This window comes from Phaethon aethereus (assembly GCF_964289735.1).
Source record: "Phaethon aethereus genome assembly, chromosome: 1".
Lineage (NCBI taxonomy): Eukaryota > Metazoa > Chordata > Aves > Phaethontiformes > Phaethontidae > Phaethon > Phaethon aethereus.
The window spans coordinates 98876484-98948572 of record NC_138575.1 but is presented as its reverse complement, the minus strand read 5'-3'; the positions used below and the strand labels follow the sequence as shown (position 1 = coordinate 98948572).

Below are 72089 nucleotides of genomic sequence, written 5' to 3'. Positions count from 1 at the left end.
TGATTTCAGGTTTTAGTGTGACGCTTACTGTGGTAGCTTTAACATGTTAACTGTTAAGAAGGCGACAGGGAGGGTACCTCTGACTTAAATTTATTCTGTTCTCTGCTTATTTACCGCATTGAAGAAGTCTGCACCATTAGATGGGAAGCTGATGAAGTGACAGCACTTGTGGGATCTTCCCTGGTCGTGTGGAGGGGGATACTGGAAATGCTAACCTCTCATTTAAGGTAAGTTTTTCTATGACAAACACCTGAGCAATCCCACCATGTTCATTTTGCACGCAGGCAGGTTTGAATCCAATTTCAGTCTGTGCTCCAGAGCCTTATGCAGAAATATAAACAAAGTTCGAGCACTGTACAAAATACCCAGAACATAATAAACATCTGATCAAGTTTTCACCAGTCTAAGGCATGTACCCTGCTGTTCTACTCAAAGCAGAAATTTTCAGGTGCACATAGGTCACCTAGAGCGGGCTCTTGTAACACTACGCTAGGTGATAGTTACAGTTTTGAGGTCTTGGCTCCTCTGTGTTGCTTGCTCGTGTCGGGGCAATGCTATTCAGCTGCATGAGCAATGATTTTAATAACGAAGGGAACCAAGAGATTCCTTCTTTTGCAAGCTGAATTCCCATTTTGCAGCGCTACGTAACTCTAATCCTGGCTTCAGCACTTCAGCAGGGTGAAAATGGCAGGTATTTGGCTCTTCTCCTGTCACATCATCATAGTGTAATGGTGGATTTAGCAGACTGAAACGAGGATTTTCATCTCTTACTACCCCTTATGTCTGTTTCTGAAGCCAGTAATTGCCATGCCCCCTGCGGGTGTTCAGGACTGTTTTTCATGGAGTGAAAGACCGTTCCTTCTTCTTGACAGTGAACGGAATTAAGAGTGAAGCTGCAAATAGTTTGTCCTTGGATGAGGGAGGAAACCTTCAGTTTAGTGCTGAATTTGGTGGTCAGAAAATTACATAAATTGAATACATCAGTTTTGGGGAGATGCTGTGTTTCTACCAGATTTGGAGGAGGAACAAACAGGGGTTTGAGAGCATAACTTTGAAACATGACGCTTAAAATTTAAACGAGATGCATTGTGGCAGCAGTGCTATCTAAACTCTCTTTGCAACTCTCTCTCACTTTTTACTGCATTTTTAATTTGTCTCCTCATGCACTATGTGTTTCATGTAGAGAGTAAAATACTAAACTGATTCACTTGCAGATTTGGCTTCTGAGACTGTCTGCTCTGTAGTAAAAATCTAAGTGTTATGTCAGGTTCTGAAGACAGAAGTACAAAGAGTTTTAGACACTTATCTAAATATAGACCATTTATCTCCTGAAAAAACAAGGAGTAACTAACTAAGCAAATGACAGAATTAGAGGCGTATTCCATACTCCAGCCATAAAGAGCACCTGGTCCCATAGTAGGCTTCTGCTCTCCAGCAGTCTCTTACATCAACCAACCACTGGATAAAGCCACAGCTTAGCAGATTCTTCTTAAACTAAAGAAAACAATATAGGCAGGAACTAAGATTAAATAGACAGACAAAATTTAACCAGACCTCTTATTTAAGGATTATCACTTGTGAAGTGAACAAGTAGAGATATGAAGAAGCTTTAGATATTTGTTAGCAAAATGATGACATTTCTGTTTGAGTGAATATAGTTGCCAGCTACATCATTAAGACTGTTAATATAATTGCTCTAAGTCATTTTCTGAAGGAGAAAAACAATTCCTAAATTAGAAGAAATGTTGCAATCACTGGAAAACCTTTTAATAATTTGACATAGGAAAAACTGCTGTGTTCTGTTTTGTTGTTCTTTGATTCAGTAGATGCAGATTGTAAAAGACCATGAGCATGCCGCAGTTCAACTGTCAGATTTTAGTTTATGCATTAAACAGACTCGTCAGATGTGTGTTATTAGAATGTTATAGCAGCCTTATCATTATTATGTGCCTGAAACTGAGCAGATGTCCAATAAAATTGCCAGAAGTATCAGTGGTTCCCTCAGGTGGCTTTTCTGCCAATAGGGAAAAATGCATTAAACCCAGCCTTTCAACACTGTTCTGTGGGAAAGCACAACTCCCTTCATGCCAGAAGTACAGGCATCTGAAATGCCACTAGTGTCGGCCTTTAGAGTCAGACTTTTTGCAGTAAAATTAAGCTTGTAAGAAGCTGGCTTCCCTTACTCCATAAATGTAGTGGCACAACAATTGAATGTGTGAGGTGGGGTCTCACACGCGCTTGCAGTACAGTTTCCAGGTGTGTTAAGCCTCTATCTGTGATTTCGGTTGCACTTCATTTATTGAAATAGTATACACAATTGATTTGCATCTCTCTTAAGGCATTCAATAATTCAAGCAGGGTTATTAGGCAACATGAATATGCCTGAAAGAAGATCCTCCTTCATCTTTCTCTGTTGCTACTATTACCTTCCTTACCGAACTCACAACCACTTGCACACGCAGCTAGTGATGTTAAGTAAACACATCACTGTACGTTGTTCAGTGGAAGCTGTCGCACCACCGCAGCAGAAGACAGCTCTTCTGCGCCCCTTCCAAGGATGGAGCAAGTGGCGTGGGAGGGAACCTCATCCCTGAGATGCCAAGTGACTAAGCCAGGTGTCAGATCTGCACATGCTATTTCTGACCCCAGCATGGTTTCCCTGCAGCTCCGAGACAAATCTCTTTCTGTGCTGTGGCTTCTCACCTGAAATACAAGGAAGTATTTTGTAAAACATGGACTTCTTCCACCACTGATATAAAATTAAAATAAAACACGCTTTCTGTTCTTCTGCTGGCACTGTGTGGAGGACACATTGATGGCATCGGATAGCACAGACACATAGCGAAGACACATTGGGTAGCACAAACAGTTGGCCTGCAGTCCAGCTCTTTAATTTTAAACACAGCAAATTACACATGATGGCTGCCAGATGGCTTAGTATCATCTTATACAGCTGGTTGAAAAAACAGAATAAATATTCATAAAATTGAGACCATTCCTGCTACTTAAAAGTGTACTAAATTGGAAACTGCCCACTAAGTAAATTTTCTGCTAGCTTTTCCAATGGGATGGTCTGCACTGAAGTCTTGTAAGTGCACTTTGTACGATTTTAACCTTTCTCTGTAAGTCATTTTCCTGATGTTTCCTTACTCTAAATAGGGGGAATATCCTGCTCTCTTAAGTACTTCTGACATACAGATGCAGGCAGAGCTCCTGTTTCACTGGAAACTGCAGCGACACCGACTGACGCACAGACATGTGAAGATGTTACAGAATTGGTATCATGGCGTTCATTGACCCGATTTTTCCAATGAGTTTTGTCCCCAGCCTTAGCTGCGCTGACTCGCTGGTTGAAGCGGTGTTCCCGGCGCGGGTGCCCAGGCGCTGGCAGGGGGGCTGCGGCAGGGCAGCCTCTGTGAGGAGCGGCCGGGGCTGCCCCATGCCAGACACAGCCGGTTCCAGCCGGCTCCAACCGCCCGGCCGCAGGGCCCAGCTGGGCCCCGCAGACACAGTGGTGGCACCTTGGGGAAAGCCTGTGTAAGGAAGGGCAAAATGCTGCACGGTCAGTGAGAGGAAGAGCGTGAGAAACAGCCCTGCAGACACCAAAGTCAGAAAAGGAGGAGGGGAGGAGGTTCTCCAGGCACCCGAGTAGAGATTCCCCTGCAGCCCCTGGAGGAGACCACACTGGAGCAGGTGGCCATGCCCTGAAGGAGCTGCAGCCCTTGGAGACCCCATGCTGGAGCAGGTTTATCCTGAAGGACTTCAGCCCATGGGAAGGAGCCATCTTGGAGAAGAGGAAAAGAGTGCAGAGGAAGGAGAGGCAGAGAGGAGCTGTTATGGACTGACCATGTCCCCCTCTCCCCATCCCCTGTGCTGCTTGGGGGAAAGAGGTAGAAGAGCTGGGAACGAGGGTGTGAAGTTGAGTGTGGAAAAAAAGGGGAGCTGTGGGGAAGGTGGTTTTATTTATCTGTCTTTCTCAGTATGCGACTCTAGTTTAATTGGCAATAAATTAATTTTTTTTTTCCAAATCCAGTCTGTTTTGCTCATGACAGTAAGTAGTAAGTGATCTCCCTGTCTTTATCTTGACTCGTGAGCTTTTTCATTTGTTTTCTCCCCATCCTGCTGAGGAGGTGTATTGAGAGAGCGACTGGGTGGGCATCTGGCAGCCAGCCACAGTCAACCCACCTCAATCAACAACAGAAATTGGTACACTTTAGGAGTCACTCTTGGTAAGTACAGCTCCTCAGGTTGATTATGACCAGTCCATGTTATATGTGCTTAGTTGCTATGTTTTGTCTCTGTGGACAAATTGTTACCCACTTGTTTCTAACACTTTGCAGATATACGATGAACTCAGAAGACAGGACTACAATAACATTCAGGGAAGCTGCAGCTCACTCGGCCCTGTTAATAAGCTGTTTTCCTCCAGCTTTTGCATATTGCTAATGCAATTTAGAAAGGGAACAGCTTCCAGACACCTTCAAGGTGAAGGACAAAGATCTGATATTTTCATGCAAAGTTTTAATTGCTTCCCCATCAAGGATCCAAGAAACATATAGATTTGTTTTCAGGGATCTTCTTATATTTTGTCCCATGCCATCTTGCAGGATCAGGAAAGTTTACTATCTATGCATGTTTACTGAGGGCTTGTGTTACTGGAAGATGCCAGTTGGTTGTCCAAAGTAAACATTCACATTCTCTGAGGTTTGTCACAGCCACAAATTTCAGTTTCTCAAACTTTTCCAGGAATTGATCTACAGAATTCAACAGCCTGCTATCGTTCTTCTGGTGAGCATCATTTTAGATCAAAGGATTTTGAAACTTATGTTGGTATCAGAGGGTAGGTTTATCGGTTGTCCTGGCATTATTTTTCTCCAATACTGCAGACTTACAATTTTTAAACACTGCAATGTCACCTATAAAGCATAGGAGGATATCATTATTCACCAGCTGACCGTAAGAGTTAGTTTGCTCTTCTAGGGCTTCTACACCCTCCTGGACTTAATTGGTGTTCCCTCCTTTCTCTATTTGCTTTTGTTCAGCTGTTGGTTCCTTAACAATTTTCTCTTGACTCCTTTAATACACACACATAATATTCACCTCCTGAATGTAAATACTTATTCTTTTTCCTTCTAAATAAGAACAACCAGAGACTCCTCCTGAGGAATTAAAGTCAGAATCATGCTACATCCAGGTAAAAACCATTACATAAGATTCACTTCTATTCCAAGATGATGTGCTACCAGAGATGTGTAATTATTCTTTGTGGATGCTACTTTCCAAGGAAAAGAGCATTCTTTGTTTTATGTTCTTGAATTTATTAACAGAATTATGTTTAATACTGGAGAGAGCCTTCTTTTAAATTATGTGGAGTAGACAAAAATGTTAAGCCCAATTCAGAAAACCTGAGGTCAGCTTTAGCTTTCAGTTATTGTTGCAAAAGAGAGTGGCAGTCAAGACTCAAAAGATCAATACAGAAAGAATTTAGTTTACTTAAATGTGGTTTTGTGAAATTTTGGAAGGGTTTTGAATACATTAATTTATTTGATAACAGGCTGGAAAATTTGGTCTCAAGCTTATTAGTGCAAAACTATGGTGTCTATCTTTGAGTAACTCTTAAGCTTTAGAGGAACTGCTCTAGAAGGTGTATCTTGTATCTTAGACAAATCAGATCAGTGCAGTGATTTTTAAGAACTGTGAGAGAAGTAGGATTATTCCAGCAAAGCACAGTCTTCCAGGCTCCTGCAAGCAGCACTTCCTGTCAAAAGTAGTTCACCTATTTTGCTGTGATGTGCTTTTCAAGGATGAGGCCTGCTTTAGTAAGTAAATGAACTTGGAGTACGTAGAATGCTTTTCCCCTTTTGTATCTGTTATGGAAAAGAATCTGGTAAAATCTTCATGCTCACTGTTGCATGTTGAACATGTGACTTTTAAGGCATGAGACATTTTTTCCTGTCATCCCGTATCTTCCTGGGACTTTCTACCACTTCAGTGGATGTTGGTACTCTCTAAGGAAACAGAAGTTTGGAATAGATTAGAGGCTCCTGAAATTGGAAGATCAGCTGAGGTCTCTATTTCCACCTAAGTAATGGCTGAGAGGAACCTGCTTGGCTTCATGAACTAAATACTTTCCACTTCTTAAGCTAGAAAGCACTTTTCAGGAAATTAAACCTTTAAACAGCTTCGGAACCCAAATCACTTTTTGTCCCCTTTGTTTCTTTTCAATTTTTTTTTTGCAAGCGTGAATCCGATTTTTCAGAGTTTAGAGTTCAAGTGGTTTACTCTTAGCAGTGAATACTGATATGCTGACCTATTACATGATGATGAAAATACTTTAAAAATGCAAAAAAGAAATCTGCAATACATCAGAAAAATTGTCTGGAAACAGTGATCTTTACTTTCTAAACTCTACCAGATTTCCTGTGCCTTTATTTTAATTGCATGTGCTGATTAAGCACATGTATTCCTCTTCTAAAAGCACCAAAGTTGTGCCTTCCTACTCATAGAGTGCAACTTCTTAGTGAAGTGTATGTATTTTCATCCATTTTTCAGACTGAAACATAGAGGAGTACTCTTTGTCAATACTCAGTGAAAAAAGACTTGAATAAATGTTGTACCTACTGATATTCTTCCGTATCTTTAAAATTTTTTAATAATTACGGCAGTCAGGAATTATCTTTGAGTTGCTGTGGTGGTGTGGGACAACTTTGCAGCACAGTCAGTGCTGCATAGCACAGTGGTGATGAAATTGCTCTTGAGGAACATAAAGTATAAAAGGTCAAAAGATTTTCCCACATCTTTCTTTTTTAAATTAAATTCCATGCTGGTTTTATTTTAGTGTATTGCCTCTCAGGATGTAATACCAAATGCTGATAGTAAGATAAAAAGATATCAGTTTCCTTTTTGGTTTTGTTGTCCTACCCTATTAACAGATCTTGCTCTCATCTATTTGGGGTCCTTCTGACAGAAAAACAGGAGGAAGAAAACAAAACTTCCAAGTTTTTTCAATCTAACCTCAATAATGTAAAAAACTGGCATTGTGGCTGGCAAAGGTTCAGATTGAACTTTTTGGATATGCTATAAAGTAGATTACTGTAATCACCTGAGTCCATTCTGCATCGGTTGCTGTTGACCGGACAGGAACCATGGATGTACTTTACAGGCCACCGTTTGCATGCCCTCTGTTATGGGTTATTAAACATGATGGGTTATTAGCTAGTAATTCTTTACATGCAGATGAATATTTACAGTAGTTCTCAGTAGAGATATATTTCAAAGGGAGTGAAGGGTTGCCTTTATCCATAGTATAAACCAAAACAGTCTCTTTAGATTTGAAAGACTATTCCATTTCATTTAAAAAACAAAACAGAAAAAAAAGAAAAATTCTGTCCCTCACCTGCCGCTTCTACAAAGCAGACTATTCTAGCAAACAGCAGCAAAGCTGTGAGTTGCAAACACAACTGTTCAAGGAAAAATTAGTAGCCTAAGTAGGTGAAAGATGGCAGAATTACTAAAGTGCCTTCACAGGGTAAATTACATTTAATTTCAAGTATTTCTGGTTATTGAACAAAAGAAGAAAAATGTGGCCTGTCCTGGGCTTCCAGAGTTAGTTGCATGTCCATCTATAAGCACAGATGCATATAGATAGCACAGATGTCCATCTATGGGTTATTTGTAGCCTAGGAGACATGCCCTAGTGCACCAGAGCTGAATCTGCTCCCATTTCCCACCAAGTCACTCTGCACCCAGGTGCTCAGAGGGAACGTGATGCTTTGTGTGCTGTGAATTCCAGCACTCAATCACATAGCACTAATCTTGCTCCTTAGATAATCCCAGACTCCACCCCAGCAAGGATTGAGAGTTTAGATGCAATTACTGCTGTCAAATCAAATTATGACTTATTTATTAAATGTAAGATTTCTTTTCAAGTCTAGTAGTGCTAACTATGTTATGTATGTTCTTCAACTTAAGATTGTATAATCACTTTACAATTATTAATTGATAAATTGTTTCATTAATACCTTTTGGTGAATTTTATAATATTTAGTATCCTTATGAAGGAGGATTAACTGTTATTTATCCTATCACTTTTTTCCACTTAGGGTGGGGAGAAGGGGATGGTTGCCTTTTGGGTTTTGGGTTTTTTTTTTAAGATAAAGTAGTGTCTGTGCTATATTAGAGTCCCAGAAAGACAATTAATGTCACCTGAATACTTTATAAAGGACTTCAGTAGCATTAGAATATTACCTAAGTAACCTTACCAACAATTCAGAAACAACCTATAAAATTAATTTTAAGAGACATCTAATAAAGCCTATGAGAACCACTGCTAACTAATTAATAATATTTTTTTTTTTTAAATAGAAGAGGAAGAATTACAGGTTAATAGCCTACACTGAGAAGATAACTAGATGGCAGTCACAACTTTTTCTGATTTTTGTTCTCTAATTAGCTGATATCAGTAGAACCCTGTTTTGTTCCTGTATGCATCACGACTTTGGTAGCAAACAGACTTCTCCATACGTATTGTCTTCTCACTTAAGAAAACAGATACAGGACATAACACAATAATGAGACACTAATTTGCAGGTTTATTACTGTGTATTCAGAGTTGCATATTTTCACATACAAGCACACTCAAAAGCTTACAGGAAAATTAAAACAGAAAGGGTCTTGATAAGAAAGCACTAAGCCTGTGTGGAAAAAATTATGGGAAGATGCAAACAGAAACTGTACAGAAAAAGTAATTTACATCAATGCTTTTAAGATAAACATGCAAGTTGCAAATAAACGGGGTTTGCCTGCATTGTACCCAGACATCCATCTAAGACAGGACCTTCAAAACAGCATCATTTTTTCCAAAATGTTTGCTTTTCATTCATTCACTCTGATCACCAGCTGGATAAAGATAAGACAATTAAACACTCTTTGGATAATGCCTGGTATATAAAAATAGCCATACTTCACTAGTCAGATCAAAAGTACTTCTGGTCCACATTCCGGTCTCTGGCAACAGCCAGGAACATGTGCCTAGGGAACGGGTACCCCTCAGTCGCCCTCTCTGCTTCCAGCAGCCTGTGGCCACTCAATCAAATAACAAGTTCAATAAACAGGTTTAATGGGCTTTTCCTCCATGAAATTGTCTAATTGCTTTCTGAGCTCATAGTTACTTTCAGCCTCCATACCACCTTGTGGTAATCAGTTCCACATCATAATTATACAAACATTCTTTTTTCTTTTTAAAGAAATCTGAGTGATCCTTTCTCAAATTATTTTGCAGGAATATTTGAAAGAATTCCAGAAAGGCTGTCCTGAGGTTAAAGGAAAATAAGACTTTTCAGTTTGGTGACCTGCAATTTTTTTTTAATTTTTTTTTTAATAATCACTGTTAAGATCGTTGCCTGTCACTGTAGCAAAGGGATCAGGTAAAAATTCTAAATGGTGCTGTCTTCCTCCATCCTTAAAGTCCAAGCCTCTTATTCCTGTGGATTGCAGGGACTGATGGTGCTAATATATGACACTGAGAGACTTAGTGAGAATTTTGCTGTGGGGAAAAAGCTGCTGGGGTCAGAGTTTAGTCCCTTGAAACTTCTCCTTAAAATAGGTGTTGATTTCTGTGTCCTGGTATTGTTGTCCTCATTGTCTGCGATTTTTATGTTTCAAATGCTTCATTACATCTTCTATATTTTATAGCAACATGCACAGAAAACTTGAAACTTCCTAGATACAGTTTATCAGAGCCTCAGGGCCTTTATTTTATAACCTGCGTTAGTAGCCTTGAGTGACTTCCATTGCACACGGAGGTGTCAGTGCAGGTGCCATCTGGTACAGTGCTGAGAGGCCCCGGGTGACCTGGCAGTTTTTTCCAATCATGTTCAGAGGAAATTAAGCACATGATATATATTTGATACAGGCACTACTTGGGCAATAGGTTTCTGTGTATGACTGTTGATAGTGGATTTAAGTCTTTGGAATTAAATTCTGGCTTTCACTCTGGTGCATAAGTTCAGCTGCTTCTTTCCAGCTTCTTCTTTCTCACATTCCTTTTATGGCAGAATTTAGTATTTTTTTCAGCCTTTCTTGAAGTGCCTTACATTATCAAAGTCCTGTCAGTCTCTCTTTTCCTCTTCTAGCTGCTTTCCCTCCGTTTTATATCACCTTACTTGCAGACCTACAATGCCAGTTCTTCACTACTTCTGTATTCTCCCTCATTCTACTTCTGGACCTTGCTTATAGGGTCATACACATGAAGAAATATAATCCTCAACTAACCTGCATGTGCAGATACGATGTCTGTGAAAATTATGCTTTAACTAGAGAAGCATCTTTTCCTCAGAGAGAAAGCAAGGGTAGTATTACATTGCTAAAAAGAACAGTGTTGCCAGCATAGCCCTTCTAATCTGCGTGTACTTCATCACTATAATCCCCCAGTAAAGCTATCCTAACTCCTTTAAAAGCAGTTTCTTCTCCTACTTGCACTTAATTCTAGCTTCCATGTTTCCATTTTATTCTGGGCTATTGCACTGCTTCTTCAAGTCATCTGGGTGTTCTTCCTTATTTCTTTTTTAATTATGACCTTTGCTGATAAGCATGTCGTGTTTGTTCATATGCTTATTTTGTCAAATGATGCAGTGTACAATTTAAGGTTTTTTTCAGATTCCTCAAATAGATAATTTAGAACAGCTTGATGATTATCTTGAAGAGTTACTTAAATAAAATGTGGATTTCTCTAGTGTTTTAACCTTGTCTTTTGTAAGGATCAACGGAGTTAGGAGATTCTTCCATGACTTGTGAAAGAAATATGCATGTTTGCAAGGACTGAAATGGCTTGGTCTTTGGCACTCACATTTATGTCATCACATTTTTCAGAAGCACATTTGAAAATGAAAATGTACAAAAAAAAGATTGTAGACTCCTGTATTTACCAAAAAAAAATTGTTTATGGCTTCTGAAACCTATGGTTGAAATCTTTGATTCCCCCCCCCCCTTGAATACTGCTGTTATTTTTGAAAAAAAAAATTGGAAGTCTGAGTAACATTTGTGTTTTAAAACACTTCCTCTTTTTGTTGAACAAGAAATTTGGTAGGTATACACTTGGAAAATTCTGTGTCAGGCTTTCCAATTACTAGCTATTGAAAATTTAGATTTGATGAACAAAGATAAAAGACTGAAGATTGCTACTTCAAGCTACCTTTCTTTTGGATGTTGTTCTTGGTTATTACAAATACAGCATTCTTTGCCTGCTATTGATATTTTGAAGCAAGGTGTTTCCAAATGCCACTTCACATGTTTCAGATTTATTCTGGTTTTGTTGGGTATTTTACATAGGTAATCCCTGCTGTTTCTCAGTATTAAAGACCTTGATCTTACAACTGACAGCATGTTAGCAGACAGCTAAAGAAGTGCAAGGAAAGACTCGAGATTAGAACAATCACCTTTTAAAGATAGCTACGGTATGTGTCGCTATTGAAGTCCTCCGGGCATTCAGGTGCACCTTTTTTTCCTTCCCTCCCTCCTCAGCAGCATTGCCCTCACTGGCTGCAGACTCTGGTTTATGCAACGAAATTATAAATGTATGCTGAAAGCCTGTAGTCCCAGCCCAGCTTCTTCCAGCCACCACCTTTTGCAGTGAAGGCTTGTACATAGTGGGCAAGGTGGTGTTGGGTTGATGGTTGGACTTGATCTTAAAGGTCTTTTCCAACCTCCTGTGATTCTGTGATATTTCTGAGAAATATTTTGCAATTCTGATCTTGCATGAGTAGTGTCTCCCAACTCTTTATTTGCCTAAAAAACTAAAGAGTTCAAGATGGATGACTACGTGAACCTGTTTGCTGTGACACAGAGCCTGCCCTAAACTTTCTGCGTTTATGGTTCGGTTATGCCATCCTCACTGTGCACAGCCGACAGACGCACCACTGCTCATTCCTCATGTCACCTGAAAACCAGGTTTCGTGACATGTGCAACAGTAGCATTCAGTTTCTTTGCAGTTTTGAGATCAAATTTGTCTCTTGTGGCTGTTGATACCACTTTTGCAACTGAACCAGCCTGAACCTTGCCTCAGAGGAAAATTCGGCTCATGCAGCTGTACAGCGCTCCAGGGGCAGCCAGACTGTGCTTTGCTCCGCAGAGTGAAGCAGAAATGCTGCTCAGGTAGTGCTCAACTTTCCTCTTGTGAGACACCACCAGAGTGCCATTGGTGAGACAACACCTTTATGGTAGGCTTAAGTGTAACAATTATATTTTTACATTCCAATAATTTAGTCTTTAGCTACTGTGTGCCATAGTATATACTGTAAGGCTTAAATACTGTAAACTCCTATGTACCACTATACAGCACAGACATTATGATATTACACTACAAGTTTCCACAAACAATTTAAATCAGCAAAAGAAGCAGTCCTGTACCTCCTCTACTGCTGACAACTCTTTTCCATACCCACTTAATCTGTTCTCTTCTACAACCCAATGTTTTATGAGACCAGGCAATGCAAAATTTAAATAATGTCATCTAAAGCTAACTATATTTATTAGTATTCAATTTTACTGCATGCCTGGATCTGTTCTTACAGTTGTTCTCAAGTGCAACCACACTCATGCTGGCCTAAGGCAAGGGAAAGCATGGGATTGAATGAGGGGGAGCAATTTTTAGGACATCATTGACTTATGCAAGACTCAGATACTTGTAGAACCACTGTATAAAGACAATGGCAAATTTTTTTACGCCGAGTGTACAGCTTCTTTCAGGTTTTTTTCAGGTTATCCAAGTCAAATTGTGTTGCGGTTTTGGTCTATAAGGTAAGATTTGGACCGTGGTACAGAAGTAATAAAAATGAAAAGTCAGTTGCTAAAAGGCAGCTTCACAAAAGGTATCCAAATATTAAAATGGGACTGAAGGTTTAGTTAAAACCTTGTGAATTATTAAAAGGAAAGTTTAGAAACTACCCTCAAAGTCCCTGCTTGTTGCTTATTCAATATTCATCCAGTGTACATTACTTTAGCACCACAGATGCCACTGCAAGATGAGAATCAGCATAACCAGTCCTCATGCCCTGCTGAGGCTCTACAAACTAACTGTGCACAAAGACTGTAATCAGCTGATAAAACCATGGTGCACTAAAACTGGGTGCCAGTAATCTTGCTAGGGTGCTATATTTACTTAGTCTGTACTGGCAGTGATCTGTAAGAGGTTTAAAGTAGCTTTCAGAGGCAGAGTTGGTGTTTGAATGATTATTGTTGGGAAGCAAGAATGAACATTTGCATGAATAAATACTGAAAAAGGTTACCTGGTATGTTTGATGCTATGGGTGCTTCTGAATCAGCAGATGACATTAATGCTATGGAAATTCACCACTGGTACACAAAATTTATGAAGGAGTGTCCATCTGGGCAACTTTGTCTGCATGAATTTAAACACGTCCTGGATCTACACGGACTTACTCCAGAAGCTAACAGCTATGTTGATAAAGTATTTCACACATTTGACATGAATAAGGTAAGAATTAATTCTTAACTTGCTGGCTTTCTTATGGCTGTATCATTTCATGCGTTCAGCAACATGTCTCAGAGGGCTGGCAATGCCGACTATTCAGAGGTAATGGAAGTGATTCGGAGGTGATTCAATAGAAAATTACAGGCAAATAAACATGAGTGGCAGGCACAAAATTTTGAATGCTCTGTTCCCAGTATATTTTGTCACTTTGAAAATTACGTACGGTCATACTAATACATGTTGAATAGCTTCTCACCCTTGAAACACGGATTTTTATTACTGTTTTCAGTGTGTGTTAATAATTGGAAGTTTTATTTATATGACTCTGCTTGAAAAATCTTTTTAAAGCATTAAGTGTTTGTCTGGATCCATAAGTATTAATGCTTTAAGAATATGCAACACAGACACAGTATGAGTCTTTCTGTCCCCAGATAAAATATGGCCAGATTCATGCTGAGCACTTTCTATGGCTTAGTTTGGTATCAGTCAATCCCCGTTTTCCAAAGAGACACATCTGTCTGGCTTTGAGCCATCATCCCAGTTTTACTGCTTAATATCCTAGGTCGTCCCAGGTTGTCCTAAAGGCATCCAGCGGCTGTTAGTTGCATTGCTGTCTTATGTTCTTCCAACTTGGTGTTCATATAGGTTCCTTATAGTCATAAGACCCATCGAGAAGACTGTGCCGCCTTATTTTCCCCTTAAGGCACAAAATAACACTTTCTATCAAATGCTACAAAAGGAGAGTCATCTGTAATTCCTACAAAAGTGTTTGTCCTTGGCTGAAATAAGGTTTAGGCTGAATTGTCAATACTACATAATCAAAGTCTGCTTCCAGCTAATAGAATAGATGGGCCCATCATGGTATAAAAACTTATTTAAAAAAAAAAAAAAAGCCTTAGTGTTCTCTACCCACACCACTAATCTCAATGAATTCAGAGATGCAATGAAAAATGTGTTACTGCATTGTATGAATGACTTCAGTGGCAGGTTAAAGCTGGTCCAAATTGTAGCCAGAAGTACTCCAGACAGTTTCAATTTCCAGAAATGGCCTTTCTGTTCTTTATTATAAAATGAATTATATTTGTTTCAGAAAATGCTGAGAGTATGAGGTGCCTTGTATGTTTTGTACATCCAACCTTTAATTTCTTGTATGGTGCCCAGTAGACTAAAAATTTCTAGAGTCAGTACCTTTGTCACACCAAGCTTTCTTGTTATGCTTATTTCCACACATACCTCCACCCTCAATTCAGCCTGCTTTTTTTGGTATTATGTAATTCTTTCTTAAATAATCTACAAGTACTGTTCCTATAAAATCAGGCTCATCACATGCTCTTTTCTTCCCTCCTGCCAATTACCAGATGGTATATATACTGGAATTTCATTAAGTAGAATCACCTAACTCAATAAATATGCTAGTTACAGTTGGTGAGCAAACTTCAAGTCTATCAATATGAAATCTAACTGGCAGAAATTGTCAGTATACTGTGTTCTTTTCAATTAATAAATTGATGCATTATGTTCCCCAGTAAAGCTTTATCAATCCTAACTTTCTTGAGTAACGTGCATGGACAATGTTTGAGCTCATCCAAGAGCTTTTTCAGTTCAGCTTTAACATGTACTGAAAAAAAACCTTGACATCTCAGTGCTGTTGAGAAATATTTGGAAAATTTTCCAAAATTTATCTTAGACAAATACTTTTAAAGCAACTAATGACTTGAGGATGTTTCAGAAAATTCGGGACACAGCTTGTTTTAGTTACTTTTCAGAAAACTGGAATGTGAAATGAACACTTCTTGAAAATCAGGCTTCTGTCAGGATGATAGCATGCCAGCGCAGGACCAACCATGGGCATAGGGAAGCTGAGTATTTGCCATGGTATGACTGAGGGTGCGGAGAAGGAAGAAGAAAGTACCCTTCAAAGAGTTTTGCACCAACAGAAATACCTAGAACTTGCCGCTACTATTGGTATTGATCTATATATTTGAAAATATCTATTGTACTCAGCAAATGATGCATCCAATACAGGCAAGAAGTGTAGAATAAATTAGATACAAACTTTCAGGGTGCAGTTGCTCTTTACCACTTTACTCCATTCAGCTGTCTCTACTATTTTCAGTCCTTGTAATACTGAGTGTAATTAAAACTAACAATTTTCCTCACTTGTTTATATTACTTATAGTATTAACAATGTGCATATGGATGCTGGCGTTTGCTTTTTATACGCTTGTGAAGAATAGTTTTCCATATCTAGTTTATTTAGAGTACGTTGCTGTAAGGAAAAAATATTTTTGCAAAAGTAGCTAGTCATTCTGTATTAAGACAAGTCTTATGTGAACCTGAGATCGGTATAAATAGGGAAAGAGCTCCAAACCAAAAAGGTGGGGAGCTTTGGGGGGTTTTAGGTTGTTGGGTTTTTTGTTGGTTTTGGTTTTCGGTTGGGTTTGGGGGTTTTTTTGGAGGGGGGGTGGTGTTGTCTTTTGCTTGCTTGGTTTTTTACAAGTTACTAATCACAAGGCTTCTCTCCCGCTACGAATGGCTTAGCACCCAGGAAATAGCTTGCTCAAATTATCCGATGAATTTAAGACATATGCCTTAAACTTGTCAGATTATACATGTATCAGAGTTTAACTGTTACACAGTCCTGTCCATCAATCTCTGATCCCCTTCTCCTGTTTCCCCATAACTTTTTAATCAATTGGCATATTTGAATGAAATTTCAAAGAGTAAGCATTTCAGCTAATTAGTTCCTAAAGTTTTCCTAAAAATTGGCAGCTGGGTAGCAGGGACACATCCAGAATGAATACCCACTCATGCAGAATTCAGCTTTTATTCATTGTTTAAGGCAACAGCTGTCTGGCAAAATAATCAGGCACTTGTTTCCATTTGCCTGGTGAGGATATAGGGTGGAGCTGGGGTACCAGGGTGTGGAGATTTAGGGGACAAAAGATAGAGTCTGTACAAATCTAGGCTTTTGTTTTGGTGTTCCCAGAAGAGCTTGTTTAATTAATGTTCCATGTTAGACAGAAAACGATGTTTCAATGTTTTATGCGGTTGGAAGCCTTCCCCCCCGATTGTAATGAAATTAAACAATGACTTGGCCTTTAGGGCTTCATAAAATCCATAAAAATTGCTTATGCTAGGCTTAAACTTCATTATTTAATAATGAACTCCCTCTAAAGATCTGATATTCATTTCCAGTTCTGCAAGACGTTGTAACAATCCTCCATTTGCTACTGTAATCTGAGGCATGGGTTTTATTGTATATTTTCTTAATTGATCTGTTGCAGAAATAGGCCCAGGAAAAGTGATTTAGAAGACAGGACTAGAATGGCACATTTAGAATAGTCATATACCTGGGATTGTATAGTCTGTATGCTTTTGCAGCTGGAAAAAATATGAAGAATGTGGCATCTGCTCCCAGATAAAAGCCTGGGAAGTTTTTCTCCTTGTCCAATCTATTTGTATCATTTCATGGGTGGAAAGGCTTAAATACTAAGATAAATTAATCAAATGAACCCGAATTTTACCTGAATATTTTAATTTTTCCTTTTTAATAATAGGGGGGAAAAAAAATCCATTTTTTATGAAATAACAACAGTATAATTTTTAATGGAATGGCAACAGTATAACTGCAAGATTCAGATACAACACATAGCACCTAGATAAGCTGTAGCTCAGTTTGATTTTTTTTCTTGCCTTGAATAAAGTCTTGTGAGAGCCTCACTGAAAAGTCTGTGGCAAATGAGGGCCAGGACCTCTCAAGCCACATGCCAGGATTTCATAAGCTTCCCCTTTGGGATTCACACCATGTCTGTTTAGTTTGATATGATGTGTATATCTATCTGTTGTAAAGTACGTTTCCTGTGAAGGCGTTCTATGGGGCTTCAGTCTGGCTTAGGGAACCAATTTATGTAAGAAGAAGAATGAGCTGTTGGCATACCAGCTTGCCAAGAGTAATGCATGTGGGATTTTTATGGCTTGGCACAGGCTTTCTCAGTAACAGTACCCTCATACTATTCTTGATCATTCTTACTATATCGATGCTTCTCTAAACAAGAGCATGACTTCTGTGTAGTAGAATCAAAATGCATTTGTCTTCTGGATTCTGGTCTTAATACAGAAATCCATCTCAAAACTCCTTTCCATGCTTAGCAGAGCTGAAGGATCTTATTTCAAGATGACTCTTCACAAGTTAGATGAACCAAGACTCTCTGCCCTCCCTTATAGTTCGGTGGAGTAACAACCTACAACTACTCTTTCTTAACAGAATAAGCAGATAAAATTTTTTTGGTGGAAGAAATTACACATAAGTGGACATTCTGAAATGTCATAACATCTTGCCCACTGTAATGCAATTATATTTTGAAGTTGAAAATTGGAGGGTTAGGGTTTTTTTCTGAAGTTTATATGTTATTTTTCTTCTGTTAGTGGATCAGATTTTGTCTACTGCCACGATGGTAAAAATCACTGCCAGATCTTTGACATTACTGGATGAGGAAAAGCATTTGGGTTCTAATCTCTTGCAGCATGTATTTGGCATTTAGGAAGTGAGATTTCAAGCATATAGCAGACTTTGGTGTGCTGCACGTTTCTCCCTGAACCTGAAATTGATGAAGGTGCCTCTATCAGCTTCCAGTTTCTATGACACTAAAAGTGCCATGCTTTAAATATTTAAATTTCTATTGCTGTTTTATCTGAAAACCCATCACTGAGACTGTATGAACAGAACATGTGTGTTAAGTGGATTATGCAAATGAAGAAACATGATTACTTTTTAGTGCCTCCCCACACTCTTACTGTTTCAGAATTATATAAATAAGGACACGTTCCTAGTTCTTTTTACCTTAAGATTATATGAAAAGTATCATGTGCTTGGTTTAGATGGAATGTTAAGTCACATTCGAAGTATGTACTTTTAATTTGGAGAGTCATGAAGAGTCTGCCTTCAGTTAAAAAGTCCCCTTCCTGAATTTCACTAGTTCTGATTTATATCCTTTCCTCAGGTCCTGGTGTGTGAATTTCACCAGTTTTTGTATTTAAATAACCTGATATTTCCTGTGAGAGATTATCAGAACATTTGTTTTCAATGCTAATGTTATGATACTGTATGGTCTGTTTATGTATTATCTTCTTTCAGCTGGATGAACACTTACTGGCACACACCAGAGTCACACATCATTAGTATTTTGCAGGATTTATGATTCTCCCTGCCTTCCAAGGGGCTGAATGCAAAGCCCTCCAAACAAAGCACACAGACACCATTTCACAGTTTGGGAAGCATTCAAAGTCATCTTAGCCAGAGCATTTTTAGTGCAAAGCATTTTAAGTTTAGCAAGTGTACCAAGGCTGCAAACCTGACGTAAGATCTTGCACAACGTGAGTGCACAAACTTCATGTTTTGTCTTCAAGAGAGCCCCTGCAGAAGCAGGTTGAGCCCTGGGAGCACGTCGATGTGTTGAGGTAGCTCTGGCCGGAGAGAAGCACCCGCCTGTTGATAAGCCTGCTTGTGTTCACACAGGTCATGAAAGATGATCTCATGTGTTTCTATTTTTGCCTAATCTAGATCTGCAAGGATCTTTAAGAGGTTTATGGTCGTTTTACAGCTCCTGGTTTGTTGGTGAATTCTCGCTGGAGGTGAGCCAGGTAATACAGGAGCACCGCGCAAAGGCAAACAGTGCAGTGTGGATGGAGAGGAAAGGCAGACAGTACGATGGGTGCTGGGGAATCTGCTGAGGCAAACAGTGCAGCGCGGAGAGGAAAGGCAGACAGTACGATGGGTGCCGGGGAATCCTCTGGGGCAAACAATGCAGCGCGGAGAGGAAAGGCGGACAGTACGATGGGTGCCGGGGTATCCGCTGATGATTTTGCTGCAATAGAAAACATTCAGTTGTACAAGAAATTTATGAAACAGTGCCCCTCTGGGCAACTTACTCTCCATGAGTTTAAGAAAATACTGGGTTTACGTGATATCAGCCCTGAGGCAAACAAGTATGTTGAACAGGTGTTCCACATCTTTGACATGAATCAGGTAAGAAATTTTCTTGGACTAATTTCATCATGAAATGTTGTGTGCTAGCATGAACAGTAGAGGACTTTGGCCTAGTGATATCAAATAAGAAGTGTTAGGTAACTAGGAACTGGGGGGTTTCTCATTAATTTCCAGCACCTCTGCAGCGTTACTTAAACTGAGAAAACTGGATTTGCTGGACTTTTTTCAACGTCATTTAGGTTGCTTAAGAGAAGAGCTCTTCAAAAATCTATTAAACAAGATTGATTCCTTGTAGGTAGGACTGGCAAGAGTCCAAAAACCCTCATGTTTCCTTCCTTCACTACTGGAAGTTTGTGTGAATGTTTCTGTCTTCACTCTGCTATTTAAAAATTATTTTCTCCACTATCTCCAAAGCCAAGTTTCTTCAGATCTATTAAGCTGTATTTTTGGACGGGTACAATGAATCTATTCCTTTATGTTATTATCACCGTTTTTATTCTTACTTGGAAAGTTTGTAAAAGAGTAATACAGCTGGTTTACTTCCCCATGTACCCCTTAAAAAAAAAAAAAAGCAACTTTTAAAGCTGAGCCATGGAAGGAAGGTAGACTTAAATTACTACATAGATCAGAAATCAGAAGACCGTATTACTTCTTCTAAAAGATAAATGGAAATAATCAAGAAATGCGGTGGGAAAAGTATAGTCAAAAACAGGAATAGGTAGAAATAAGATAAGTACATACCAGCCTTCCAGGAGGGGGAATAAATAAGTGAAATGTATAACAAACAAAAAATCAAATTAACAAAAATAAGGCACAGGTATAAAGAGATGGAAATAAATCTTCAAAGAACATAAAGAGGAAATAGTGTCTCACTCCTTCTTTGTACATTAATTGAAACCCTTGTGAAACTGAAATGCAAGCTGTGGAGAAAGTGTTGAAAAGATAGTTAAAATCTTAGTGAGATATTCATTTTCCATCAGAAGTACAGCTGATAGTTGGACAAAAATAACATAAGGGAATAAATGTGGTCATTTGCTCAGCTGCAGTAAGAAGGGAGAAGAGGAGGCTGGGAATGGCAGCCACAAGATCCGGCCCCTCGGGGTGTCTCCCCGCAGGGCTTGCCTCTCCACTGGCCCAGAAAAGCACTTGGATGGAGATTACTAGACAGAAATATTGCTGTGCTCTTTAACAACCACAACAAACCCTCGCCTTGCTAACCGGAGCCACTAGAAGATCCAAGCTGCTCTGTGTCTGCTCAGTTTGGGAAAGACTTCAGACACCAAGAAAGAGAACATCTCCAATCAAAACAATGGTACCTAATTAGGGAAGACAGCCTCTCCTTTTAATTAAATGTTTACTGATGTGTATCCCTATTGGCTCGGGTTTCCCTCTTCCAAAATGCTTAACTCAGTGGATTTTATTGCTGGTGGGAAAAAAAGAAAAAAGAGGGGGGAAAAAAAAGATGCTTTAATATCCAAAGTTTTTCCAAATAGTTGTGCTGCGTAGGCAGACAAAACCAAGAAGCTAGGATTTAGAGTTGATTAAGGATCTATACATAACTTTATTAACTGGAAAAATCCAATTTGGCTAAGCTGAAATCCTTCATGAAAATGGCCTGTGGCATTAAAATATCATTGAGGTGGGGTATTGTATATATATAAAAGTAAAATTCAGAGGTATTACCCTTAACATAAAGATTTTGGGGACTTGTGAAACAAGGGTTTATTAACGTAAATTACTTTTTATAAGTTTGAACTAATGGTTAGCTACCAAACGTTGAAAACCAAGTATTTAAAAAATTTTCAAAATTTAGTATTTCAGAGGGGTTTTTTTCTCCCCCCTTCCTCCCCAGATTAGCAGCATGCAAAAGTTCAGGGGCTTCTTTTCTTTTTATTTCTCCCAGTTGGAGTCAGGACATTTCATCGGCCTCTCAGATTTTCCCTGGATGCGAGAACTATTTCCCTTCATATCTAATAAGCCCCTTAAAAGTAACAGTTTAACAGTCATTACACTGCTTCTCTGTCCTTAATCAGAAGTTGTTGACCGCACTTCCAGTTCCCTGATGCCCACAAGGCAAGGCACAGCCCAACCTCTTGCCAACCCCGAGTTCAGGAAAAGCAGTGAATTTGCAATAGCTACAGAAAGAAAGTATTCCTGACTTATCCTCCTGGCAAAGGAGGATGCATCTCTTCGACAGCTAAAAACCCTGATGAAAATAGTAGCTTCAGGAGTGGATGTTCAATGTGTTAAGTCTTTAAATCTAAATGGAAAACATAAAGTTGGTATCTCGGAGCACTTCCCATAATCATTAAAATGAAAACAACTGCACTACAAATGGTTCTGTGAGAAGTATAAGCCTTGTTATTTCATTATGTGCAGTGTGCTGGTTATTTATAGATACCGGTGTGCTGTAGTGTGTGTGGCTAACACCACCCACAAAATCACATCTGTAAGTGGTTAGTTTAATGGCAAAAAAAGCGTAGACTAGACTCTGCCCAACTAAGATAAGCACAATTGCTTATCTCATCACCAGGACATGTATCATTGTGCTACGCTCATAGTCTCCATGTCAGGAATAATGAAGCAGCAGTACAAAAAGGAACTGGACCTAATAGGCTTATACAGATGTATTTTTAAATGGTCACTGCCTTCTGCTTTAAACACATACACAGGACTTCATTGCTTATAGAAACATAATAGCAGGCATACAAGGAATGTAATTGTGAACAAGGAAAGTTGTGCCAGTGCTTGATCTGTGTTTTCAGTGAGAGAATAATTAAGCAATTGTACTTATATTCCCACACACTTTGCTGTGTATGCCATGGTTAAAATGCCATAGAAAGCAGCAATGGCATCTCTTTTCCTCATCCCCACGCTTGAGTTAGCAGGAATTTGATGAGTCCTCTCCTCTCACGCAGAGAGATTGTAGGTAGTGTCCTACTAGAAAATGGCCTCATCGGGTCAGAAGCTTTCTGGTTTATGAAGGAGATAGATATACAGAAAAAATCCTTAAAAGCAAGCTAACATCCTGATGAAGATACAGGAGAAAAAAGGCAGTTTTTAGAAGTTAAACGCTCATTCAAATACTTAGAAAAGTGTAGGGTGTGCTATAGGGGGAAGATGGGACTTTTAAACCTCCATGGGGTAAATTTTCTGACCAAGATAAGCCATTCCAGCTCTTCCTGGAGGATAACCTCCTTTTTCACAATGAGGGTGGTGAGACACTGGCACAGGTTGCCCAGAGGGATGGGGAGATGCCCCATCCCCGGAAACATTCAAGGTCAGGTTGGACGGGGCTCTGAGCAACCTGATCTAGTTGAAGATGTCCCTGCTCACTGCAGGGGGGTTGGACTAGATGGCCTTTAAATGTCCCTTCCAACCCAAAGACTCTGTGATTCCACAACTTTTTATCTTGTGCACATGACTCTCATTTGGGCAGCCTATGTGGTCCCTCTGAAAACACTTTGCCCAGGTCTGCTTGAGCTGGAAGGTAGGCTGCATTTGCCTTAAAAGACATGGATGGACTCTGAAGCTGGCTGGAGATGAGGAGTAGCCATGCGCATGTGGGGACCTGGCAGTGATGTTAATAGAGGGAGATGGCAGGACAGAGGGAATGACGCTATGCTTTTAACTCAGCTGGCTGGGCAGGGGCATGGAAATGCCCCCAGTGGTGCTTTCTGTGGTCCTGCCCAGGTAGCTCCCCTCTGCAACTGAAATGAGCAGTGGCAGATGTCTCCATGCCTTTAGCACCAGTAGGACCCAGCATCTGATAGCAGTGGAGTGCAGGGAAGAAAAGGCATAGAAGAAGAGAGAGATGGGGCAAAGTCCAGAAGCATGAGCTGAGTCACATAGGAGGGAGAAATGGCATTTTTCAGAGCAAAGAGCAGGTAGAAATTGCTGAGGAAGGAAAAAGGGAATGGGGCTGGAGTGAGCCAGAGTGGGTTAAAAAATCAAAAAGAAAAGACAAAGAGTTAATTGGCAAAGATGACACAACTGTTAGACAAAAAAATCTGTATATAAGCTTTTTATTCAAATGCATTTAAAACTTGACATTTGACACTCCAAGCACTAGCAGTTGTCTTTTTTGTCTTACACTTCAAACAGGTAGCATTCAGTTGAATCTATCAGAGTGGAAAGATGTGTGGCCTCCTTGTTTCACAATACAGAGATTTAGTATCTGCTGTCTACAGCCAAGTTACCGCTGCTTTCATAATACCCGAGAGAAAGAGAATGTCATCTTTATTATTTTACTTTTCTGCCAGCTTTTATATCAAGGCAGTTCCTGATCACCCTGCTGTGAAGTGGTTTGTTGGGTTTTTTTTAATAAAAGAGCAACTCCTATTTTCAAATTCTGTCAAAAGACTACCTCTTTTTCACTTTTAAAGAAATCTAGATGACATAATCCCTTACAAAACTGATGAGATTTTGTACCATTTTCAGAGCAGGATTAAGGAACCTGACTTTTTTCTCATGTTTCCGTACAGAGACAGTTTTGCTTTACCTGCAGTGTGCATTTTCAGTGTGCCCCGTGTTCTTGCAGTTTAGCAACAGTCTGTCCTTGAACCCGTATTCTTCTTTACTACAGGACTGTCATTTTCAGTGCAAGTATGTAGTCCCACTGTTGCCTGTGGATATCTTTTTCTTAATTCCCAGAATATTGTACAGACTCCAGAAAGCTTCTTGGCATCTCTAATGTAGATCTCAAAAAAATAAATACTGTAATTTTATCTTCATCTTTTAGACTCAGATCAGTTTGCTACAGATAGCTCATTTGGAATTGCTTCACTGGGCTTCCTATATACAAACTAGTCGCTATACCTATTGTTTCGGTGTTCTTTGAAATGGTTTGCTATATTAATTTCATCAGTTCAGCTCCACATTATTATGAATTTTTCTATTTTTATTTATGAAATTAGAAATGTTCCATTGTCATTGGCTTCAGGAACAGATGACTTCTGTGGAATTTCATGCTTTGTCTGTGAGTTTATTAAGCGCTGTCAAACTATACAGTGGGTTATAAATTTTAGCCTTTTTGTTCACCATAAAGCTCACCTTCCTTTTTTTGTCAGGTGTAATATCAACTATTATATACTATTCCAGTCTTCTAGTGAGGGGTGCTGTGAGACTGACGTATAAATCAGAACACTTTTTTCCCAGGCATTTTTGCTGTCTTTTACAGATATTTTAGTTATTGTTATTAAACTAAAGGGATCCTGAAAACAGGTATTAAATTAAAGTTGGAATGATTTTAAAGTAACATTTTCTTGTAAGTATTTTACCAGAATGTATTAAATCTGGCAAAAGTTTGACTTCTAAGGCCCCATCTTTAAGTCAGTGCAGCAATCTCTCTCGTGTGCCTCAGTCACCATGGGTATGCTTCCCCAAGCCTTCCTACTTGGAAGCAAGTAGCAGTAGTGTGTTTTTCTGGGGGAGAAAATAAGAGGGAGGGGAGAGGGAACAGTAGATGTGAGCAACGCCCAAGTTCCCTATGCCTAAGAAGGACTCTGTGAAGAGCGTTTGCACAAGGTCATGTGAAGAGATGCAAGACAGCTGTCATTTCTAAGTGAAAGAGATAAAAGAGGAAGGATGACTAGCACTGGGTGAGCTACTGATGGACAGTTTTTAGCTGATCGTATCATGTACAGTTTGCAGCCTGCGTAAGTCATGTTCCCGGTGCCCTCTGGTGTTTGACACAATGACTGGTATTGCTTTAAGAGCAGGGCATGATGGCTGAAGAAGAAAATTCAGGATTTTTGTCAGACTATACATACCCAAGAGGTTTGTCTGCTTATTTGCTTTCATCTTTCTTCCTTTTCACTCATCCCCACTGCTCCAGCTGGCCCTCACCTGCAGATGAGATGCCCGCACGAGGTGTGTCCCCACTCTCCCTCAGTCACTGGGATCACACAGCAGCTCTAGGGCTCAGAGATGGTCTCTGGAGGAAAGGCAACACACCAACCTGTGTGTTGCCTGTGTATGTCCCTACTGTATGTGCTTTGCCTACTGAACCAGTTTTGGATAAAGTGATGGCAATGTCTGTATCTTCCTGTTTAAGCTTCAAAAGTTCATGGGCACTTGAGGAGTGTTCAAGCCTTCTCACTCGTTTGTCACTTATGGAAGAATATGATATTAAACTTAATGGTGTTCCTGTGGAGAGAGCTGTACCATAGCCCGTTAAGAGTACGGGAGTCCTTCTCAAAAATTGACCTGGTCCTGTAAGATACTGACTGCTTTCTGGCTTAAGTTAGGCTGGAAGGAAGTTGCCATTTTTCATGAGGCACTCAGCACCTCACAGGACTGTGCTCTTTAACTCCACCATGATTATAAATGAAAAGGGTAAGTGAGTGGGAGTGTCTTGTTCCTGCATCTCTAACATCCTACAGTTTTACACCGGTATTTATAGCTCCCAACTTGTCTCTGCTATAGTAATGCCCCTGAGCCGCTCATCTCCTTGTATAGAAGCTAATCAGTACAGAAGTATTGTTGATACCAAGCCCCTTCCCTCACCTTACAAAGGCAGAAGGAATTTAGCTCCTGAAAGCTGTAAAATAAAAAGCAGGACTACAGCACTGACCAACAGCAAGGAAACTTGTATTTCATTCACTTACCAGACCAAGCTGATTCTTGTTAAAGAAGTTACTGTAAAAGATTCCTCTTCCACTCAGGTTCTGTCACAAGGCTGGTGACCAAAATTGTGTGTTATATCTGAGGACCTGTGCTGACAGGGGGGAAATAGGGTGCAATTGCACATAAATTCAAGATGCCACACAGCATATTCATGATAAGAAGTGCCTCGGGGAGGAGTCCTAAGGGCTCTGTCTTTAGAAAAGCTTAATCCACCTACAATGTAAAGAATGTAATAATGGGCCTGTCTGTCTGTACTCTCAACCTTTTCCATCCTTATTTACAGCAGAAATTGTAGCTATTCCTTACTGTCAATCCAGGATTAGGTTTTTATGCATTGATAATGGTTTGCATACAATTCAAAGTGAATCACTTTGAGGATCTCCTCATTTTTCTTTTTCTAATATTTATGTTTGTAGCCAGTGGAAGAGCTTGGATTTTCATGAACTACCATTTGAGCATGGCTCTCTTCACTTCTACTTTAGCCACGTTCCGAAATCCCATCTGGTTTAGAACTGGGCATTAAACGTAATCTCACATGATTACAGATAGTCACTAAATAAAAATAGAAACCTACTCTGTAAGAGCTTTACCGTGAAAATTTAAGTGCAGTGTTTGTGTGAGTTCTGGTCATGAGCAAGATTCTGAACCTGAGAGATATAAACACGAATAGAAAAAAGAGATACTTTCAGCATAGTAACATGGGTGCCAAAGAATCATTACCGGGTCATGGCCCAGCCCCACAGATGCACCATTATTGCAGTAAATTTATGACAGAATGCCCATCTGGGCAACTTACTGCACAAATTCAAGCATTTTGTAATGCTGCGGGTCACAGACACCAGACCAGCGAGGGGTGGCCTGCTTGATTACAGCAAACCAGGTGGGTTGAAACAGCAGTCCCTCCACCAGAGAAAGCCATCTGTGCCCAGCACCTCACCATCTGCCACTGGGCCACTCAAGTATAGGAAATCTACACGTTTGCCAGCCTTCACAGCTAAGGTCTTTTCCAAACTCGCACATGCATGGCCATTGACAGAAACTGTGATCCTTGAACACCTCTTCGAGGGTCTTGGCATAGCACCTCTTCCAGTCCCTACAGATATCCTTTTCTTTTTCAGGTGTCTCATACCTAGGTTTGCTGAAAATTTCAGTGCTCTGTGCGATGTGGACTTGAGCTGTGGTTACAGCAAGGAGATCCCAACCCATAGCTTCCAAGCTAAAAGAAAAATGAGGGAAGAAAAAAAAAAACAACAGAAAAACTAATTAGAGGAGTGGGTGTTAAACGATGTAGCAGCTGGGAATCAAGCTAGGGTGTACCAAAGCTCAGAAATCCATGCTGATCACTAGCCTCCAAGCATTTGTACAGGTATGTTAGGTATTGAGAGGATCAACCTTGATAGGGAAGGATGTCAGGCAAACAAAACTAAATCTGGTATATTTGAGATCAGCAGATACTTTTATTCAGAATAAAAATGGAAAGGAAAAATTGTAAGATTTCTATCCTGAGCCCGTGACAACTTTTTACAGAGCTTTACAGATTTGTTGCATTTTAATCTCTGTTCAGTATAACGATCGCATTTCTGTTACCATACAACATTTGTTTCTTTTTCTAACTTTGTTAACAGCACTCTGTTTTCACAAGTTTAATATTTTTTTTTCCTTTATTACAAAGACTAATGACCACCATTTTTAAGGTATACTTTTAGAAATAACAAGCATCAACCAAACACTTTTCAAGTACATGGCTATGATGCTTTTCATGTGGTTAAACTAGTACTAAAGTGGTCACAGACCAGCCTCTCAGGGTAGGAGAAAGAAACATTGTATGTTACTGATGAGGTAAAATAAGAGGTTCTCCTTATTCCATACGCTCACTTTTTGTCTCATAGCCTTTCTACAGCTTTTTCCTTTCCCCAAGGTTTTTGGCAGAAATGTAGGCTTTGATTCTGAAAAGTGCTTTTAGTTAAGTACAGACATGTGAAGAGCGGTCAATGGATGGCTGACTGGGAGTATCACAGCATAGGCTCTGAAATGGCAGCTATGACTGTACAAATAAGGGGTCATTATCCTTCCATGACATTATGTAGAACATTTAGGCACTGTGCAATATTAAACAGATTATAATCTTTCATCTCCAAGCCACAGAAGTTAATGGATGCAAGTGGTTGCATGCAAAACACATAAATTCAGAAATAATTTGGTCATTTGAGTTGCTGCTTACATTCAGTTCCCTTCAGTACTATAGCAGCTTCTCTGGTTTGTAGGTCAAAATTGTATTTCCTTTGCTATTGTGTTCTTGTCTGGTTGTTGTTTTCTACTAAAGGGGCCATTATCCCAGTGAGTGCTGAATTATACAAAACTTCCTGATAGAAATTATTTCCCCTCTCTTAATAGTACACTTTATATAGAAGTGCTGTTTGGCTAGAGAGCTAGCAAACTTGAACATTCTCCCATGCTTCCCCCAGCTGACTTTTATAGATATATGACCTGATTTTTTCCTTATCTAACTTTTTGTGGCCAGACAATACCATGGTTTAGTTGTGGGGCTTTTACAGTTTAAAATTGTTATGACTTCTATTGCTGAGGCTTATATATAAAAGCATATAGTTTGGGGACTAGTTTACAGTTGATCTAAATCTAAAGAAACTCATTCCATCAAACTTAAGTCATTTAATAAGGTCTTTAATCTCAGCATAGAATATATTTTTCTCATGTAGGCTTCTGTTTTCTCACAAATAGGAATCTGCTTAGAAAGCTGTGCTAAAGTGTTAGGCCTGAGATTAACCTACAACTCCAATTATAGCAGCCTAATGTTCCTTGAGTTAAGTTGGGGTCACCCATGCTTGGAGGTATTCTATCATAGAATAAGATGATAAAACACTCTTAAAAGGTGCACAGACTTTCTTCTCCATGTTTCATGTATGCCTGGTTTAAAACCTCAGGTAGGTAAACTGTGGAATATTAACCTCACAGGATGCCAACGGGACTTTGTGGGGGGGAGGGGGCAGGTAATGACAGGTGAATTGTTTTTCACTTGTTAGCTTTGTTAGCTTTGCTGCTTGTTAGCCTTGCTGCTTCCAGCTGAAGTTTGTTACAGACATCCTTCTCCTACTTAGGATTTCCATTTTAAGAAAACAACTTGCCTGTATGCTGGAAACAGTTAAAAAGGAATTTGGCAGCATGGTAGGGTTTTTTTGGACGATTGGTGATAGATTGAAAGCCTAGTCGAAGCTTGTTTCACTCAAGTCATCCATACAAATACCAACAGGAATTCAGTTGCAAGTCAAGCCTTATGATTCCCTGGATTTCTTTAGGTTGGAGATGATAGAGTAGTTCAGCTCCCCACCCATGGAAATGGCTGTGGTCAGTGGACGTACAACAGCGAGAGGTACAAGCACAATTTCACAGCAAAATTCAATGTCATGTAGAGATTGGGGTTACCTCTGGTCTTGGCAGCAGGCAAACCATGTAAGCTCAGAGCATTGCACTAACTTACTGTGCCAAAGAGGCAATGCTACTCTGGCTGTAGGGCTTCTTGGGCTCAGTTATCTTGCGTGTTTATATGCGGCAGAGCATAGTACTATACAGGTATTCATGCCTCTGGCTCATCAGAGCGCACCTGTTCAATGTATAAAAGCTGTTTCCAGTCAATGTGTGACACAGGCTGTGTCCTAAAAGCTTTCTTCTCAGGAACATACTAAATAAATGCTAACCGTTTCTGGTGTGCCTCTTGTGCAGACCACCAGTTGTTTCATAATTAAATGACCTTATACACCAAGCATGCATTGTCTCTAATTTTTCCATGTTTCTTAAAGACAAGGGTTCTATGTCAAGACTTTTCATCCCTTCCTTGACCTCTGTGGGATGCTTTGCTAACAATTAAATAAACAAACAAACAAACAAACAAACAAATATATTAGTGAAGTTTGAAAGTTGTTCATCATTCTTAGCTCCAATGAAAAATAAAAAAGCTGAACATTCAGAACTGTAATTGCAAAGTTAACTTTCCTTGAGATTATCATGAGGAGTGCAGGAAGTAGCATTTAAGCAAACATTTTATTCATGACTCATACATTAATACTTGTAAGCATTATTTATACAATGGCATTGGCAGTATAATAAATGGTGGGTTTATCTTTTGCCACAGCTTTCCAATGAAAACCTCCAAAAATAATGTTTTTATTAAAATACACGTGCAACAGAGTTTATTAGGTCATTTTAGGTAAAAATCGTCTCAGTCTTCTTCACCCTTAAGCTATTTGTAATACAAAAATGAAAAAGCTGCAACCATACACAAGTAAGCTGAATTCCTTCTGCTTTTTTTATTCCTTCTGCATCTTAGTCCTCGCATAACTGTCATGCAGTTCTAGTTCATGCAGCCTACTAATGAATTTTAGAGAGGAAACAGTTATGTTTATCTAAAATACTTCAGTAGTTGCCAAGTATACTGATGTATATTTGGTTTTCTCTGAGAATATGTATCGTATTTCAGAGAGATTATACCCTTCAAAATGAGGTTACACCAATGTTAAAGGAGAGAGCATATCTACAAAAATAATGTCTGGTGTATCCATAATACATGGGTAGTGTTAGTTGCTCTTAAATAGAACTAAGGAAACATTCTATAGTCAGCACTGCTACTATTTAACACTTATTCTAAAAAATCTTCTTTAAATCAGATGATACCCCAATCATTGTCATTCACTTCCACTGACTTGCAGATAGGTTTTGCCACCACTAAAAATAAAAATTGAACATTGTAAGAATTGATTGATTGGATTCTTATGACCTGTGAAGGACAAAATTTGCATAGCCATTTAACATATGAAGCAATATACTGAAAATAGGATGCTGCTATTGTAGTTCTCTTATTGCTTATTTTGGCATTAATTGAAACTAGCTACAGGAATAAGTTGCTTTGTAAGAAAATTGGATTTTAAAAGGTAGGATATGGGAAGAGTAAAGAAGATTAATACGTATGTGGCACCAAAGGAAAATTATGCAAATTCAAGGATTTTCTAAAGTATTGGCTAGTCCTCAACAGAGAACAGTATTTTCTGCTACACTTCTTATTCAGAGATGAAGTTGGTAGATGCAGAAAAATGGACATTCCACAGCAAAGAGTTTAAGAAATCTTTAGATAAGGAGCCACCAACTGATGCCAATCTTTAATCATCTTTCTAGTTTGTACTTTTTCATTTAAAATTTAAAGTAGTTATGTGATAAACTAGAGTTCATCTGATATCATTATGCAGATCACAACTATAAAAAATATTTTTAAAATAATCCATTTTAAAATCTAATGGAGAAAGCTAAAACACGCTGTTTGATGTAGAACAGATAATAAGAAATGCAAAAATATGTTACTTCAACAGAACTTTGTTGTGTGTCAAAATCACTACATAGCAATGTAAACTAAATCTCAAGCTATATCTTTTTTTTTCCCCAAAGACTAAGAGTTTCCCTTCACTCCTCATACTTTGCACAATGCTGACAATTGTTGGGAGGCAGACCACTATTCCTTTTTTCCTCATCCTAGCCCCTTCCCCACTGTCCTACTGCATCTTTATGGTTCCAATTTTCAGGCAGTCTTTTCATCATCTGATTCTGTGTTCTGGCTATAAATTGATGTTATCTTCTCTGGCTCTAGAGACATGAATGGGATTAGCAAAGTATATCTTCGTATTGTAGCAGAAGGAAATGTGAATCATTTGACCATGAAATTCTCTATGAAAGCAGTGGTTGCACCTCATATTCCAAGAAACGCATGCAAATGTTCACTGAAAGATGTAATATTTTTCAGAGATATTTTGATGATTAATGAAACTCATTCATCGTTTGACTTTCAGTTATTTCCTCCATCCACATTTTCCCCCTTCTTAAGAATTGTGAGAGACAGAGGAATATTATTTTCATTGATACGAGGCAATTAGTTGCTAGAGATTCTACTGAAGACATTATTTTGTTAAAGATTGACATGGCCCAACCATGCAATGGTTACCTAGCACTATGTGATGATAACTGCCTTCCACGTTCTTATGAAGAGCTCTTAAAAGATGAAATAAAATGACTACTGGTGAGCAATACTTCAAACACTACCTGGAATGTAAATATTAAGTGTTTCCACCTCTTGTGGGCTTAATCATAACGGCTCAGGTCTTCTTTGCTAATTCTCCTTTGCTGGAAAATTTGATCTTCAGTTGGGCTTCCTTTCTCCAACTGTCTTGCTCTGATGTGTCCTCAGGATCAGGAATAGCTGCTGTGATATGAATTGTCAGGGTGCCTAAGGAACTGCCTGGACTGTCTTCTGCATCCTTACAGGTTTGCAAGCATTACCAAAGTTGACACAATAGAATTGGGTGCAATAGCTAATAGTTATCCAAAGCAGGGTGAGTGAGGATGACAATTATAGAAATATTTTCCCAGACTTTCCTGAACAACTTTCCTCTTTTGTATCCTAAGTCTTCATATAGTTGTGCAAACATAAGTTCAGCTGCACACATCATTTTAGGGATGTCTTCAGGCTGAAATGACTCTCTGGACAAGTACACTTTTCTTAGTTTACTCTAACCAGCCAGCTTAACCAAGGCAATACGGTTGCAGTAGCAACTTCTGTGTTATACACTACACTATGGGGCCAAGAGCCATATAATCTAGCATTGTGGTTAGCCAGACATGCTACGTTTTATGCTATACCTTTTCTGTGGTTCTTGTGTTGGCCCAGCACATGTGGATAGCACTACCACTTTGCCCAAAGAAGTCTAACTAACTCTCGCTTTCTCTAGTTTTGAACCCTTTTTCACTCTCACTATTGCCTCTAACTAGTCTCCACAGCAAGAAAGCTTATTTTCTTTTTATGACAGTCATAGCTATCACATTGTAGAGTCAGCAATAAAAGTCTGTGTGTCAAAAAATTAATCAATTTCTAAACCAAAGGCTAGAAGAAACTAAGAATCAAGATATCTCTTAGCCAGAAAGAATTCTTCTGTCAGAAGTAACAAAAATTTACAGCTCTTTCTTACTTCCTGAAATATTCAGGCTTTTTGGAGCTGACATGTACATGTACAAATCCTTTACCCATTAGTTTTGGACACAATCCAAAAAAAGCAACAAAAATGACAAAGCCAAACCATTTGCTCCTCCTTAATCTGATGTAATGTTGCATAAAATTATCTCAAATATAAAGTAGCTAGCCTGATTGCTGTAAATAAGGAGGAGATTAAATTATACTTTGCTGTGTTCAAAGCAGTGTAGTTATATCATTTTTGTCAGCATGCTTAAGTGCCTTTGCAAGGGACTGTACCCTTATAAAAAATTCCATGGAATAGAAGCCATGTTCTATGAATATTTCACCTAGTTCCATTAAACACTACTGTATTTATTTATAGACTGTCTTAAAGAATGTCTTTGTTCTGCTTCTTAACTACCTCCATTATAGAAGGAGAGGAATATGAAAGAATGATGAAGTTCAATTTTATTTAAAAATAATCTTCATCGTCTACACAGTCTCCCATTGAGTTGTGCTACCTGAGTTCCTACACACTGAGTTCCTGACTGTTTCTAAAACAAAATAAATAGTTTAGAGTTGTTTCCTCTGCTGTTACACAGTGACTAATACTGAAGCAATTACACTTTTCTGAAAGCATGTGTAGGGTTTCTTCGAAATTTTCTTTTAAGTGTAAACAAATTAGCATGTACTCTGCAGCTTTCACTGAGCTTAAAAAGTGCTTGGAGCATATTACTACAATTACACCATTTCACTGGTGGTGAGACACTGGCACAGGTTGCCCAGAGAGCTGGTAGATGCCCCATCCCCAGAAACATTCCAGGTCAGGTTGGATGAGGGTCAGAGCAACCTGAGCTGGTTGAAGATGTCCCTGCTCACCGCAGGGCGGTTGGACTAGATGGCCTTTGAAGGTCCCTTCCAACCCAAACTGTTCTATGATTACCAGCTAACACTGTCATTTTGTCACATTATGTGAATAGGCAATGAAAATTAACTTTGTACATTTAATTATAATTACTTTTAAATATTACTTGTTAAATTATGATGTAGATAAAGGGGAAAGTAATTTTAATGAGAAACAGTTAATGAATCTGCTTTTTTTATTTAAAGAAATTTTAAGTGTCTTTTAAAAGTGCAACTGTCTTTTTTCTATTTATTTCCTTATTAATTATGAATAGAGCAGTTAGAGGCTACTCCAGATTTCGATTTTCTTCTTTTTCCCCTTTATCATTTAAGTGTTGCCTTGAAACATCCAAAACCATGCAATCATGATTCACACATTTGTTGGTGATAATGATGATGGTGAGCCACGCTTTGGAAATAATAATTGCTGAAAAAATGCATCAGAAATTGTATGTCTTCAAAGTGTTTTTCCTGGAGGTTTGTCCTGCTACATCCTTGGGTTTGTCAAACAAGAAAAATTTGCTTAAATTGTCAGAACTTGAAATTTGCCCTAAAATGCATTATGTGGTCATGGCTTTGTTTTTTATTTTTCTTTCTCTTGCCTACTGCTTTGTTTTAAGTTGGGAAAGATGCTCCTAAAAGCACAGGCAGAGGCTCAAAATTAGGGGTGCAGAAAGCTGAACCCCACCATCCAGGAGATGATGGCAGAGAGCTAAGTCCTTGAGCACATGCTTTCCTTCAGTACAGCCCTCCCGGGCATTGCTGTGCCATGCTCCAGACTGAGCACAGGACCCAGCCCGATGCTTTGGTGATTTCCCTGTCTCCCTGCTTCTCCAGTAATCTTGAAAGAAAATTGTGACTGAGAGCAGGGAGTTGGGGGGTAGTTGTTAATTTTAAACAAATAAAATTGTTTGTCATCTTGGATGACATTTTGGATTTCACCAGGTTTTACCAGGGTAGCCTACAAGCCTAAGAGCCAGGACACATAGTTAGCTCTGCATTTTCAACTCCTCTAACACAAAGGTCCTGGTATTTTCTAAGTCCCCAAATCTTGCAGGTCGTCTTCATCTGGGCAAAGCAGAACCTTGTGTAACACTCTGGTCGATATAGCCTCGTCTCTTTATGTAACAATGGGTATGCCACTATCGCAAAACTGCTTACTGATCTGTGGCTCCTAATTCCCTGCTTCATTCTTCATCCTTATCTAATAGCATTTGCTTGCCAGGAGTTTCCCCCCCATGACAAGTGCCAACTTTGTTTACGTAGGAAACTGGTGATTTGGGCCATAGCCCGTACAAGGTCTGGAGCTCTCTCCAAGCCCCAAGCTCCAATATCAGACCTTAGGGACATGTCAAAGTAATAGAGTCACAAATTGCTCTTTATTCAATAATGTCTACGCAGCCTTTGAGGAACAGCTGAAAGTCTTCAGCAGTAAAAAGCAGGCAAGGAAATGGGGGAAGATGAAATGGAAAAAAATTAATCCTCTTTTAGATTTCTACATAGCAGTGCTGTACTTGAAATGGGGGGCTCGAGAGAAAGAAAGCAGCGCACAGGGTTAGCTACAAATTTCACAGTTATTCTGAGCTGTTGTAACCTGCTGTTTGACCTGTGCCTCCTCCCTCTGCCTTATGAGGTTTAAGTAGTATTCTGAAAGACGGGGGCGAGGAGGGAAGCTGGCTTAATGTCCTAAGCCCTAGGTTTGAAATACCTAGACCATCTATATTTGCACACTAGTTAATCCTGATAAAGCCTACTGAGTCATTCTCCTGGTGTCAGGTTGAGTTTAGAGATTTTTCAGGAGCAAATCTGAAAACAAGTCACTGCTTATTGTGTATAGACTTGTAGTAGAGCCCCCAGTACTCCAAGTAAGACAATGAGTCCACTCACTGCAGGGTTTTTGCGGGATCGGAACTCTGCCCTGTCCACATGCATAGCCGTGGCGTGCTGTGGGAGGTGGCTGGCTCGATACCCCCGTAGGACAACATCAACACGGTTAGGAAATCGCCTTCAGGTTAAGAGCACGGCAGCCAAAACGCTGAGTTCAGGTCATTCTGGCCCAGCCTTGAGTTACTGTGCCACTTAAGATCAGCTGACAAATCAATTCTCTTTAATCTGTATTCAAATAGTTTGAACTTGTAAGAGTTTTTTAAGGACCTGTGAAGATCAGCGCTGCTATTCTGGGAACTGAAGGATAATGCCCTCCTACGGGGCTGGGGCAATTAACTGCTGTTGCATAAGGCTACGGCCCCAGCTTTGCCCTCACCCGCCACACATCTCTGTCCTCACCAAAAAGTGGGCAGCCTGCAGCAACGGCACGCAGGCTGACCTTCTGAAGCTAAAACATATCATAAAAAGGTAAAATTAAATTGCTTTCTCCTCAAGGAGACCCAGTAACTAACGAAAGACTGAAATAGAGCCTGGGCCCTGGGCCGGGGCAGTCAGGGCTGGTGGTGCCCGCGGGGCCGTGAAGATCAGTTTTACATCATCAGCAAATTCTCCTTCCATTTTTGGAGCCTCCTTCTGTCTTTGCTTTGCGAATCAAACTGTTTCAAGCGGCTTAGAAAAATCACTCACCAGTGAAAGCCAAACGAGGTACAAAAACACAGCATCAAAGGGCACAAACACATGCACAACCATAACGCATCCTTAAGCTTCTAGTTCACCTGGTCAAGCTGTTAAGAGACTAAAAAACCAGTATATGTTTTTATTAAGTCTACTAGGCTAAGCAGAAAGTCCAGAAGACTTAGGGACATGTAAGAGAAGTTTGGAACCCATTTTTTTGGTGTGTCTCCAGCCCGCTCCTCAGAACCAGATTAGGAGGTTTCTGCCCCCCTGTTTTACACCGTTTCCAGAGGGGGTACCCAGTGAGCTCACCCCAGCCGGCTCTGCAGATATGGGCAGGGAAGGGAGCAGGCCTTCACCGACCCTCCGGACGCCCACGCTGTCCCAGTCTAATTGCGCTGCAGCCGAGCAAGGCCGGGCCAGCGCCATGCAGACATGGAAAACAAGCCTTCACACACAGGAACTGCATCCGTCGCCCAAATCTGTCCCGTATCCTAAGCTGCCAAATAAGCAGGTTTCACCAGCTTTAACTCCATTTAATAAAAATATCAGAAATTTGCCCTTTGGAATAACAGAGTAAAGCACCAGAAGTAAATTATTTATATCTTCCACCACCGGTAGTCAGCTCTGATTATTATGTTGTTATTTGGGGTTTGTTTTCATTTTATTTTATTATTATTTATTTTATTATTTTTATGGTAGTCCTTTGCTTGTGAATTACTGACCTCCTAACAACCAACAGATACTTTACTGTGCACGCTGCGCAGAGCCTGGAGACACCTACCTAGATACTTGTATTGTGAATGCTTATAGAGCAACAGGTGCTTAAATCAGCACGGCAGTATTCTTTTAATAACATCACAACACATTTATCGTAGTATTTGTTGTACTCACAGAACCACAGGATGATCTTCATAGGTTACTGTTATTATTTTTTTCATTATTTAAGACACTATTCTGAGGCTCTCGGGTGCTACTGTAAAAAGCGCAGTATTTCTCATTATCTAAGAAAGCTCCGTATATGTGTAACAAGATCGCCATAGCCTTCTGCATCACATAAATGTTTTCTTTTCTACCTACAATGTTTGGGTTTTGTCATAGAAAGGAAAAACAGTACATTTCTCATCAAGGCATCTGTGCAATGCTTCTGGTTCCACATCATGTAGATAAACATCTGCCTTCTCAGTATTTCTATTCCTGGTGCTCTGGCTGCTGAGGTTAACATGTCACTGGTGGTCCTTGCATGTCTACAGAATGTGTCTGCGGCTTTCCTGGCAACTTCAATTTCTCTCAGATGTTTTTCAGAGGTGTGAGTTTTTTGACCTTGACCTTCAGTCCCTTGCTGCTTCAGGCAGGCCAAATGATGCACCAGATTAGAATTACATACCCGAACATGTTAAGCTGATTATTACATTTCCCAAACTTCTGGTATTTTGTCAGAGCAACAAGATGTAGGAGGAAAGCAAACAAAATACTGTTTTCCAAACTCCAAAGTGAAATGTAAGTGAGAAAGAAGAAAATTAATCTTGTCATGGACATCCAGCAAGCATAAAACTAATCTGTAGTTTCAATAAGCAGTATGAAATGCAATAAAAAGCAGCCATGTGAAATGCATCTAACAACATTCTTAATAGGTCTATCAAATCAGATGATGGAAATGTAATTAGTAAAATAAACCTTGCCCTCCAATAATATACTTGATGAAATTATTCTTGAAATAATACTTGCAAAACTGAAATTCAAGCTGGTGTGCCAAAAAGAAGCATAAAGTTTGTGGTACATGATATGTCATTTTTTGGTAAAGCATCTGCTTTTAATACTGGGCTCAATCTTGTTTGAAAACTACATGCGGTTACTGCCAAACTTCATTTAATCCCAGACAGTGGTTGAATAGTGTCTTTGCTGAGTTTGCTGTGATTGCAATTACAGTAAATCCAGCAACCACAGCAGAACCTGCACAAAGAGCCTGTGAAGCAATGGTCTGTGCAAGTTATGCATGCACCATTTCTGCATGTACATTGAATCCAGTGTGTTTGAAAAATTGCATTTACTACTTCTCAGGTGCCACTCTGCCAAACAGCCTTGCACAGAAATCAAAGCAAGAACTACAAGTATGGCAATAAGTCACACCACACTTCCTTTCGTCCAGTACAGTCTCCAAGGGCAGATTAATGCCTGCTGGTTGAAAAACCTCAGCTGGCAAGACGTGTTGATGTATGACAATAAAAATAAGTAACATGCTAAACCTACTAGATACTCATCCAACCTTCTCTTCTCGATCACAGGCCATCTGAAGCTGATGACAGTCTTTCCAAGGTTTTCTAAGCGATTGGATTCTGACCAACGTAAAGATCACAGGATTAAATTTACCAGCTGTTAATTCTTTTTATGCACATGAGAAACAGTTGGAGCAAATACTGTCCAAATTCAGCAACTGTTTATTCTATCCTCGCCACATTTTTACAGAAACAGAGGAACTGTCACAGTGGCTTAGACCACTGTCCTTGACAGGTTTCCATCAATAGCTTCAGAGAAGGAAGCAGAAAATATGGAATTAAATCGATCTGAAATGCTCTTTCCCTGTGAATACCCACTAATCCTCACTATTTAGAAACTAGTTTATGACTTGAAGGCTTTATATCCCATGCAAAAGGTATTAGTCAAAGACACCTTATGTTTATATGGAAAAAACACAGCATCTGGAGTTCATGCCAGGTTATTGGTTACCATGTACAACACTTACTACATGATTTCGCAGATGAGTAACACCTGGAGCAGCTCTGTTGCACTGGAAATCATCCATAGTTCTGCAGTACCCATATGAATATAAGCAACTCCGCTGTAGACATCTCATTAGTGTCAAACCAGATATCCCAGACTCCCCTTTTTCACATGTGGAAGTCTACCACAAAACTGCTTCTCTTCTCCTCAAAAAATGTCAATAACAATTGCTCAGAACAGATTTGCTCCCCATCCCTACTGCCCCCAGATTTCAGGGGAGAAAAAAACTGCCTGTGATAATGACCCTTCCTATAGTGCTTCCAGTTGAGCACATCCTTTTTAAACACCACAGGAGATTTCTGTGTTAAGGTGCTTTATAAATCAGTGTGTAATTATAGCAAATTCAATGACCTGTTTCTGTGAAAATGCCAGAATGACCAGAAAACCAGTGTTGTTAAATAGTTTTTGTTTTTTTCTCTCTCCTCTCTCTCTCTCTTAGGATGGATTTATAGACTTCTTGGAGTTCATAGCTGCAATAAATTTGGTTATACGAGGGAAAATTGACCAGAAATTGAAATGGTATTTTAAGCTATATGATGCTGATGGAAACGGATGTATTGACAAAAAAGAACTACTAAGCATATTCATGGTAAGCAAGTTATGACCAGTAGCAAGAGGATTTGACATAGTGCATTGCCCCTGAAACAGAGGTTTCATCATGTGCTGTAAATGGATTGTATGTGCTTTACCTAATGTTTTACAGTTGTAAAACCAGAATTGTTCTAGCTAGCCTAATGACATTCCTGCCATTACTTTCTTGCTTATTGAAGTAAACATATCTAAGTAGTATTTTACTTTAAATCATAGTTCTACAAATATAATGCTTTAGTGAAAGTGAAAAAATGTAGAAGCAGTAGAGACATTATTGTGATAATATATACTGTTCTATAAGGCAGGGTAGAACTGAAGCAGCATAATGAATAAAGCAGCTGGTAACAAGTGTTTGTGCCACTCTGTTGTGGAAAACTGGCTTCTCAAACTGAACGTGCTGCAAGAAACAATATAGATGTCATAAAAATATTCCGATATTTTATTTTTTGACAGACTTAGATTTGTTTACTACAAATGTCATTACCCCTATTTTAAAATTAAATTGAGGAAATTTAATTTTACCATTAAATCATGCAGTGACATTTGGATACAAATATTGCAGAAAATTTTGCAGAAAATGGGTCCATTTCAAAACCATAAAACCAAACCAGTGTAATTCTTTCTTTAAAGTGATATCTGTATTTTTCAACTTGCTCTAGTGAAATAATATTTTGCACTTCAGTAGCTGCTTTCATCCAAAAGGTATTATAGGGTTCCTTGCAAATATGAACAACTTAATACTGCTCCCTAAATGTGCAGGACTCATTACAGATGAAAGTTTTGCTGCAGGGAGCATAAAATCTAAATAAGGGTTTAATGGCATAATAAAAGCGGAATGTAATTTTCCTGGATTCTGTATTACTGCTGGTGTTCTGGCTAGTGACTGTTAGAGACTTTCAAGAGCTGCTGCCCACATTAAAAGGAACTGGAGCCAGATGGAGCCATGGGGTTAAACAAATAAAGTTGATGCATCACCTTCTAAAGAGCAGCTTTCTAAAGGTAGAAAGAGAGGTTGCATCTCCCAGATTTCTCCCCTTTTAAGACTAATGACATCTTTCTTTTGCAGATATTCTCCATCATTTTTCACCCAGAGGCAATGAGGCGATTGTGTTTTGTCTTGGGCTTTATCCAAAAAGAGAATTAAAATCCTTTTAATGTAAAGGAGATTTCTTTTCAAACTTACCTGGTTTTAACACCAGTTTAAACCTCTCTGTGTTTTCTTCCCTTTTGGAGTATGAGAACTTTAACATAAAGTTAAACCTAAGTCTAACCTGTCTAGACCTGTCTAACCTAAGTCATTTGACCTAGGCTAGATTCAAATCAGTGGGCTCTAAACAAAAATAAAAATAAGGTTGACAGCCATTAAGGGCCCTGCTTATACTAAGCGTCAGTAAACAAGGGCTTGTCCAAAAAGATATGTCATATCTGAGACATTAATTTAAATCAGAGAAGACCTATTAAAACTTCATCTGTCCCTATAGCTATGCAAACTTTGCACCGGCAGATCATTATCAATTATCAAAATTCCTTCCAGAAAACCATGCATCATCTCAGTGCCTTTTAACAGCCAAGTTATTTCATTATTTAAGGTGATTCTGTGGTAGTCAGTGATTCAAGTACTTCAGGAACCATGGCTTTGGTCTTAGCACTACAACAAATTAACTGTGGCAGAGGTACGACTTTCTTCTGAAGACTGCATCAGGGTCAGACGTATAAAACATCAAAAGTATATAAATTATGAATTAGTAATATAAACAAGTTTTTGTATTTTTGTAAAATTCTTGCTGCCTTTTTGAACTGGTTTGTGCAAAGTGATAAAGATAGTGACGGCCAAGAATTCCACATCAGTGCTGAATAAGTTTAACTTACGTTTTATTTCATGAGTTCTAAAATAATATCAGGAATACTGAAATAAACAACTGGCACATACAGTGAATCCTCTTACACAACACAGTTCATCTCAAGATAATTGAGGTGTAGAAAAACAAATTCTATAGTATGCCCATTATAGAACATATATGCATGTGTGTTTATACATATATATGTATGTATTTACCCTGTCACTTACTAGTTGTGATACTGACTTTGAGTCCCACTTCGTAAACATATGCTTGTTTTTTCTGGACCATTGGCTATTAACATATAGGCTCCTATTTTATTAACCCAAATGATCACCATAATGCAAAAATTACTGTCTCAGTGAATGGGATACAATTTTGCTAAAATATTCATGTATACCTTTACTCCAAATATTGTGTCCCTTTGCCACAAAAAAAGTCGAGGGGAGATTTCTGGTTTTCTTAATTTCTTTGGAGGACAAGTAAATTCTGCCAAGTTCCAGGACTGCTGGTCTGACTTTATTTGTGATTACTAAGTTAAACATGTCTTAATAGAAAAACGAGTTAGGCTTTCTCCTCATGTGCTTTCAGCTATGAAAAATAATACTATACTTAAATCACACAGACCATAGGGCACTCTCCAAAGACATAGAACTCTCTAGGGCCAGATAAAAATGCTGGTGTGGAATCTAAAGTGTATTGCAGAGTAGTGGTGCCACATGGTTGCAGAAGACCTTCAGAGATATGTAAATTAGTCTGTAATCTCCAGGCTGTGTTATGTTAATTAAATTTCCAATCCTCATTACTGAAGATTTACTTGAAATAGCTATTTATTTAGTGATTTTTGAAAGGGTTGGTGAACTAAAGAACTGCATCGCAATTACTGCAGTTGCCAGTGTATTTTTTTCAAAATTTGATGGAAAAAAAGTCTTGAAAAAACTTTCTGCATTTCTGCCTTCAGGCTATCCAGGCTATTAACGGCCACACCAACATGTCTGCTGAAGAGTTCACAAACATGATATTTGAGAAGATAGATGTGAACAATGACGGTAAGAACCTAGCTTTTCTTGGCATTGGCAGGGATTTTCCCCCATAAGGAAGTATGGGACCAAGAGGGGAGTTGAACATTCTGAAGAACTAACTGGTTTAGACGAACTGAGCGCCTGAATCTGTTCTTCTTTACCCCAGGGGGTTTGGGCTAGATGGCCTTTAAAGGTCCTTTCCAACCCAAAGTGTCTATGATTCTATGATATTACTTCAGCTTTACAGTGAAGTGTAAATCAACTGACTCTATTAAGCTGACATAGGAATTACATGCAGCAGGGACTAAAACGTGGTGGTCTTGCACTGTTCATCAAAATGCCAGTGCTCTGGTTGCACCGCAAAATGAAAGTGTGATCAAGGTGGCTTTTTAGTATATGTGTGTTGACTTAATCTATCTGAAACGGATAAGAAAAACCAGCTAAGATGCATAGGCTCTAGCATGTTCTAGAGATTGGACAGCATTTTGGATTTCCCTTGAAGGCTGATCATTAATAAATGCTAAAACACATGCTACTGTTTTTTCTCAAGATAGCTAGATTAAGGCAATTGGACTTGCATTTAGAAACTAAAACTTTAATTCATTGCTTCAGAGTTGTTTCTAACAGAAAACCTGTCACATCTGAAAGTCTTCCCTCATACTTCTAATCATGAAGATCCTCCTTCCACTGGCAGTTACATTTTACATCAATTACAGCATTGACAAATGAGGAATATTAAGAAAGCATTGCAGAGCAAAAACCATCATTGACAAATGAGGAATATTAGGAAAGCATTGCAGAGCAAAATCACATTGCAGCCAGGAATTCTCGGCATTTTTTTGTTCATTTTTCTGGTCTTGTTTGGTATATTAAGGTTACTTTTGAAAAAAGCTGTTTGGAATATATAATCAGAGCATAAACAGTGATCTTGTGATGCATGCAAATAATGCGTACAGAATTTTTTCCCCACCTGCTTGGCCCATCTTTTAGATGAAGGCAAATTACCAAAGCACTCCAAATAACATATAGTCATATTCTAGAATCTAACCCAAATTCTATGCTTACTCGTACTTTGGCCCCTGCTTTGACCATATGTGTACTGTAAGTAATAATTGTATCTATCTGAGCTAGACCATCAGCTGAAAAAATAATTTTTGTGTCTTATGTTTTAGCAATGAAATGCCAAATCACAAATTATTCAGAGTTATCTTCATAATACCCCCATTTCAAACTGCTTTCCACAGTTTGTTATTTTTTAAATAGCTGCAAAGCAACAGGACTAGCTCCACCTGAGAAAGGGGTCACATTTTACCAAGTTTAGCTTAAATTATGCTACCTCCTTGTATCTTCCTATTAAAGAAAAGGGCAAATAGACAAATAAATTGCAATAGTCCCGTGGTTGTAGGGAGCAATTCTTGAAACAAATCTTCTGATGACTTTGCAATTTATTTTCATTAGCTCAAGGAAATCTGAGATCTGTCATGGTCTCAGTGAGTCTGGGCATGCCAGTGTAACCACATCTCACTGGTGACTGCAATGGGTTTTGTATGCTTGCACGCTGGTATTGGTACTTTGAAATATGGGATTAAGAGGAGGGAATTCAAGACCAGTTGACCTGCATAAGCAGGATAATGATGCAGCACGTCCAGCTGACAAGTCCAGGAACCCCATCCAGCCAAAGACCTCAATCAAAGACAGGGAGGAGATGGGAAGTAAGGGAAGGAAATGGGAAGTATGAGGAGTGCCTAGGATAGGAGATCTCATAGGAAGAGAGCGGAGAGGGAAGGAGATGGGAAGTAAGAGGAGTGCCTAGGATAGGAGGAGATATCAGAGGAAGAGAGCGGATGAGTGGCAAAGCAGGAAGATGAAGACAAGTGTACAGGGACGGCTTGTTCTGTCTCTGCTCCCAGGATGATTATATTAGGGTACTGAGATTGAAAGTGGTGTGAACATCCTCAGGGCACTAGACACCTGCCCCTGGAGATGATCTTACTCCTCTCACTGAAGCCTAAGAGCCAGGACTTCTGTCAAATGACATCTTTCCACTTTAATAGTGTGTATATGAGCCTGCCCGCCAGTGCAGTGAGGATCTGCATGACTAAAGAGGAAGCAGACTTTACTGCCTATAGGTAGTTTTTCAGCATTTTTCAAATGCTGATCATTTTCCTTTTTCACATCAGATGAAGTTTCCAAGGTTGCCATGAACAAAAACCAAAATACAAAAAAACTCCAGGGAATACTTAAATCTGAAAATAGCCAAAAGTCATTTAGCTAAGCATTCACCAGAAGGGTATGCAACTTGAATTGTTGCTCCCCTGCACCCTGGGGCCTTAAGTCATCCAGCTATCTTCCTCTTTGCCTGGCCTCTTGTCATTTCTTATTTCAGTGAGAAATCATTCATAGCTGTGATTTAACAGGAAACTTTAAACCATTCTCAGAGGAAAGAATCAAGCTTTTCCTATTAAACCAAGTTCTGTTTCCTCTTTCAGAGAAAAACAGTATCACTGGAATAACTTCTAACCAGAGAATTGTGTACACTCCTGTGTACCATGCTAGCAGACCCATGCCTAAGACTGGCCTTTGCTGACAGGGAAGAGAGCAGGAAAAGAGGAAGAATGCTAAGCGATATTCCTGCTCCTCAATAAAAGAGATTTTATAGCTGTCATACAACTTCCAAGGTGTTACCTGATTTTTACGTAAGTCCAAAAAATCATGCTCTAAATGACTATTTCATTTGCTTGAAAGAAGATATCTAATCAAACCACTAAACCAATTTTTTTTTTTACAACATTTTATCATGGCTTTAAATAATCCTAGTAGTCAACACAGGGAGTATGCCTGGTAATCCTCAGCAAATCATACGCTAATATCTGTTAAAATGAACTATACCATAAATTCCAGTTAGCTCAGTTGAGAATAGGCCCATGCAGCTAAATTCAGCCCTGATACAGGCTTCATTAGCACCCTTTTTCACACATTTGTGTCACCACAGGTACTGAACACTCATGGTTGTCTTAGACTTCAGTGAAAGCTGTGTTTTGACCTGTTTTAACAGGAAAAAAGTGAGTGAGTTCTACGATCTGATGCAAAGTGGGAAAACATTAGCAAATACTCTTCCTGCATTTGCCTATCAATCAGCAGAGGACCGGGAACCTTCCTGAGGGATTCAATCTGGCATGAATGGCCTTGTGCTGGGTTAAGGGATTGCTGGGTTTCTTGGTTCCTAAGGAGTATCTGACTTCCTTTTAGGGGAACTGACTTTAGAAGAGTTTATCAGTGCTGCGGAAAGAGACAAGGACCTAATGGAATTGATTACAAAAAGTTTTGACCTCTCCAACGTACTCAAAGTCATACAGAGCGGCAGGAGACACAGCATCTGAAGGATCCAGCGACAGATGTGGCATCTGTGTCATCATTTCAAGGAAGATAATATTTGATACATTCAGAGAGCTTGATGTCATCAAAGCCTGCCCAGGCAATATTGAGCAGCTTGCTCCAGGAGTAACAACTTTCACTCTTGACTCCATATTTCTCCTTTTCTTTTCTTTCTTCTTTTGTTTGCTAATGACTGTGGCAGCCACAGAACACAAACCTTTGCTTGCATATAATAGAAAAGCTATTTGATGCAGTACAAATAACTTATTTGGTCTCTATAAACACCATTCAGACTAATCAATAAAATAATGATAATATCACAAAATGCAACTTTTCTAGAAGACACGGAGTTAATCAGTTTCTTCTTTTCAGTGCAGGCTCTTTAACCTACTATCTAAAGTGTGTACATAAACTTCTAGGTGGGTTTCTATCCAGATCAATTAAGAATGAAGCCTGGTTTGCATTAATCTAACATTTGCTCTAATCAGTACGCAAAATTGGAGTAAGTTCTGTGGGAAACACCTCAGTCGGCTTAATATTCCCGAGACATGCATCCTCCTTAACAAGCTGTCTACCACTCTTGATTTTATTACATCTGTAAATTAAAATAATGTGATGTTTTGATGGTTTTGGCAGGGTTCAGCTACTGTTCTTTCAAATTAACATTTTATAGAAGCACTGGGATGAAATTTTGTTATCTTTGTAGAATATAATTAGAAGTTCAAAGAATAGCTGAAACCAAATCATTTTGTAAGCGCTCTGGTTTCCCAGAGATTTGTGTCCTTTGACTTGCATGTCCTCCTTTTCAAAACAATTCGTTTTCACTGGGCTCTTTGCCATGGCTGCATGAGACAAAAGGTAAGAGGTATTGTGACTAGTCCCTGCTGATGGGACTGCTGGCTTCTGCCAAATGGACCGTTTAACAGCTGAATTCTTCCTGCCTTTCCCTGACAGAGAGTACTAATTTAGGTATCTTTGCCCTGCCCAGATAGCTGGGCGAAAGCTTCTAGCAATTTAGTCTCTTTGAGACTTCTACCTTCTTTCAAACTGGGTTGCAATTGTCCCTGAACGCCCCTGAACGTGGTAGCTGTTAGGAGTGCAGGGAAGGCATTCACAGATGGCATGATCACATATGCCTCATTTTCTTAGGAAACTAGGCTAAAACAACTCAACCTTACTTTGTAAATACCAAGATTCATTCTATCATCTGAAACAAAACTGCATGAACTGTCTGCAAAGGGAAAATTATAGTTCTCTCTGGTTCTGCTGGGATTGATTGTCTCTCAAGTCTGCAACAATTGTTATCAGATTACTACATTATATCATAAGAATAAGTTCTCCTTGTCTGACAGTGTTCTGCAGGCATCACACCAATATTATTTATTGTTAGAAGCATCAGTTTTATGCAAAATAATTTGTGCACAGATTGGTGCAGGTTGAATGAAACAACTATTAAGACTTCAATATGAAAATGCTTTTTCTTCCAAATTCACTTCAAATCCATGTCCATTTGCATGTGAAATGTGCTCCATCATCTGCAATTATTATCCCAGGTTCTGCTTTGATCAATATAATATACTAAGAGTATGCAACATGCATCACTTGACATTATAAACAGTTCTGACATTAAGTTCTGACATTTGAATCTTTTACATCCTTTCAAAAAAAAAAAAGAGAATGATGTATGAGATTGCTGTTGGTTCAAATGTTAAGTTCTTGTATTTATTCATCATTGACACATAAATATGTCATTGTCAGCATCAGTTTTCTCATACTCAGACTTCAAAAAGTCACTTTTCCTAATCTAACACTTTTGTATTTAGATCCTATGAGGGCGGTGTCCTTCAGAATTGGCTTTACAATATTTAAAATAAAAAAGTCCAATCTAAGCAATTTGGGTGTATGGGAACAGCTGTGTTTTGGATTTTGCTTTTAAACTAATGAAGTTACAGACTTTGAAAAATGACTGTTATCTATGTACACAGACTTTTTCTTATAATGGGATTTTAAAGAAAGTATTTCCATTTAAATGTCTATTTTCTCTGTGTAACTATAATTATATGAAGTGAATTACCAATTCAGGAGGAGTGTTGTGTTGTATTAAAAAAATATGTACATAAGGAAATTCTTAGTCACTTTTTGTTAGACTAAATTTTAAAGGTTTAGCTGACATGCTCATTTTCTGCAATTTAATCTAAAATCATTTAGCAGAAACCTGTGTAATTAAGAAGCAAGTATCTTTGCTGTTTAATGTAAACACTCCAGCATATAATTTCCAAAACTATTTACCTACAGTAACTCCACATGTATTTGGGACTATTCATAAGATTCTATTTATTTTTTATAAGGTCATTAACATAAATTTCCTTTAACTACTTAAGCACCATTTGATACACAGCTGCTTGAGATAAATGCATTATGACCACAATTTTCTATTGGTCTCATTCATCTAAATTTGTCAGCTGCTCATCAAGGGTACCAGTGAAATCAGGTGGCACATGGAAAATCTGTCAAGCGTGACCCCCCCAAAGTCTTGTTCTAAAATAACATGAACCTGCAACCCCTCATGTTGGAGACGCTTTGTAGTCATGAAGGAATAGTGCAAGTTGACCTGACTATCAGAATGCTTATTGCTAGTTTAACAGACAACAGAAACGGAAAAAGCAAGCCCAGTGTTAGCTCATGTTACGTACACACCTTAGCCAGTCCTTAAGTGGTTACAGGGCAGTGCTGAGCGGCTGATCCTGAGGGCAGCCAGAGCCCACCGGAATGCTTGTGCTTCAAAGCCCTGCACGGGAAAGAAAAAAACATCATAGCTCATGCTCTCAAGAAGTGTCGTTGTCAACAAGACTGATGCAGATGCCAGCTGTGAGTGTCTGGAGAAGCTGGGCTGACTGTATCATCATCACAGGTGGGTAGGTTTTAATTAGGATCGATGTGTACTGAGAATGGCTAATCATTTTGTCACCATACTCACCTTAGAAAGAATCACAGGTTTCAAATTCACTCTGTGCTGCTGGGTGAGCTTTGTCAATCAACAGAGTAATTGATAGTTTCTCTTCTAATATAAGCTCTTACTGTCAAGAAATCCTTATGACTTTATGGTTTTTTTTATTGTATCCAAACAGCTAAAGGTAATTAGTGTGACAGTAGCCTTTTTCAAACAACTCTTAATTGTCCTAAAATTGTCTCCTTTTCTTTTCTGGTAGCTCAATATGCTAGGAAAATAAATAGGTAAGTTTTTCTTCTGAAAATCTGGGAATTCAAAGCCACAAGCAAACTGTTTTTTCTTGTAGATATGGAATGGCTTAAGCATTAACAGGCATGATTAAACCTTATGCCATAGTTATGCATCCCTGATAAAGTGGGAGGATGGTTTGTTGTGGTATGGAAAAGGACACATAGGCGCATTTAATTTTTGACCTTATGTAAGATTAGCTGTACCATACAGACCATAACAGTTAAATATTCAACTAAATATTCAAAGCTCAGGTTCCCTGTGTGCAAGGGCATACGTCCACTTACTTGATCCTGGATCAAGATTTTCCATGTGGAAATATTTTCTAGAAGTCTTGCACAATTATAAAAATTGCTGAAGATATCAGGGAGGGATTTTTAAACACCATTTTTAGAACTTCTACTAAATACAGTAGAATATTCAAAAAATAAGAAATTTATGTAGCTTTATGCTGTACTTTTTGACCTGCCCTTATCAGAAACCTGAGGCAGAAAACAGCTTAAGTAATATGACTTGAATTTAGCTGATTAAATCGGGAAAATCTAGCTGACTTTAGGTTGTAAGAGCTCTGTCTGAAATAACAAGCATAATGACCCATCTCTGGCTGGAACAGGCTCTTTTCTGCAGTCCCTCCCCAAGCTGTTTGCATCATTGGCATTTTTACATTAGTAACCAGGCTATGGTGAACCCTTGCTTTATTCTCCAGTGACCTGACAACTTCTTCTGACCTAAGGATTAGGAAAGGAGCCACTGCTCAGGTGCTACACATAGCAGGCAGGGAACCTTTTACTTCTACAGCCAGACTGGGACACAGCACAGAAGACAAAGCTCTGGCTTTGAATGAAAGTAGATGAAGTTAAAAGATCACTTCAAAAGTGATGTCTTACACTTCCACCTGCACTTATTTTTGTCTTACAGCAGCCATGTGAGAGAAAGTTCAGCCATCAAAGAAAGGTAACTTAACTGCTAAAGACAGTTGTTCTAAAAGTTTTTCTGTATCACTACTTAATTTTTATTTCCACGTCCTCTGCAGAAGAACTACGAGAAGACATCTTGCTACACAGTTGTTATTGTGCTTACAAAACAACACTGTAATGAAATACCAGCCTTTGATTTGCTAAATTATCAAATACTACTGTCTCCAGTTTGAATGTCTAGTTGCTTTTAGTAAGACCTGAACTTCTTGCCTCATTTAAAACTGCACTGTTTACAAAAAAACATGGATTAACCCACATCCAATGCAGAATACTGGAGAGACTGGGAGGATAGAAGGAAGGGAGCCACAGAACACCCAAAAAGACCCTGAGTAAAAAGAAGCAGGGGAAGAAACCTGCAGAGGGATAGGAGGTAGAGGAGATCAGGCACTATGAAAGGGACATCATGGTGTGACAACTTCTGTCCCTAAGGGACATGCTCTAGAGGAAAGTCCAAATGTAAAAGTATGGAAAAAGAGGAAAAGGAAGACGGACTAAGGCTATGAAGAACCATGTTCATGTTGTGACTGTTCTGTAGCTCAGACAATACCTGACAACTCAGTTGCTTCTACAAATGCTCAATGAAACCTTAAACAGAAAGTACATAGTATTTCATCATTGGCTTTCCTTTCTGCCTTAATGGACCTGCAAAACTTTTCCAACAACGCGCTGTTGAGGAGAAGCCCAAGAGAAGTCTTACACACTGCCCTGTACTATCATCTCCTGCACAAAGGTACAACAAAATTGCCTTCTGAGATTGTCTAGCGATCAGATTAGTAATGTTACAAATAAGGAATCTGAAATAGTGATAATCTGCACCAGCAGTTTTTTCTCCCGGAGGATAGTGCTGGGCCACTACTGCTATTGCACCCAATTTCTCAAATACCAAGGTAATTAACCACTCAATATGTCTTCTGTTTCTTTGCAGAGGATGTTCAACAACACAGCAAAGCAAATATACCTTTTGTTTCTCCTCTCTAGATTATTTTCATTAGCTGTCCAAGTTATCAAGGTACCAACAGGTGTGTTGGCATGCAGAATATTGCATGCAGGGGAAAACTGCACACAATATTTAGGAAACACAATAATTTCTTCCCTCACAGCACACTAAACACCCCCTGAATGGCAGATGCTCAAGCACTGTTTTTCACAACCAAGTCCGTGCAACTAATCTAAAGAGAAAATGGGTGGTATGCCATTCTCCTATCCCATGAGCACTCTAGTGTTCAGGCTTTTTGAATATATATAGCAATTATAGATCTTTTAAACTCCACCTTTCTTAGAAAAGTCAAAGTAGACTCAGAATGATAAATGACTGTGGACTTATGGACTGTTTGTGGTCACATATAAGTCAATGATTCCACTGATTGCAAACTGGAACAGAATTTCTTTGCACTAACATCTAAAGAGTATATCAAATTCTTCAGTTATTCAGAATCTTACTAACTTTTTATGCAGCACAGTATTTCTGTGAGCTACTGCGGAAGGGTGTAGGGCAGGAATGAAATAAGTATTTTGAAAACACTTAGGAAAAAAAAAGAGTAATGTATTAATGGCATGATCACTTTCCTTTTAAAAACCAATGAAATATTCACGGAAAGGGCTGACATAGTTTTGAATGTATCAAAAGAAGCTAAACTCCCATCAGGCTTCAGGCGCATCTTTTCATTCTTAGCATCCATTCACATGTTCTTCCCATCCCTGTCCCCAAAACAATAAAAATTATGTGGGTTTTTTTTACACTGACAGCATACCTCTGGCACATAGCTTTAATGGTTCTAGACAATATGGAAGGGTCTGCACTTTTTCTCCTCTTTTTATTTAAATTATAAATACTTGCCCAACTGCTTCTATCCTGGAGGATTTCAAATCCCCTCAGATTTAAAACACAGCTTAAAGAGTTGCTAACACTTAGAAGGAAAAGTAAATCATTTGCAATTAAACAGGTTTTTATTGTTAGTTCATTGCTCCTTTATTATGCTAAAGGTGCTTATATCAAAAGATGATCTTTATTCCCTTGCCTTCATTTATTTTTTAATTAGGTCAGTCTTTCCTTTGATATCCTGTTCACCAGCTCAGGCTCTAATGGCAGTGTCAGCTAGCAATCAACTTGTGGTAAAGATCATAATAACTTAGTCATCTTCTAAGTAATGCAATGACTTCCAGTAACATTCCATAACTACTGACCATTAACAGCTTGCAAATCACAAACTATAACTTATGACCAGAACTACCTCCAAGCAGAATATTTTTTCAGTTTTCCAAGAAAGTTTGGGCTCTTCCCTAGAACTTTGATGTGCCCAGGGAAAACAAATACACAAAAATCCAAGCTTTCTAAATTATCAGTCATTTTTTCTAAATATCTAAACTGGTGAGATTCCCAAGCACCCAAGTTAGGAGCTGGCTTTCCTTAGATAGTCAGTGGAAAGAGGAAGGTTTTGTAGTGGTAGATCAGCACATCAGTCCCTCAGTAAGTTTGCAGATGACACCAAGTTGGGTGGGAGCGTTGATCTGCTCAAGGGCAGGAAGGCTCTGAAGAGGGATCTGGACAGGCTGGACCGATGGGCAGAGGTCAACTGCGTGAGGTTTGCACTTGGGTCACAACAACCCCATGCAACGCTACAGGCTTGGGGAGGAGTGGCTGGAGAGCTGCCAGGCGGAAAAGGACCTGGGGGTGCTGGTTGACAGCTGGCTGAACATGAGCCAGCAGTGTGCCCAGGTGGCCAAGAAGGCCAACAGCATCCTGACCTGTATCAGAAATAGTGTGGCCAGCAGGAGTAGGGAAGTGATTGTGACCCTGTATTTGGCACTGGTGAGGCCGCACCTCGAATACTGTGTTCAGTTTTGGGCCCCTCACTACAAGAAGGGCACTGAGGTGCTGGAACATATCCAGAGAAGGGCAAGGAAGCTGGTGAGGGGTCTGGAGCACAAGTCTTATGAGGAGCGGCTGAGGGAACTGGGGTTGTTTAGTCTGGAGAAGAGGAGGCTGAGGGGAGACCTCATCGCGCTCTACAGCTACCTGAAAGGGGGTTGTGGCGAGGTGGGTGTTGGTCTCCTCTCCCAAGTAACTAGGGATAGGACGAGAGGAAATGGTCTGGAGTTGCACCAGGGAAGGTTTAGACTACATATTAGGAAAAATTTCTTTACTGACAGAGTGGTCAAGCATTGGAACAGGCTGCCCAGGGAAGTGGTGGAGTCACCATCACTGGAAGTTTTCAAAGAGTGTGTAGACGTGGCACTTCAGGACATGGTTTAGCGGGCATGGTGGTCTTGCGCTGATAGTTGGACTTGGTGATCTTAAAGGTCTTTTCCAACCTTAATGATTCTGTGATTCTGTGATCTAAAGAAGCTGATATCAATAATCAAGCAAAACAAAGACACAGTGCTGCTCCCAAAAACGGGGTGCTCCAAAAATGATGTGTTCTGCCTGCCAGGGTTAGTAAATGCTCCTGGAGAACACAATTATAAATCTTAACTTGGTAACTCCTGGTGGGTTTGATTGTTGCAGAAAGCACATTTGTGCCCACTCAGATGCAGGATGTGTTCTGCTGTCACCTTCTCTGCCTCCTGTCCAGAAAAGTGCCAAATGCTGCCAGTGCCAACCAATTATCTTAAGACAGCCCAAAGTGAGGGTGGACACATAAGAAATTACTGTCCTGCAGGTACAAAAGTTGGGGGGAAATGGTTCAAAAAATAACCTATATCGTTGTTTCATGTGGAAGATAAATCCTCAAAGCAAATCCTTCTACCACAGCCCCGAGTATTTTCCTGAAAGTGGAGATGGCAAAGTATGTTTGTAGCAAGACAGCAGGAAGGAATATGATGAGTAAGAAAATCAGGTATGAACAGAGTATGATCAGTTGTTTGTCCATGTCTTTTTTCCTATTGCCACTGTTTTGGTCTGCTTGTGATGGAAGTTTTGGGTTTTTCCCCTGCAAATTCTTTCTGCTTTCTTCTCCTTGTCCAAAGTACTACTGGAAGCTCGAGGGAAACAGAGTCAGACTCTCAGAACACACAGGAGAGGACAGATGAAAATGGCTTTCCGGCATCTGGGGAGTAACTTTGTGCCAGAGAAAAGTGCTTACTCACAGATGTGCTACTCCTGATGCTTATTTTGATTTCTTTCATTTCTGCTTTGCATTGACATTCAAGGCGTACTGAGAAGATGAACTTTCCTGTTTACTGGAGAGCAATATTAGAGCATATTTTCCTATATATCTAAACCAGAGACATCTGGAAATGAGAGCCGTGGTGCAAGACCTTGTGACACTATTCCCATGACAAGGCTTTGCTTATCAAACTGAGAGAAGCATTTCACATGTTGTGGTAATTTGCAGTAAAAATTGCCACAGATGGTGTTAGTTAGTGTTTGTGGACTTTGAGAGATTAGTATTTGGCTGCAGATCTATCTCCACATGTTTCTGTGATATCAAAAAGAGTGCAGAGATAGAAGCCCAAATAAACACATTTTTTTCTTAAAGGAGGTTTTGTTAAGAATCAATTTCACTCTAACCTCTGTAGTAGTATGGTGACTGGATACAGTGAGCTATATAAATCCAGCTCTACTTTCCACTCTAAAAGTAATCCTAATCTATATCTGTAAATGATTGCTGATCAATTTATCGTACATCCTGCTAATCTATGTATGGTATCGCCTTTAAAACATATGAGATACAACCCCTTGACTAGCAGCTCCTTTGCTCCCTCCCAGCACCCATCTCCTTGTTGAGGTGATCTTACACCTGACCTCACAGTACAGTTCTGTGTCCACTTTACTAGACCTTCTCTAAACACAGAAAAATGTCTAAGCAAATAAATGTTAACCTCACACATCATAAGAGTAAGGCAGAAAATTAGCGTAAAGCAATACTTCCTTTTTCTTTCTAAATTATTTGGGTATATTGCGCCAAAAGGCAGACCTAAACTTTCAGTTTAACCAAGCATGGTAATGTGTGACGCTCTAAAATACTGGGTTAAGTGATGGGGAGCATAGCATTCAGCTTGTCAAAGCAACCTGATGAACACACATACAGCTCAGAGTCATGCCATAAGCACAAGTAGCTAGGGGTGCTGGACGATGTGTGAAGGACCAGGGGATAATAGCCTAAACTGAGAATGTGTCTTTGAATGGGGCATTTTTAAGCACAGGTGCCATTAGGAAGCACTGTCCTGGCTTGTGTAGCAGGTGCAGCTGGAGCTAAGGGTAGTCCACTACAAATCCATGAGTGTTAGATGCCAGATCAGACACGTGGTGCCTCAGGACACAACAGCTCTGCAGAGCCCTGTGCTCTGCACTTGCCACTTTGACTGTTTCCTTCCCAGATAAATTGGGAAAGGAGTTGGTCTAAATCTTCCTGTTGTATTTTTTTTTTAATGTGGGGTGATGTAGTTCCTCCTCATTGTCCTGAGAAAAGGGCCTCCAAGCACCCACACTGTTTGCATATGTTGATGGTTCAAGAAAGTTTTCCAGGCTTTCCCCGTTCCTCTTGGCCCTGCTCTTATTTGTACCCACTGCTACGCAAGCTACTCCCATCAACGCATCACAATTTTTTATTTTCTACCCAGCATCTTGCTACCAAGTCTTTATCCATCCCCTTTGATTCTTCTGCTGCATCCCAATCCTTCAGCCAACTTCACACAGACCCTATTTTAATTTTCAAGCCTTCTTCCTGTATAAAATTGCTTCCCACTTCCTTCAAGAGATCCCACAAGAAGAAAGGGGGGGGGAGGAGGGGCAAGAAAGAGGAAGGTCGGAAATCCAGAACTCCACACATTAATGCAACCATCCTTTGCACCTCAGAAGCAATAAGACACCCAAAGAAAACTGAAGCCTACAGGGCCAGATGGGTTTAACGCTTCGCTTTGCATTCCACAGTGGTCAGAAGTCAGAGGTCTGAGACAAGCAGGACACGTCTGTAAAGCCATGCTGCCCACTGACCGCATTCATAGCCATGAATTCTTATGAGCTTTGTAATGGGGGAAGGACGCCCAACAGACCTTATTTTGGGTAGGTTATAAGTCAATTTTACAACACATGGGAGTACAGCCACACAACTGTACATCGTACCTGATATACAAAAATCCTTGAGAATACCAGCAGCATGTTTGAGGGCTCCCAGGTGCGTACAGCGGGTGTCCATGCCCTGCACAACCCTATCACCCCCGCTAATGCTGCAGTCCCAGTGGTTTGGAAGCCAGCTGAGATGCTGCTGCCCTTGCTACGTTCACATCTCCGCAGGACAGACCCAGCAGCACTTGACTTCCATAAAGCTTGCTGCAGACATAAGAGAAGCAGAGCGTTGAAAGAAGAGGGGAAATAATAGCTTAGGCATAGCTCTATTTTCTTTTTGCTCTCCACAGCAGCAAGTCTGGCTTAGAAAGGTATGAATCTTCACAACTGCTGCCCAGAAAAACTATTTCCTCTTTTCTCCTGGCAAGCACTAACTTCTTCTGTGCTCTTAAACCACATACAGCTTCCATAACCAGACACTGCCACAGCACTTGTGCCAAAATACACCATTCTGAAAATGCATGGCCTTTCACTCTCTGCACACAGTAGTTCTCTTGGGCAACTCCAAAAGTTTATAAGCGGTTTCCTTAATGAAACTAATCTTTTCTAGCTGAGGAACCATTGTAATTTCATGGGGTTTGAGTGACCAGGTGTATGTTGTTGAATCACGCAGACCAAATATTTATTTTGACCACTTCAAAAATACCTTGCAGGCTAACTCTGGTTTGCCCAGCTCTTTGTTAAACAATTGCAAATGAGAAACATTAAAAAAATCGCAGCTTGTTTATGCATAATTTGTATGCTCACAGTAGAAAGGGCTATGTATCTCAGCTAAATCATTTGCAATGAATAATTCCACCATTCGGTACAGATGCAGAGCCTTGGAAGTTACAGAACATTATGGAAATGTATCTTCCATCCTCAGGAGATGGGAGAATTTTAATTACTGGCACTGAAGGCAGGCTTGAATGAGAATATGATTAAACTTTTATAACTGCTCAATGTTTTCTTGGCTCAATCAATATTCTTTTCAATAAGCCCTTGGCCTGGTTCAGAAACACTGCCAATATTTGTTGTTGAGTAAATGTGGGTTTATTTTTCACTCCTGCTGATCTGATCAACAGAATGACATTGATCACAATGAGCGCTCTGTTCAAACGTTTAAAACAATTTAATCTGCACATGCAGGACAGAGGTTACGTAGCGGTGCGGATTACAGCACATCTTTTAGCAGCCTCTGTTACAGACAAATATGCTTTGATATCACCTCCAGTGTACCTGACTGCGATCATTCATTTGTGCAAGCTGGGAGCAACAGATGGGGTCAAGCAGAATGGTTGCTTCCTGTCCTTCAAAGGAAGACCGAAAGGGACAAGACAGGCAGTCATACACTCCTCAGGAGGACTAGCATACCGGGGACAGACCCTGAGCCTTCCATCCTGATGTGTGTGAAAGCGCTCAGGAAATTGTCTGTGACTATTTAGATGTTAATATTGTCAAGCAGAGGGATGCTGGACTAGAATTTAGGATGTGCCTACAGCCCATTTACCGATCTGCCAACAGCATGTGCATAACCTTATGCAAATCACTTAGCTCTGTGCCTTGGCTTTTCTATCCATCAAGCAAGGTTAATAATTCTTACTATGTTTTGTAAAACAGTTTGACATCTATGCAAGAGAGGCATGATGTGACTGTTGAGTCATGGCATTTGTTCAGCTCATCAGAGACACTCAGTTCTTTGCCAATCCAGGCAGAAACTACTTCTACAGAATGCTAGAGAGTGAAGGGTTTGGAGCAAAAGTCAATCCAGACAGTTTCAGCTGATGCTGAGAAATTGGGGAAAGTGGTGAGTAGTTAAAGGGGCAAGAACTGCTTATTCCTTTTCAAAGAAATTCTCATTCTTTTCTTACTAGGTCTGATTTCTGAGCTTTGTGCCCCGAGCCCTCAATGATAGAAAGTGACTGTTGTTCTCACTTCTACATTTCCACATCATGGAAAAGAGAACTGATCATTTCAAGGTAATGGCTGTCCTAATAATTGCTTGTTCCTCTATTCCCAGACATGGTGGTTGAAGTTGGGACCTGCCTTTATAAATGAGCTTACAGTCGGACATATTTCAGTGATGAAAAGGCTTTAGAGGTAACCAGGTGCTGTGGGTTGAGCCTCACCAGTGGGCATGCAAGTGGGCAAGCATCCACACGCACCCCAGTGGGACATGGGACAGAATAGGAAGCACAAATGCAAGAAAACTGGTGAGTCAAGATAAAGAGAGTTGAGTAGGTGAAGGAAAGAGGGAGAAAAAAACCTATGAAAACCAAGTGATGCAAAGGCCATGACTCACTACCTCACATGAGCAGAGGTCTCCAAGCAATGGCCAACATGAAAGAAAAAAATATCTCTCCTCCTTCCTCCTCTACCCCAGTTTTTATTCCTAAGCATGATGTTATATGGCATGGAATATCCCTTTTGTCAACTGAGGTCAGCTGTTCTGCTGTGTCCCCTTCCAACTTCTCGCACAGCCCCAGCCTGCTCAGACTCAGTGCTGGGGGGGGGCTGCGGAGAGCGAGGCACAGCATGGGCAGCGTGGAAAAAAAGAGAATGCCTCATGCTTGCAAGCACTGTTCAGCAATAGCCACATAATTAATGTCTTACCAACACTATTTTAACCACAAACACAAACCACAGCACCGCAGGGCTGCTATGAAGACAGTTAGCTCCATCCCAGCCAGACCCAGTACACCAGGCAAGAAATGAAAATAGCAAAGCCCCATTCTGGCACAGGACTGATTAGACTGGCACTGATTAAATTACTCCCCCACAAAACTAAATATGCTCTTGAACAACTGAGGGCAGTAAGCAGCCTCCAGAGAACGAGCAACCCAGCAAGGGCAGCCTTCGAGCCTGCTCCAATTCCCTTCCAGCAGGCCTGCACACAACGTTCAGAAGTAGGGAGTTAAATAACACTGCGCAGCCCAGTACTGTGTTTAGCAGCTCAGCAAAGTATTTGGCTTGATGGGCAAGATTTTTGATGGCTTCCTGATGGCCAGCTGTGGTTGGTTTTTTTGGTTTTGTTTTCTTTTATGTTTTATGTAAGGAGAGTTAGGCAGTGGTTGGGTGTGTTTAATTATGATCAGGTTTAGAAACGGCTGTCTGTTTTAATAGAGACACTCATGCAGAGACTGCCTTATGTGAAGAAACTAATTTATGACTTTGGATAAAGTTGTGAGCAAGGAGTAGTAAAATACTGCTTTCCCTCCTACCTCTAGGAGAGCAGGGAAGGCAGAGCTCCTCGCAGAGGCGCTGGTACACAGTGCCTGCCGCAGCACCTGGCCTGTGCTAACTAATTTACTGTGGTGTTTTCCTGGGATGCTCACGCTCCCTTTCCACAGGCAGCCAGCTCTTCTGCATGCCTACAGCTACACCCCCCTCCACACTTCTCAGTGGTTCTTCACAGTCTCTGAATCTCTAATTATATTCACTGCGTTGACACAAGCTGAGCTGTGCAAGGGTTTCTGGAAAAGAGCAGTTATTTTATGCTTTCATATGCCCTTGTACAAAGAGTGGGAGCAGCATGCAATCCGGAAGAAATATACTGGAGAGAGATGAATTTGTCATTTCAATAGTCAATGTGATGTTTTGGCTGTATCTGAAGATCAACATCTACAGAGAATAAATGTGTAAAATGCTTTTTATATGGTTCTTCAGAGGTTGCTTTCAGAAAATGATTTACTGTTCCAGATGCCTACATACTCAAGGATATTGACTGACTGGAGAGAGTTCAGAGCAGAATAGTAAAAATGATCACTTAGTGCAGATGTTTTTATTTATAAAAAAGTGATAAAAAGATTAAAGGGATAAAATACAGCTTGAGGCTGGGCTAACTGATGAGCTAAAGAGGGCACAGCTCTCTCCAAATATGAATAAACACCATCAATAAAACAACTACATATGGCAGTGTACCACAGGGTAAGCAATGGCGCACACAACTCAGTCCCACAAACTATTCTTCTATACGCCAAATTAATCAAAGAGAAGTTGAGGTTAAATCTTCTGTCAAACATTTCTGCAGAGACTTACTCAGAACTGCAGAAGATGTGGAGCTTAGACAGAACAGAGGATGAGCTTCAAGCACTATACAGGCACCAAAGAAGTTTTCTTCTTGAAATGTCTGTGTTTCTGCATCACATTAATTAACAATATTCTCTTTTATAGCAAAAAAAAAAAAAGTCACAATGTTCTCATAAGATTAAAAAGATGCTGGCTGTCTTCATACTATAGTAAATTTTCTGCTGACATCAGTATGCCCCTTCCCAGTGGCAGAGTAAGAGTAAAAACTTATCTAAAAGCAAAGCCTCAGAAGTCTGGCTGTGTACTGACTGCGGGACCAGGGCATTTTCACCTCTCCACTTATACTGTCCATGCTTCCTCATGGCACATAGCACAATTACACCTTTACAACCAGCCACCCTCACTCAGATGAGGACTGCAAACCACTTCTCCCGGTACTCAGCTTATTCATGACTTCAGAAATAGTTTCAATGATTTATTAAGTATCTTTATTGGATTAGAATCTGAGACAAGGATTTCGTTATGCTAGGTGCTGCATAAATGCAAGACAAATGGGTAGTCCCTGTTAATTTATGGTCTCAATAATTAAGCAAGTGATGGCAAGCAGCAGACAGAAAAAGTACGGAGGAGCACTAAGATAAGATAGGCCATTCTCTGGTCACACAAGACAAATGACAGCTGCTGTTTCCTACAGGGACCTTAACATCCTGTTTTTAACATTATGGCTTTTCATTTGTTTCCTTTCTTTTGCTTGTTTACAGTTTGATGCACTACCTTACTTTGCAGTCTGCATAAATCCATCCTCTGGGCAAAAGCATTAACTAGTATTTGTTGACTTTGTGATTCCTAAGGTCATGGAGTTTGAAATTTTGGGGTACATTTTATCAAATATACCAGTTACTCCTGGTATAGGATAGTTTTCATGCACAACTGCTGAATGCCACTCTCATTTTCTCACAGGGGTGGTAGAACAAATTCTTTGCAAATGAGTGCTCCTGTCACTCTAGTGAAATGTAGCATGAATTCAAAACCGTCACAGGTAACTACTGGACAGATTGGCTGAAAGACCAGTCTTCTATCAGTAAGACTGAAATAACAGGAACATACCTTTATTTTCCTAGGCTAGTGATTACATCAAATATAAAATAAGTCTGGGGCTATTTCTATTATTTCTAATATAAAATAGCATATTAAGAAATTAGAAGACATTAAGGTTGTAAAGTGAGTGACTCCTAAGTCAGGGAACGTCAAAGTAATTCCTCTCATCCTATGCCTGCACTGTATTTCAATCTTTAATTATCAAAGCAGTGTCAGGGAATCACAAAACCCCACAATGAAGGCCATGATGACCTTAAAGCCTGCAGTGAAGAACCAGAGACTTGATGAAGCTTTTTTTTTTTCCACCAGTGACTTTATGATGCATTTTTTCCACAGGGACAGCATTTTGTTGAAAGAACTGAATAGTTATTTATCCAAAACTTTCTTTTATCCTTCTTTAAGTGTGGGGCTTCAGGTCTTATTTACTACACATCATCTAAAGCTTGCCCTGAACATACATAGACTTACTTGTCTTCTAATGAACTTCCTACTCATATTCTGACCTACCCTAATATTCACCATGTTGAAATATCACAGAATTTAATTTTCCACTATTCAGGGGAGTAAATGTAGTAGTATTATGCCTCTGTTACCCAGGGGAAAGGAAAGATCATAGGGACTTAGTTCAAACTCCTGAGTGCCCACCAATTTTGTCAGCTCAGTCTGAGATACATAGAATCAGATTTATTCAGAGTATTTACACTTTTTAAAAAAATCTTAAGAAGTTTATATAAGCTTTTTTACAGTCAAAGCATAGCGTCCATCAAAGTGAATAACAAGATAAAGTGCTGAGAGCTTCTGCAAATCCACTCCCAGGTGGGTATCAAGAAAATAAAGAACATACAGTTAGATGATCATCAGTGAGATTCTGCTTTTTCTATGATTTGTCCTGCATTCATCCCAGTGGGAGTGATGTCTGAGTCAAAGGAAAGATTCTAGGGGGCAGGTCAGCAGGAAACAACACAATTAAAAAAGATTAATGAACCTGGATCTGGTCAAGAAGATGAAGAAGCATTTGTACTTAAGCAGTAAACCATGAAGACTTAGCTGTTCCTGCACTCTTGAAAAATGCAACTGCCATGAGGTCAGCAGAATCCCCAGTAACTGGGGTAGACACAAAGGTGGCAGGGGGAGATCGTGACCACCGATTCAGTTGACGGACGATACAAATTAGACCCCCACCCTTTTGAGGAGCCTGCGCGCCAGTTTGAATATGTGTAACCCATAATAAGCAATGTGGTAATTAGTAGCCAATGAATGTAAACTTGGGAGGGTTCTTTACGGTTTTTGCTAATCACATAAGGGGATAAATGTGTGGCGATTCCTCTGTGTGGTGTGCTAGCTTTGTGGAATACCACCTAGCACCCATATCTGCACAAATGTGCTATAAGTAAAATACCTCTGTGTGTGTATATTGGTGTGTTGCACAGCGGGTATACGATCCCACTTTTGGGACAACAGGAGGAGCGTGACATATGTAGGGGTGTGGCGGACCAATATGCGGTTTCTATCTTAAACATTTCACGGTTCGAGGAACTCGCACCTTTTTCTTGGTACAAAAGCTTGAACATGCCTCACTACGGGGTGGACCTCAGAAAAGACCGAGATAAGGTGCCTTTTCCTGATTGAATACTGGGAGGAGACACCAAGAGATGCCATTGCCTGATTGAATACTGGGAGGAGACACCAAGAGGTGCCATTGCCTGATTGAACCAGCCTGTTGCATATGCATGCAGCCTGTTCTACATGCATGCAGATGGAGATTGTGGGACTCGGACTGTATAACAAGGACACCATCAGAAGCAAAAAGGGGGACCCCCACCACCAAGGAGCATCAAGAGGACCAACGGGACACCGCTGGATCCACGGGTGGTGATATCTTCTTTGCTCTCTCTCTCTCCCCCCTCTCTCTATCTCTTTCTCTCTCCTCTCTTTGACAAAGTGTTAAAGATGTACTGTAGGGGCCTTGTTTGTTTAGTTGAATTATTTAGTTAGAGTAGTTGCCATTGAGTCATTTATGTAACCTCATGCCTTGCATTTTGTATTATTAAATTGTTAAATTGGTTGGCTGGTGTCATTTCACCTTAATTCAGTCCAGGGGGATCACGAACTTGGTCGTTGGTCTCACAGGGAAGGAGGTCGTCCTAAACGACTCCTTTTTGGGCCCCGACAAGGGGTTGGATCTAGTTTGTCAGCTTTGAATTACCACGCTTGTCCTTCCTCTTCTTGTTGACTGAAATCAACATCTCACTACTCGTGTGCCTGGCTTGCTCACACACACATATAACTGCTGAGCACAGGGGTTCATGCAGTGGTGGCAGAAAAATCATACCTTCAAAATGGGTAAGACCTTAATGCAGAAACAGAAAAAGGGTAAGACTTGCCAGAAACAGAGTAAAGCCTTATTGCAGAACTTGTCAGCTGTGGAAACTTCACAACCACATAATAGTAAGAATGCTTTAAAATGGATGAAATTCTGTATTTTTCATTAGTTCTGCCGTTTAAAAAATAAGATTCACTACGACTGAACTAATAAACAGTAAGTAGATAAATACAGATAAGCTTAAGACATGACGCCATTATGAAAAATGTATCTGTGTCTTTAGTGGCAAAATGGCAAATGTTGTTGTAATGGATGGTTCCCAGGAACTTGATGTGCTGATAGTTGTGGGGTTTTTTGTATCTTTATTTATAAAAAAAGAACAGTTGCTTGAAGAATATTGGAGAGGAATGGCATCCCAACTATCGGTGCCGGTGGGCAGGTAACACTTTCAGTGGTGCCAGTTCCAGCCTTCCTCCTCCTCCTCAGTGGCCTCAGGCCTGCGACCCTGTGGGGCAAGTGAGAGAACGACTAGAAAGGGCATGACTGACAGCAGCCATTTAGCATCCAATTCTCCAGTTTTTATTCCGCAGGCCGTTTCTGCCGAGTCCAACAGAAAGGATATATTCTGTATAGCATTGCCTAGAGCTATCCGGCCTGCACTGCTCCCCAGTGGGGATGTAAGAGGGCTTGTGGCCCCAAGGAGCCCTAGCCCCAGGGAGCCCCTGGCATCTCTCTCACGTGAAGCGGCTCATACTATTTTTTAAATATTGGCTTTTTGCCGAGGCCAGGTCAGCACCCTGCGGGCCAAGCTGATCTTCCCGGGTGTCGGAACCCGCGAATGCCTTCAGCAGCGGCTACCCGTGGGGCCCCTGGACCGTCATGCTCATCTCAGCAGCGCTCCCGCTGGTGGGGGGGCTCTCCTCTGAGCGTCCGACCGGACGCGGCCGGAAAGCGGCAGCGGGGGCCAGTGGCGGCAGCCAGAAAGCAGCACAACGCCTGCTGTCGCTACCGGCCCCCGCAACCACATCGCCCAGCGGTCCGCCTCGACATCTACCCCCGCGGCCAATGGGAGATCACGGTGAGACACTGTTGCTAGGTAGAACAGCGACTTTGCGCCGACCCGCTGCGAGCCCCGTATCCAATGGGAGGACTTTAAGGCGGGTTGACTTTGTGGGGAGGGGGTGGGCTCTCCATAGCTCTAACAACCAATCAGAATGAGAAAGGCGCCCCACTTCTTACTCGGATGGGCTGCGGCGCCTGAGCTGACGTGAGCAGAACCCAATCAAAGGTGGGAAGCAGGGGGGCGGAGGAGGCAAGAGGGGAGGTGGCGCGCAGTTTGAATTGGCGTGGGGCGGGGCGGAAGTGTCGGGCCGTGGTGGGGGGGGCCAGGGCGCGTGTGCGGGGTGTCCGCTCGCCATCCCCGACGCCGCAGAAGAGAGCAGTCCGCGCGCCATGGCCAGGGCCCCGGACATGGACTTGGACCTGGAGGAGCGGCTGCGGCAGAGCAACGCTCGCTTCGTAGCCTCCATGAACCGCATCTTGGAGCGGGTGAGCGCCGCGCTCGCGCGCCGCCCCGGCCGTTGGCAGGGGCTTTCGCCGCCGTCTTGAGGCGAGCGTGGGGGCGGCGGGGGAAGCTCTGTTACCTGCGCGGCCGGGCGGCGCGGGGTCTCCAAGCTGCGGCCCCCCTGCCTCACTCCTGCCTGTCTCAGGAGCGCGGTCCGCATACGGTTTCCCTTGACGAAGTGGCGTGGCCGGGCCTGGCCGCCCTTGTGCGTCCCTCTGACCGCCTCTGGAAAAGCTGCTAGGCTGCGCGGCCCTCTGCCCACGTCGCCTTAAGCCAGTGGCAAGTGCTCTCTGCTCCTCTCTTTCCTGGCCACCTCTACATTCTGGTGTGTCAGTACTGACAGGTTCCGTTTTCTTTCTGTGCACTAATTTGCAGTAACTGGCATTGAATTCTCTTTGTCACTTAATTACAAACGGTGTCCTTTTGTACAAACAAGCTCCCATTTTTCGTAGCTGCCAAAAGCAGCTGTCACTCAGGGCCTCTTGCAGCTTTGCAGTTTGTGCTGAGCCATGCACTCCCTGTGCCTTGGTGTGACTAAGCTAGTAAAGAGCCAGCTCCTTGAATACATCCATGAAATTTAGATCCAGAATTGCCAATATTAAATAAGTGACTTAAATACAAGTCTGACTTGTCTTTATAGTGCCCTTAACCTAAATTAGCATTTTCAATGGTATTTTTAATGGAACCACAGATAGTGGGAGACTCCCTCCATGAATCCTCCTTGCTTTAGAGCCATTTATTGTTAAAGGTGTGGGAGCCATACACCTCTGTTCAAAGATGCATATATTTATGTCAGGATGTCAGGTCTGCTGTTCAGGGAAATGTTTTGTGCTAATGTGTAGGTACTAACGTAAGGCTAAGTCTGGTTCTAGAACATTTTTCATGTCTAGTATTACACTGGATATTTTTATATGTTATGAGCTGTAGGTCAATCCTAAGTGACTGCTTCCAGTTACTACAGAGGAAGTTTAGAAGAAACTCTGAAATAGAGTAACTTAATTACTTTTGAAAACTCTCTGAAGCTCCATTTTTTCAGTGACTGGCTTATGCCTTGAAATGGAATGACTTGCATACATGCTTAAAATAAATGTGTTTCCTCTAGGAATTACTATTTCCAGATTGCTGACTTCTAGCTTCAGCCAATAAAACAACATACTGGTAATTTCATGTTTTGGTCAAAACAAAATTGTATAAAAATAATACTTAAAAGGCATGTTAAAACATTGTTTTAATAATCTATTCTAATCTTTAATGATCCTTTTTATTTAGTATAATCATCCTTTTGAAGATGATTTACTTGTTTCCATGGAAACTCTCACTTACAGTACGCCTGATGGTAAGAACTTCTTAAAGCTTCAATATTTACATGCTGTATGTTTAGACTTGGTGAAGCATGTAACTGTTGGCAGTTATATAACAATTGCAATAGATACTGACTTTTGTCCAGTTAGGTATTGCATTTTGTATGTAAACTCTGATACACTCTAATACCTGGGGAGTTTATTTATATGCTCTGTTCTAGATGACAGAAAAGAGTTATTAGCAAAGTTGAGGATAACTGGTTAATATTTGGATGTCTTGTAAGAAGAAGAATCAAAATGGAGAAAACTGGGGAAACAACTGAATGGGGGTATTAGAAGGAAGTTGATATGCATGAATGGATTGTGTAGTTTCATCTGCGCTTAGTATTCTGAAGGCTGCTCTGATAAATTTCTGTTATGTCAAATGTCAGAGTGGACTGGGTAGGTAGTCTTTTTAACTTCTCATTGAATGTTCATGTGGTTAGCGTAAATCTATACCACATTATGCAATGTCATATTTTCCCACTGTTTTATTACACTTGTCAATGCATTGTAGAGTTGATAATGCTTATGGAGAGCTTACTGGGGAAAAAAAATCTGTTGTTCTAAAATACATTGCTCAGGGTTTTAGTGGGACTTGTGACTTAGTATCTTGGTGGCTTTACTGGGAAATGAAAGGGTCCACCAGTTTTTATCATCACTGAAGTGAGGGTTATGATATGTAAATTGCCATATCAATTCTCATGAAAAAGGACTTCCTGGACATATCCATGAAGTACTACCATGGTGTGAAGACCAATGCAATTCTTGCACCAAATATTGCTTACTTTTTTAAAGGCTTTTACAGACTGGGAAGTTTGCATTTTATAGCATTTTTTATACAAAAAATATAAAGGGGTGCAGGGGTGGCTTCTGTGAGAAGATGCTAGAACCTTCCCCTGTGTCTAACAGAGCCGATGCCAGCCAGCTCCAGGACGGACTTGGCCTGGCTGCCAAGGCTGAACCCTTCAGTGACAGTGGTAGTGCCTCTGGGATAACATAGTTAAGAAGGGGAAAAAACAGCGTGCAGCAATTGCAGCACAAGAGAAACAACTCTGCAGACACCAAGGCCAGTGCAGAAGGAGGGGCAGGAGGTGCTCCAGGTGCCGGAGCAGAGATTCTCCTGCAGCCCATGGTGAGGCCAGCTGTCCCCCTGCAGCCCATGGAGCCCCATAGTGGAGCAGATACCCACCTGCAGCCTGTGGAGGACCCCACTCCAGAGCTGGTGGATGCACCCAAAGGAGGCTGTGACCTTGTGGAAGGACCATGCTGGAGCAAAGCTGCTGCCAGGACCTGTGGGCCCATGGAGAAAGGGGCAGGTTTGTTGGCAGGACTTGGACCCATGTTGCAGCAGCCTGTTCCCAAGGACAGCACCTTGTGGAAAGGGCCCACGCTGGAGCAGTTTATGAAGAACTGCAGCCTGTGGGAAGGGACTCATGCTGGAGACATTCATGGAGAACTGCCTCCCATGGGAGGGACCTCACCCTGGAGCAGCAAAAGTGTGTGAGGAGTCCTCCCCCTCAGGAGGAAGGAGCGTCAGAAACAATGTGTGATGAACTAATCGCAACCCCCACTCCCCGTCTCCCTGTGCCACTTGTGGGGCAGGAGGTAGGAAATCGTGAGTGAACTTGAGCCCAGGAAGAAGAGAGGAGTGGAAGGGAAGGTGTTCTAAGATAAGGTTTTAGTTCTCATTATCCTACTCTGATTTGATTCATGATAAATTAACTTAATTTCCCCTAGTTGAGTCTCTTTTGCCCATGACTGTAATTGCTGAATGATCTCTCCCTGTCCTTATCTTGACCTACAAGTTTTTTGTTGTGTTTTCTCTCCCCTGTCCAGTTGAGAAGGAGAGTGATAGAATAGCTTTGGGCACCTGCTGTGAAACCATGGTCAACCCACCACACGTAGTCTGCATGCATTAAATAAAATTTTAAAAGTAGAATAATTTGCTTTTTTTCCCCCCCTCTTTGTAGCATCTGGGGCTCTTTGGATTTTAGCTGAGTGTGTTAGACTTGGCATGTGATTTTTTTTTTTTTTTTTGGCTGACTTCTCAATTAACTTGAAATTATAATATTTTCTTGGTTTGTTTTCCTGTGTTTGTTTCAGCAATTGTATTGGAGGCTGTTCAGATGCAATAATGTTTTGTTACTATGTAATATGTTTTTCCTAGATGTTTGTATTCCTTAGAATGATACTTGGTATAGATAACGTTATAAGAAAAGCTATATTTAAATTGATATCTTGTTATTTCTAGGACGAAAACAACGGGGGAAAGTGTCAAGCAAGAAACTTAGAAAATGGAAGAAGGAAGTATTTGAGGTATCTAATAACATAGTCATACTATGAAGTCAAAATGTAGCAATATTTCTTTTTTTAATATATAGGAATACATTCTAATCTTGCTGTGCCATATAATATTTGCAAGAGATACTAATCAATGAAGTCAACATCTGCTTTAAAATAGGGTTTTAGGATATATTGGTTAAGACTGTTGGATGAGATAGACTAAAATAGATGACCATTTACCAGTGGTTAGCAGCACTGGTAAACCTGGAAAAATTTTTTTTAAATGTTCTCTGATGGGGAAACATACTTTTGGATCTCATCAGAATATTGCCACTGAAGTTAAAATGCATTGAATCAATTTATCTTGGTTCAGGTAATCAGCTTTTCAGTTCCAAAGGGCTTACCGGTTTCATCTTTAGATTTTTTTTTTTTCTTCCTGTAAAATAGTGCTAGAGTAATTAAAGTATCTTTGTGGTCTCAGCACTTGCTGTCTGTGTCAGGCTAAAGCCATTACTGTCATGGGCATATGATCCGTATTTTTTTATTCTGAGTATTTACATTAAACAAGCAGTCGCTTCTTTTTCCATTTCCTAAATTCACCCATAAGAACTCAACAGTGAATTTCATCAAAATCTCAGTGCTTCTCACAGTTATGTGAGGTGTCACATAGATGTCAAAAGTCATCTTGCTGCTGCATTCCTAATATCTGTCAAAAAAGCTAAGTTGTGTAGTGTGCCTTGGTAGTTAACACAGAAGCTGTTCTGAACCCCACCAATTGAGGGGATGAACAGTTAAATTCAGTCTTGGGGAACAAGAGTGGATTTAATGGAGACAGAAAAGGGGCTGTATTTCCCTTTCCTTTTCCACTCCTGGTAATACTTGTGCATCATCTACTAAGCATTGCTGCACAACTTTACAGACTAAATCCATTAAGGACTGTAAGAGGAATTCTCTGTCTTAACTTCATATGTGGGCCAAAGTAACTATAGCTTATGTTCTTGTAGTGATTTTAACAGCAATGGTATGTCAAGAAGTGAATGATCAAGTAAGTTTTACGATGTATTTGTGGCTTTTCTGGTCAGGCCATGGGAAACCTGAGGGAAACTGAATGGTTAAGAAATGCCTAGTTGTGAGATATACCAAAGTAAAGGCAATGGTTAAAATAACTTTACTATTCTAACATTCTTCTTACTTTTTTTTTCCTATTTCGAATTGCAGTGTAATAAAGGAAGTCAAATGAATGCAGGTAAAGTGTTTGTGTGCTATAAATTATCTTATCCAAAGAGTCTTGACTTAATAGTTGACCTGGTTTTATGCCAAGCTCTTTAGGACACACTGTTTTTTGTGTGGGGCACCACCCAAAAAAACAACAATGCTTATGTTCAGAAGGATTCGAAAATGTAGTTTAAAATGTTTAAGATGAGTAAATACATTCTAATTGATGTTGCTATCATCACAAGTTGATTAAAAAATAATCTCCCCTTATCAGTTAGACAGTAAGCTTTTATTTTTTTATTTGATGGTTTTGTCAGATGTTCACTGAATAAAGATTCCAACCTTGACTTACATGGGTGTACAAGTGGAGAAATTTGGAATTTGCTAGTGTTTTGAAAATAACTAGATAAGTACACATATTAAAAACGTGTGTTAAAAGAATCTCTTGATAGCTCATCATGCTACTTCATAAATTTAGCAGATTATTCTATATACTAAATGAATCGTGCTGCCTGCAGGAAAAAGTGGTATATACTTATTTCATTAGAGATCAAGTATCATGACTGAAGTAAAATCAAGACTGTACGTCAAAGTTTAATTCTGATACTGCTTAGGGAAATGTATGATATCTGGAGATTTTCTCATTGTTCTGAAAAGGAGCTGTATGTTCTAATAAAATATATGTTTTTACTGGGATAAATGATGGGGGAAATTATGTTGTGTAGTACATCAAAGGTATGTTGGGCTTTATTTTCTTAAGGTTTTGAGGTGGGTTTTTTGGTGTTGCGTATTTTATGACATTCATCTGAGAAACTTTTATGCTGAACATCTGAAGACAAAACAACCTATGTCTCCTCCCTCTACAATCCTACCAAAAAATTTGTCCATACAGGGTTCAGGTATAGACTTTGAATCAGCTCATGAAATTAAAATGTTGTGCCGGGAAAAGAGGCTCTGATACAAAAAGATTCAGATGGTCCAGACCTTTGCCTCTAAGGCTTAGGAAATATGTGCTGATGGATATGAATAGTACAAAAAATTATTGGCGACCATCTGCAGTAAAACTTGGGGGGAAAAAATAGCAGTTAGGGTTTTTTTAAAAGATAATGTATTTGGAATCTTTACAAATAATTTTTTGTTAATCTTTCTGTTTTGACCTAAGGTCTGAATGCCTTAGAAGTTCTTATTGGAGGAATTTACTTGGAGTTTCTTTAATGCTACAGAGGCTTGATCAGATTATTTTAAATTTAGTGTACTGCATTCCAGATAAGGAAAAAATTGACAAATTACTTATTTTTTCCAACTTTTAATGTAACTTGAGCAAAGTCTTTATTATTTAGTTATGTTTTTAAGTTATCCTAGGGAAGAAATAGTTAACTAAATATTGAAGATGGGGCAATAGCAGCTTTTGTTATAGGGAAAAGCATGCATTTACAGATTTGTATTTATATGTGTATATTTATATATGCTATGAAAGACAATCTCATGGATTTTGTTCAATTTAAACAAATCATATCTGGCACTTGCAACACAAAAGTCCATGGGGTAAGCATTTGAACTGCGTGGTCGTCATTGGTGTTACCCTTAAAAAAAAAAAAAAAAAAAAAAAAAACCTCACAAAAAAAAACCCCAAAAAACAACAGCAACCAAAAAAAGCTTCTGGCTGTGGATTATTAAAACTAATATACAAATTGTACTTATTCTTGTTCTATAATCTTAGGTGGGCCTGATATGTGTTTTCAATTACGATGCATAAAGTCCTGTGCTATTAGGTGTGAACACTTAAAAT

At 40.0% G+C, this 72089-nt stretch overlaps 2 protein-coding genes across 2 annotated transcripts in view; both read left to right on the top strand.

The window, feature by feature from the left end:
- Positions 1-13209: 13209 nt before the first annotated feature.
- Positions 13210-46189, top strand: GUCA1C (guanylate cyclase activator 1C; the record flags this gene model as incomplete). The annotated part of the gene is made up of 4 exons (XM_081996648.1): positions 13210-13493; positions 39798-39947; positions 42749-42836; positions 46059-46189. The coding sequence occupies exons 1-4, from the start codon at positions 13290-13292 to the stop codon at positions 46187-46189; spliced, it is 573 nt and encodes a 190-aa protein (XP_081852774.1). The 5' UTR covers positions 13210-13289.
- Positions 46190-65299: 19110 nt separating this feature from the next.
- Positions 65300-72089, top strand: part of HJURP (Holliday junction recognition protein) — a gene marked incomplete at its 3' end in the record, with an annotated part of 24426 nt that continues 17636 nt past the window's right edge. The window contains exons 1-2 of the mRNA XM_082007109.1: positions 65300-65443; positions 66729-66795. Of these exons, the coding sequence (XP_081863235.1) occupies positions 65348-65443; positions 66729-66795 (163 nt within the window). The 5' untranslated portion in view covers positions 65300-65347. The remainder of the gene's footprint in view (positions 65444-66728; positions 66796-72089) is intronic.